The sequence below is a fragment of the Microtus oregoni genome, unplaced genomic scaffold (assembly GCF_018167655.1).
Source record: "Microtus oregoni isolate MIOR12 unplaced genomic scaffold, Mior012 000007F_ref0000211, whole genome shotgun sequence".
Lineage (NCBI taxonomy): Eukaryota > Metazoa > Chordata > Mammalia > Rodentia > Cricetidae > Microtus > Microtus oregoni.
This window is the reverse complement of record NW_024543066.1, coordinates 44,848,759-44,919,600: the sequence shown is the minus strand read 5'-3', so window position 1 is coordinate 44,919,600 and position 70,842 is coordinate 44,848,759. Positions and strand designations below refer to the sequence as shown.

General features: G+C 47.7%; 3 protein-coding genes across 4 annotated transcripts; all 3 read right to left on the bottom strand.

The window, feature by feature from the left end:
* Nucleotides 1-5,077: 5,077 nt before the first annotated feature.
* Treml2 (triggering receptor expressed on myeloid cells like 2) lies at nucleotides 5,078-13,172 on the bottom strand. 2 transcript variants are annotated; one of them, XM_041655089.1, is made up of 5 exons: nucleotides 13,106-13,172; nucleotides 10,771-11,091; nucleotides 6,634-7,006; nucleotides 5,639-5,745; nucleotides 5,078-5,355 (listed from the first exon to the last, which is right to left on the bottom strand). In XM_041655089.1, exons 1-5 carry the CDS (start codon nucleotides 13,170-13,172, stop codon nucleotides 5,258-5,260), a joined length of 966 nt encoding a protein of 321 aa, XP_041511023.1. In that variant the 3' UTR covers nucleotides 5,078-5,257. The 2 variants fall into 2 exon arrangements, with proteins under 2 accessions (XP_041511023.1, XP_041511024.1); XM_041655090.1 differs by having other exon boundaries at nucleotides 6,634-6,850.
* Nucleotides 13,173-30,172: 17,000 nt separating this feature from the next.
* On the bottom strand, nucleotides 30,173-35,852 carry Treml4 (triggering receptor expressed on myeloid cells like 4). Its single transcript, XM_041655123.1, has 5 exons — nucleotides 35,792-35,852; nucleotides 35,248-35,592; nucleotides 33,178-33,262; nucleotides 31,212-31,343; nucleotides 30,173-30,200 (listed from the first exon to the last, which is right to left on the bottom strand). The coding sequence occupies exons 1-5, from the start codon at nucleotides 35,850-35,852 to the stop codon at nucleotides 30,173-30,175; spliced, it is 651 nt and encodes a 216-aa protein (XP_041511057.1).
* A 10,048-nt stretch (nucleotides 35,853-45,900) lies between these two features.
* On the bottom strand, nucleotides 45,901-60,345 carry Trem1 (triggering receptor expressed on myeloid cells 1). The gene is made up of 4 exons (XM_041656651.1): nucleotides 60,297-60,345; nucleotides 54,975-55,331; nucleotides 51,344-51,515; nucleotides 45,901-46,065 (listed from the first exon to the last, which is right to left on the bottom strand). Exons 1-4 carry the CDS (start codon nucleotides 60,343-60,345, stop codon nucleotides 45,963-45,965), a joined length of 681 nt encoding a protein of 226 aa, XP_041512585.1. The 3' UTR covers nucleotides 45,901-45,962.
* Nucleotides 60,346-70,842: the final 10,497 nt, after the last annotated feature.

The window sequence follows — 70,842 nt, the reverse complement described above, 5'->3', positions numbered from 1 at the left end:
TTCGTGACCCAATGGTGGAAGGAAAGAATCAACTCTCAATAGTTGTCCTCTGACTTCTACATACGTGCAAAATTTATAAATAAATGAAACAGTTATTACATGAAGTACAAAAGATCAATAGCTAGAGTTCATAGTTAACAGATAAACTAGGAGAGAGCTGGCATGGTGGTGCAGAACTCTAAGCCTAGGTATTGGGAGTTCAAGTTCATCCTTGACTACCTACCAAGTTCAGACAGGGCTACATGAAACCCTATCTCAAAATAAATAAACAAATAAAAAGATTTTAAAAAAACTATAGGAACAGGGAAGCACCTTTAAATGACAATGTTGTTTAGTAGGTAGGACGCCAGGGCCAAGGGGTGACCTAGGTTGCACAGGACTTGAGAAAGACTCTGGGGAGGAAAGGGACAGATTGTGCAGCACTAATGCAGTGAGGAGCCCAGGCCCCGTGTGAGGAGGTCTGAGAGGCAGGGGAAGCCTTTGACCAAGCTGGCACAGGGTGCTAAGACTTTAGAGAGCAGTGTCAGTCAGTGGCGAGGCGGGGTGTCTAGGAGGAACGTGGGCCATGGGAAGGTGACTTTCAGCAGCTGAACTGCTCCCTGAGGTGACATCTGCCTCCTCACCCCTCCCAGCATGGAGTAAGAAGTCCAAGGATGCTGAGGGCAGACCTGGCAGCTTGCATCACCCTTAGCAGAGCAGGCATGCATCTGCAGCCAAGATGTGACCTGTTCTGGAGCGCGCACAACTGTGGCCCAGGGTTACTTCACCTGCTCCTTGTGGTCAAACAGTGAGCTTTGTGCAGGGGATTCCAGTCTCTATGGCCCTTGGCTCAGGAAGTGGTGACCTTTCCAAGGCAGGTGCATCCCTGGCCTGTCAGCACCTCTGCTGTATACCACTCCCAGCCCCCTCATCTACTTTGGTTCTGAGTCCCCTGAACACCAGAAAGGAGAGGACAGAGGAAGAGACTGGCCTGGGGTTCTGAGAGAGGAGCCTCAGAAGCCATGCAGGCCATGGGAGTTGAGGAGACAGGTGTCTACAGCCACTCCTCAGTTCCCAGTGCTCCTACCGTGAGTTCCCAAGTGAGCAGTCCTTAGAGTACCAGCTCTCACGTGCTTGGAACCCCGGCCTGATCCCATGAGTGGGGAGTCACTCCCTCACTCTCCTGTTTAACCTCTCTTTCACTGAAAACCTCTATGTACCCATTAGCTGGGCCCTGGCCCTGGCCTCCTCTGTCTGTGTAGCTCCTTCTGGAGCAGCCTTCTGAAGGTGCATCAGCCTGCCCTGTCTCTGCACCCACACCCCTAGACACTCCTGCAGGCCTCACCCGTCTCCTGCCTCCTGCAGACATCACCAGTCTCCTGCATCCTGCCTCCTGCAGGCCTCACCCATCTCCTGCCTCCTGCAGGCCTCACCCGTCTCCTGCCTCCTGCAGACATCACCAGTCTCCTGCATCCTGCCTCCTGTAGGCCTCACGCATCATCTCTTGCCTTAGACTGCTCTGGCTTCACACAGCAAACTCCTTCATGAGGCCTGACCAACCATGCAGAGCTTCCAGGATCTCTACGTCCTGCTTCCTGACGGACACAAGCCTGTCCCGCCCCCTGCACCATAGCATCTGACCCGCGTGTGTCTAATGTGTGGGCAACTACACAACACCTTTGCTTCCCTCCGTCACTGTCTAGTGAGGCCAGAGCTGTCTGACTTTCTTCCCCGCTGCCCTGCCTCTCTAAATGTTGACTTGTGCTCATGAACCAACATGCACGTGCCTTTGCCATAGGAGGTGGAATACGGGGGCTTCAGCCTTCACCATCCTCCTCTCCAGAAAAGGACACAGCATCAGAGAGGGACAGTGACTCACTGTGGTCACACGGAGATGGAGGGCCACACTGGGGATTTGAACTCAGACCTTGATTTCAGTGCCACTGCCTTACCAAGTACCTTAGCTATTCACAAGAAGGTCTCAAGGCCACTGTTGTGGTTTGAATAAGATGTCCCCCATAGCCTTAGGCATTTGAACACTTGGTATCCAGCTGGTAGTGCTGATTTTAGGAGGTGTGGTCTTGTTGGAGGAAGTTTGTCACAGTGGGTAGGTATGAGAGCCTAAGGCTTTACCTTACTCTTAGTTTGCTCTCTCTGCTTCCTGCTTAGTGGACCAAAACGTGAGCTTGGAGCAGCCTGTACCATCCTGTTGCATGCTTCTCTATCAGCGAATTCAACCCTCTAGAACCATAAGCCCAAATAAACCCTTCCTTTTAAAAGTTGTGCCGGTCATGGTGTGACATGGACCAGCAGACTCAGGATCCTGAGCGGGTGGACAAGAAATGAGAGAGAGAAAGAAGATAGGAAAGCTGGGACCAGGAGATCTTGCATAAGCTGATAACTTATGTCCTGTGAATTATTGTACACGGTTTGCAGAGGGGGAATGGGAGCGGTCAGCTGAGAGCCACCATGTACCGGGATGGAGTCAGCAGGAGGCTAATCAGGCGTTGTTGTAGGAAAGGAACACAGAAATCGCTGGTGCATCACAGACAGAGTACATGGACCTTGAGACTGATAACCACAGCCCCTTGTGGGGAAGAGTTGGGCTCCCAGGGTGTGAACCACAGCTTCTCTAAGGCCCTGGCCCCAGGCTATTACTGGCATTGCCTTGCATGTTCCTGGTCTTAGACAAGCAACCAATCCTTCCCCATAGTTCAGGGCCCCAGGGAAGCCTAGGACCAGACAGTCCCCAACAATGGTGTCCATCACAGCAACTGAAAAGGAACTGATGCAGCCACCAGCACAGAGCTGCACCATCCGTGTGTGAGCCTAGATGGGAGGAGACAAGGTGAGAGCAAGAAAGTAGACAGGTAGCTTCAAATGTAAACTAGACACAGCCTGGAGTCTCCAGAGAAGAGTGCCTCAATTGAGAGATCACCCTGATCAGACTGGCCTGTGGACCAGTCTCTGGCGAACTGTCTTGGTTGTAGCTGATAGAGGAGGTCAGTCCACTGCGGGAGACACCATTCCCTGGGCAAGCGGTCCTGCGCTGTGTAAGAAAGCTAACTAAGCACAGGCCTGTGAGCAGACAAGACAGCAGACTGCATTCCTCCATGGTCTCTGCTTCAGTCCTGCCTGAGTTCCTGTCCCGACTTCCTTCAAAGACAGACTGTGACAAAGAAACATAACGCAAATAAACCCTTTATTCCCTAGGTTGCTTTTGGCCAGAGTGTCTGGGTTTTGTAGTTTTTTAAAGATGTTTTGATTGGGTGTATTTGTGTGTATCTGTAAGAGTTCATATGCACCATATGCCTGAGGGGGCCTAAAGGGGCATCAGATACCCCAGAACTAGAGTTACAGGCAGTTGTGAGCTGCCCAGTGTTGGTGCTGGAAACTGAACCTAGGTCCTTGCTGGAACAATAAGCATGTTAATCACGGGGCCCTCTTTGCAGCCCCTGGTCAGAGTGTTTCCGTCACAGCAGCTGAGCAGACACTAAAGCAAAACTCAGTTCCTAATGAACAGTGGAGCAGGAATGACCATCAAGAAAGTAGTCAGGAGACACTCGCATGGTTGCACAGTGTTTATGTCATTACAATGCACCCCCAAACACTCTTTAGAGGTAGGAATTATTGTCCCCTATCATAAGACAGGGAAAACTGAGGCCCAGATATGGCTAGTGGCTTGGTCAGGTTCACACAGGGATCCCTGGATCCTATGCCTGCCCGCCTGTCCATCTGCTGCCCAGGAAACAGGGCTGTCAGGGCCAAGGAAGGTGCAGGGTCAGGAATGGAGAAGGGACAGGAATGGAGGAGGGACAGGAATAGAGGAGCGACAGGAATGGAGGAGGCACTCTGGCAGCAGTGTGAGCTGATCCTCCCAGGTTCTCACTAGAGCAGTGGCTCAGCAGATGGCCAGCGAGCCAGTGATACCTGTGGATGCGTCTGTCTGTCCTTTCTTCTAGAACTTGATTTGTCAGTTGCTCAACCTAGTTCCTCCTTGGTCAAGCTCTGCTGGAAGTTGTTCCTTTCTCTGTCCAAGGTTACACCTTGGGCTCCTCCTCTCTCCACAAAGCCATCCTGGAGTGTGACCAAGGCCCCAGCTGTGTCACCCTCCTGACTGTGATGTTTGCTGTGCCATTAGGAGGTCCCTGACTCGGGGCTGAGGGTGTAGCTGTTGCATTTGGATCAGGGACCTTTCAAGTCTCCGTGGGCTAGTGTGCACCACTACTAGGGTGATGGTTCAGCCCACAGCCTACGGCCTTCAGCCCATAACCCACACACAGTCCATAGACCCACACCCCTCAGCAGTCCCTGCTCAACCCTACCAATGATCTCGATAGTAGAGGCCAAGTCTGGGTTGTGCATAGGAAGGAGGCAGAGTCAGTAGGGCCATTGGACCCTGGGCTCTGTTTTCTCTGTTCCTGCCTGGAGATATGGTTCTGCTGCTCATGTAGAAGGATGGCTCATAGCAGGATTTTTGTTGGCCAAAGCCAGATCTCTCTCTCTCTCTCTCTCTCTCTCTGCCTGTCTCTGCGTCACTCTATCTGTGTGAGTGGGTATGGGTATATGTCCATGTCTGTGTGCCCATGTGTCTGCCCATCTTTTCCAGCCTAGAATCTGGTGTCAATTCGCCAGACCTAGTCCTCCTTCCACTGCTGTTCTATGCAGGACAGCTCCATGTAATCTTTTCTAAGTGGTCAACCCCACGGTCTGGAGGAGGGGCCCTCTCCATGGGGCTTCAGACACGCCAATGATTAGTCTCAGTCTCCTCCATGAGCTCATCACTGCAGCATGGGGGAAGCAACTGGAATCGGGGGAGGCCAGGTTCAGCCTTTGCAGCCATCTTGGAAAAGGCTGGTCCTGCACCTGTAGGCTCTCGCTGACCTGAGAGAGGCTGGCAGACAGGAACCAAGTGTCATGTGTAAACTTCAGGCTTCTAGGACAGAAGGGACCAGCAGCCACAGTCAGGACACATCAGAAGACACGTGGCCCTGGTCAGCTCTAGGACCTCCTTGTACCAGTTCCTCTGTGATCCCAGGTCTTAGTCTCTGTCCCTTCTCATCCAGAATAGGACTCTATAGACACTGGCTGCCCAAGGGCTCATGAGTCTGGCTCTTGTCTCCAAACATATGGAGATGTTTGTAGGGAACAGAGGGAAACTGAGGACATGGTGGCCCTGGGTGAAAGGAAGGCAGCTGAACTGTGCTCCTGCCCCAGGGCCATTGTCTGGGCTTCGGTCCTCTCTGGCCTCTGAGTTCATTGGCGTCAGCTCTCCAGATCACTGAGTTATCTTATACCAAGCAGGTTTCCACAGTGTCTCTGGTCCTTCAGGAAGATGTATCCAGGGTTTAGCAGAGTCGTTGCCCAAGCTGTAGCCTACAACAAACAGGGAGAGATGAAGAAAGGCCATGCCCTGCTCTCAGTGCCCCAATGCCCCTGGGTGACCTTTGACCCTCTCTGGCCTCTGTATTGTTCCTTCATCCCCATAAGGGACATGTGGAACCACCCATGCCTGACCACCCTCCTCCTCCCTGGATGTCACTGGTCATCTTGACTGGACACAGGCAGAGGTTTATTCCCCAGCCAAAGTCTCAGTGTCACAATCCTCAGAGTAGAGACTCAGATCTTGGTCCTGGTTTCCAGGGGTGGCTGTACTTACTTCCCATGTGCCTCTTCTTCCAAAAGCCATAGACCATAACCAACACCACAGGCGTCAGAAGGAATGTCAGCACTACCATCGTCACAGTGAGGTAAGTCTCCTGGGACCTGAGGAGGCAGGACAGGAGAGAGTAAGGACTGGGTTCCAATCTTGGTCACAGCTTCCTTTGGCAGATAGAAGCACAGAGGTTACCCAGTGGGTAACCTCACAGCGACCCTCCAGGTAGATGCTCCCTCTTGGGGATGAGCTGTAGGAAGAGAAAAGGAGACAGTGGAGTCATGGACGAGTCAGCAGGCAGAAGGCAGCATCTCCACTGTCACCTCTCCTCCAGCATGTCCTCCACCCCCATCAGTGAAGACAAGGGTAGTTCACAATGGCCCTATGGGGCTCATGACATCAAGATTGCTGCCTCCATAGTGACTGAGGACCCCTCTTGCCCCCACCCCGATTTCTGTTGCAGGAGATCCCTCTCCACGTGACACCAGGGCCTGCACTGCCCATTGTGCTGGCGCCCTAATGCTGCCCCCACCAGTGGAGAACAGAAGGTGGCATATCGCTGTCCTAGCTCCCTTGGCCTTGAGTGGGCACCTGACACTGGATGCCCAGTGGGAGGACGCTCCTGTGTGCACAGCAGAGGCTGCCTCAGCACGGTTTGCCAGCCGACTTCCATTCTCTGGGTCCTCACCCTCTTCCCAGTGCCAGAGTAAAATGCTGCTCCTTGTCTCAGGGTCTGGGGGAATCCAAGTAAAACAACCACACTTCCCTTCCTCAGTCCCTCGCCTGGCCCTGCGCTCTCCTCTCTATCCTTTGTCTTGACCCTCATCGCATTGCCTTCCTTTATGGCCCTTTCCATTTCCCATAATCCACTGCTGAATAGCATTGACCTCACTGAATTCATGGGGAGCAATAGGGAGTAAGAGTGGACGCAAGAGCGGCCTCTTGAGGTCTGTTGGACTCTCAGAGCTGGGGCCTCGCCTGAGAGAATATCACATGACCTCTTGGGGGTTGACGGGTGGTACATCCCCGTGGTGGACAAGCTGCTGCTCAGGTGTCTGAACTCGGTGGAGGTGGTCACTGGATCAGCAGAGAAGGGTCTCACATCACTAGGAGACAACGTCACTGGCTGGTTCTTTGTGTTCCTCCCGCGCTCTGTGACGGTGCCACTGGAATTGGTGAAACTGTAGCTTGTCACAGGGGTTGGCTCGGTGGTCCCTGAGGCCAAGGTGAGGAGTCCAGATGTGAACACAGACACGTCAGGGGTGAAGGGCACATGAGGGCCTGAAATGCGGACCTGGCCCGTTGTGACAAATCCACTCTCAAGGGTGTTGGTTAGATGCGTGCGAAGAATGTTTCTCTCAGTTGTGAGGGCTGAGGGACCAGAGAGGAGGAAATATTAGATTAAGGCAGAGACTTGAGTTCCACAGACAGACCTCACAGCCCCTCAGCTGCACAGATACTGAGGAGAATCTGCCCTCCGTGACTTTGGGCTTGGCTTCTGAGTGTCAGCTGTGTGTTGTTTCAGAGGGAGACAGGAACGAGGACGTAGACACGTGAGGAAGGGGACACTAACACACTCTCTTCAGCCTCCCCTGTCGGGGCTGGTCCCCAGCACAGTGTCATCTGACTTCCTAGCTCCCCGGTCAATCAAGAGCACCAAAGAACTTTCCTTTAAAATGGCATTTACTTAGCATGTAAGTGTGTGTATCTGTGTGTGTACATGTGCCACAGAACACATGTGGAGGTTTGGGGACGACTTGCAGAAGTCAGTTCTGTCATTCCATCTTCTGGGTCCTGGGGTTTGAACCAGGTCACCAGGCTTGATGGTAAGTGCTGTTGCCCAGTGAGCCATCTCACTGCCCCTTTGGAGTTTAAGAGAGATTTCTATAATATGATGCTGTATAAAGGCAGCTGCTTCATAATTGTGAGATGGGGTTAGAACTGGGGACAGAGAGGAGTCAAGGGTTTCAAATTCAAGAGAAAACTGCAAACAGTTGTGGTCAGTCACCCTCCTCAGGGTACACATCGACACCCAGGAGCAGGTCCTGCCCCTCTGACATCATCCTAACTCATTTCACCAATAGCAGCATGGGTTCTGGACAGCATGTGGGAACTGCAATCAGGAGTTCTGAGTCTTGTGGGGACTCACAGGTCTGTCTCAGCAGGAGCAAGACAGAGAAAGACTTACAACCCTTCCTTCCCTTACAAGGCATGGAAAAGACATTCCTGAGTCCAGTGGTCGCTATGCAGGGAGGCCTGAGCCATTGTTCTAAGCAATGAAGCCTGAATAACAATGTAGGGGAGAGAAAAGATGGAGGAGCCTGGCAGGAGAGAAGCTGTGTCCCTACTCAGTTGTCCTGGGCTACAAGGCCTGGTTTCTGGGGTGGTGCACACCCTGCTCTTAGAGTTGTAATTGGGCTGAGGTTTAAGTACATTTTTACATTTTCGTTTATTTATTTGGGGGTCACACACATTCCTGATATGAATATGGAGATCAAAGGTCCTGTAGCAGTCAGTTCTCTCCTCTACTTCATGGGCCCAGGGATCCCAGATCGTCAGGTTTGGCATCAAGTGTCACATGGCCATGGGCAGGAGATGGTTTTTTCTCTCAACTGACAACATGGGCAAAGTAGAAACCTCCCCAAGATTAATGACCCTTGAGAAGCAGAAAATGAAGACCTTGAGGGGCAGCTCGATCAGTGGTGCTGTCCATGTGAACATGAGGACCTGAGTTCAGCCCCAGGAACCCAAGCATGGTGCACAGGCTTACAGTCCCATGTTGGGGGCACGGACAGGGGAATTCCTGGGGTCACTGGCCAGAGACAGCCTAACCTACTTGGCATGTTCAGGCTCATCACAACCCCTGGCTCAAAGAAAGTAAAAGAGCAATGGCACCTGGGAATGACAGCTGAAGTTGTTCTCTGGCCCCACAGGCAGAGCACATGCACACGCACACACAACACACATACGCATGCACGTGCGCGCGCGCCACACACACACACACACACACACACACACACACACGCATCCACGCACGCACTGATAAGAGAATTGATGGCAAAAAAATAAGCCTATTTCGTGATGGCATCCCTCCAAGTGAAGACCCCAGGGTCAGTTTCTCCTGCTTCTTGGTTGGCATGGAGCTAGAGTACAGGATGAGATTCAGCACCACAGCTGGGAGGGAAAGCTCTTCCTGATTCAGACCAGGGAGGATGGGGATGCACTCAGGTCAGGGGAGCAGGGCATGGCCGGTGGAGGGCGAACTAATAACAACAATGGCTTTCCCCAGACACTTCCTGGGTCCCCACCATTTCCTGTCCTATAAGTGTGGGGACCCCATCTTGTTTAGACTCTTCTCTCATCTTTCTGTACAAGGAGAGAGACTTTCCTATCCCCTTTGTTGTGATGAGCGGCTCTACTGAGATATGCTGGAGAGACCCCTTATCCTACAGTCTCTTCCACAGCCCTAAGCCGTGACCTTTAAATGCCCTTGACTCTCTTCACAGAGACACTTCCAAGTGTACACCCAAGTTCTGTCCCATCATTAACACTTCAACTGCCTGCTTCCTCTCTCTACCTGAATCTAGAACATGCCTTCACATGACAAAACAGGGCTCTCGATTTTCCCTCCATATGAACTTTTTGGTGGTTCCCCACTACATAAATGCTACCACCCCCCAGCAACTGAAGAGTCAATATTCTCCTCCATTCTCCCCATTGAGAAAATCTTTCCTCACTCCAAAATAAACAGAGTCTTAAGAAGCCCCAGGTGCCCAAGTCCCACTTGTCCAAGTCCTTGCTATTTCCAGTCAGGCCCCTTGGTCTCACTGCCTCCTCTCCTTCCCCCACCGTTTGTCAGCAGTGACTGTGGCCTTACAGAAATGGGGCTGCCATGGCTTAGTCGGTCCAGCGCTGGCCTTGGAGGCATGCAGACCTGGGCACACTGGTGAGTGCTTTTAATCTGGGCATGGGGAGCAGTGTAGCCCACTTGGCACACTACCAGCCAGAGAGAGAGACACCCTGTCTCAAAAACAAGGACAGCTCCTATGGAGTGACCCCTGGGCTTGACCTCTGACCTCCACATAAACACAGTGAGGACAGCTCCTGGGGAACAACACCTGATCTTGACCTCTGACCTCCACATACACACAGTGAGGACAGCTCCTGGGGAATGACACTTGAGCTTGACCTCTGGCCTCCACATACACACAGTGTACCCACACATACATTTACATATACACACATGTGGGAGAGCAACATGAGATACAGCATGCTTCTCTTCCTTTGCAGTCAGAATTAGACGCAGCTCTGTATCATTGAACTCAGAACCACTTGACTGTAAGCCTAAATAGAAGCAATGCATCGGACTGGTGCGGGTGTAACACCTTTAATCCCAGCTCCTGGGAGGCAGAGGGAGTGTGATCTCTGTGGTCAGAGATTCAGGGTCAGCCTGGTCAGCACAGTGAGCTCCAGTCCAGCAGGGCTACATAGTGAGACCTTGCCCCCAAACAAACAAATAAATGTGACCAATTACTATAAACCTAACTGTTCCTTTCCCCTAATCGTCTCCCCCGCAGCCAGAGTGGCCCAGCCACACCTGTTCTTTTGAGGGCCTTGCTGCATCTCTCTGCAGGGCCTTTGTTCATAAGGCTGCCCCAGCAGGTGCTCTCCAAGCATGACAGAGCTCTTCTCTCCTGGAGCCGCGGACACCAAGCAACTAGTTCATCATTGCTTTCTCAGCACATGCACTCTGTGCCATTGATTGGTCAGATGGCGTGTGACTGTCAGGGCTCCCCACAGGGCAGGACTATGCCTGGTTTTGCTCACTGTTATATTCTCAAGGCCTGCAACAGTGCTAGGCACACCCCAACTGTGAGTGTATGATGTTATATTCTCAAAGCAGGTAACAGTGCCGGCCACACCCCGACAGTGAGTATATGATGTTCAGACAACTGAAGACAAAACATGGTCCCGAGTTCCATCTCTCCTCCACACAGGACAAGGTCAGAGCCACACAGAGTTTGATAAAGCTCATTTTCTTTGTCCATAAAATGGAGACAGGAAGATGTCCATAGTGAAGAATCACTTATTCTTATACTATCCCACCCATCCCAGCGCTGGCTGGGTCTGCTCACCTGGATACACTTCGAGCTGGAAACCCACCAACGGGTAGAGATTCCCAGCCGTGTTCCGCATGCACCAATATCGACCGGAGTCCTGGACTCTGAGGGCCTCCATGGTGATATGGACCACCTTGGCCTTGGCATCATCCCGCATTGAGTAGCTGGGCCCCTTCACCCAGCTCCGGATGAAGCTGGGCTCACACTTCTTCTTCCTGACCTTGCACCAAGCCTTGTTCTCAGCGCGGTTCCGGCGGTTCTTGTAGGAGCACAGCACAGTCAGAGACTCCCCTTCACGCCGCCACACTTTCCTGTACACATTCTCGCTGGAGGGACCTGGGGAGACAGGACTTTCTGAGCACGGTCTGGAGAGGAAGAGAAAGACATCTTGAAACCAGCAGCAGGAGGTGAAAGAAGGGTGCAGCAGCCCTGGATTTGTGGAACTCAGGGTGATGGGGAGCACAGCCCCTCCCTCAGGGAGTTGATGAGAGAAGCACAGGGCCCCCTAACAGTTCGCTCCCAGTCTGATGGAGGAGACCCCAGTCCAATGAGGAAGCAGCCCTAGCAGGAACTCTCTACCGGATATTGTCCCTTTCTCTGATAGTTTCTGGTCTTCGGGGATGTCCAGTATTTCATGACTGACCAGGGCTCTGCCTGAGACAGATGTGCAGACACAAACAGGTCACCAAGCTCTGGAGCCTGAGCGCACAAACTGCTGTGGTGACAAGAAGGTCCCGTGTCTAGGAAAGCGATGAAGAATTATTTCCCCCCGTAATAATTCTCCTCCTCTGTCCCTCTCCGCTCTGTCCCATTGGTTTTGTATGGTGTGTTGGGGATCACACCCAGGGCCTCAAGCGTGTTAGGCCAGCACTCCACCACTGAGCCACACCTCCGCCCTCTGCTGAAGGCCTTTAAATAGTACTGTCCATGGTGCTTAATATTCAAATAATCCATCGTTATAAACCCCAAAGATAAGCAGGCCACACAGACTTATGGTCCTGCTGATGAGCTGGCCAGTGAATGCTACATTATTCACTGTTAATCCAATGGTTCGATGTTGCAACTTGACTTTGAGGTCTACAAATGTATTGGGCAAGCCATAGCTATCCCAGGATGCATGGGGCTTGCAGAGCACAGGATAGACATGCCTGGTCTCTTTATCTTGGGGTGAGACGTGACACAAGCCTGTAACAGCATGAGGGAGACTGAGGTAGGAAGAGCTAGAGTTTAAGGCTAACCTGGGATATCTAATGAGTTCTGGCTAGCCTGGAAACAAAACCCTGTCTCTAAAGAGAAAAAGGGCTGGGGAGATGGTTTATGAAGACTCCTAAGCATGAGAACCTGAGTTCCAAACCCAAGACTCATGCAAAACAGCAAGCACCATCACTGTGCACCTGTTACCCCAGCAATGGGTGGGGGGGGGGTGGGGCAAGAGTGTGGATGGCCTATACACGCGTATGTAACACACACATACAAAGGAGTATGAATGAATACATGAATGTGGTCTGTGTCCTTCCTAACCCAATCTGTTGAAGAGAGAGTAGAGCTAGAGGTGGCAGAATGATTCAGGGGGCAGAGGGAGGGAGGAGCTACAGTTAAGACCCCCGAAACCACTTGCCACTGTAGCTGACACTCTTAATCTTCTTCCCTTGCAAAGTGAACCAAACAGAGCAGACCTGTCAAATTCACCTCAGCTCAGCTGTGTTTCGAGAAGAACCTTCTCCTTGCAGAGCAACAGAGGGGCACCTGGAGGAAGCCTCTAGGGTCCGTGGTTCATTTATGTCTTCACTTTCTGTCAAACAGTGAGGGGTGGGTTTGCCAGCCCTCACCATACCCAGAACGGAACAGGAAGTGGTAAGGGGTTGCCTTGGCAGCCAGGAAGGCAAGAATGGGTGAGCCTCCCGCAGAGAGTAGCCAAGATTAGCGAAAGGCCTTTGAGGATTTGTTCCCTGCAGGTCAGAGCAGAGGGACCGGATATGACATCAGCTTTCCAAGGAAAACAGAATTCGAAGTGTGCAGACACGTACGAGGAGTCACAACAGCACCAGACAGAACTCTCTAGACAGACAAACGCCAAGCCAGTAATTTCTTGGAGGAAATTCTCCATACCAAGGAAATCCAGCAGATAAAGGCCAAAGTAGAGGATACAGCTACACCATCCATGTGAGGCCTGGTGGAGCTCTCCCTGGGACCACATAGGAGCAGGGACTTTCTCACAGGTCTCTGGCAAAGACCCACCAAGTCAGCCCAGCCTCCGCCCCCAGGAAACATTAAGACAATAGAGCACGAAAAGGCAATGGGGGACAGACAGGAGGACCTGGTCTTTCTCTTCTCTCACCCCACCTCTCACCTGAGACACAGCTCTGTAACCACAAAAGCAGCAGCAGCAGCAGGAACGTGGAAGGCCATGGCTCCATCCAGTCACCCGGGGCTAGGGCCCACACTGACCCCGGGCATGCCACTTGGGTCAACCAGGGAGGGATGTCAGACTCTAAAAAATACAGTTGCCCATTTCGGGAAGTGAGGCCGTGTGGCACACAGTGACCCAGGAGAGCCTATCGCAAGCCTGGGGAGAGCCAGTGGAGGGCGGGCGCTGGCAGGTTCCGCCCTCTTCCTCAGAACTGCCGGCAGGTGTGGCTGTTCCACCCAGTCCTGGGGCCCCTGGGCCTGGAGAAGCTCAACAACCACAACCTCTGTGATTCTCTACGGAAAACCTGATCCTCTGGGGCGTCTCCTCATCCAGCGTGGCCGGTCCACCCAGGGAACTGGAGGGTCGGCTTCTGGGACATTCTGCGCAAACTTTATGGTATCTCCTGGGTTCGGAGGTTCGGGAGCTGCTGCTCTCTGGCAGGCCTCGATACTCCTGCCCAAGGAAGGTCTTAAGTCTGGTGAAACGCGTTCCTTCGCCACCTTGACCCTGACCCTCCGATTCTCAGCTGCTCACACAGGCGGCTCCTGCTCACTGTTGCAAATAACCGCTCACAGACTCACGTGCTGTCTTTTTTTGTCGTGGGGAAAATATGCAAATTTAGAAACCCACATTCACACACTCCACACTTGCCCCTGACTCTGTCCCTCTCTGCTGCTCCTCCTGTGGTATCTAACTCAACCAAGGCTCTCTCTAGCCTTTCACTCCGCCCAGACTCCCAGGCTTCGTGACACACAATAAACCTCCCCCATCTCCTCTCAGATTACTGTGCTCTCGAAGCCCCTCCCTCCCCTTGTTCTGCCGGCTTAGGCTTCTCAGAGCACGCTCCTATCCCCTCAACTTCCTTTCCTCAGTCATATCTCTCTTCCACAGCCACCCAACTCTAGTTGAAATGACCCAGCATTTGGCCCAAGACTCCACCCTTCCCTCAGTCCCCAAAGAATCAAGACTCTACTGTGTCCAACAGCTCTGCAAACCCATGATTATATGTGCTCCCTCTGCTTGTTCAGGCCACTGAACAGAACGTCCTCCGATTTGCAAAGCCACAGTTTTAGCATGAACTTGAACTCCCAAATCCCAGACAAAGGGGTTTTAGCTTTGATCACTTCAAACATCTCGTATTTTTTAACTCATTCATTCATTAGGCCTTGGACACTATGGGTAAAAGAACGAGACACACTTGTCCTGAAGGGTTCTGATGTGGCATTCAAAGGGGATACTGAGACACCTTATCTTTTGTGGGGAGAATTGTATTCAATGCTGTGAACAGAAGTTCCTGGGAGGGGCTGCGCCCAACGCTGAGTCTTCTATAAGGCTAGTTGCCTGACTCACTCGTGACTCTGCTTTCCAACTGCTTATGGCTCTCACTGACTTGACTCCCCCACCAAGATGACTGTACCCTTAAACTGCACTCCCAAACCAACCAAGTCAACTGGCAAGATGGTTCAGCCGGTAAAGGAGCTTGTTGGTGAGCCTGAGGACCTGAGTTCCAGTCTCGTAGTCACACCATGGAAGGAAAAACTGACTCCAGCAAGGTGTCCTCTGACACGCAGACAAAATAAATAAATGTTAGGCACACACACACACACACAGAGAAGCACACAGACACACACAGACACAGACACACACACAGATATACACACAGGCACATGCAGACACACACAGGCACACACACACAGACACAGACACACACACAGATATACACACAGGCACATGCAGACACACACAGGCACATACACACAGACACACACAGAGAGACATTCACAGAGACACACGCAGGCACACACATACATATACTTTGTTGAGATCACTCCAAGAGAAGGTTAGCTTTGGAAAAAGAGAAAGAATAGCTACTTATTAAGACCATATAAGTATAATGTGTATAATCTGGTTAACTAAGTTTTTATTACAATGATGCCATTATTTTTTATTTTTATTGTTTTGAGACAAGATTTCATTTACCCTGGTGCTCACACTCTCTATGTTGACAAAGATGATCATGTACTTTAAATAATAAAGATTTTTCCAAGTGTGATGGTGCACACATTTAATCTCAGCAAAGGTAGTTGCCTGGTCTATATAGTGAGACCCAGATGCCAGCCTGGTCTACATAGTGAGACCCAGATGTCAGCCTGGTCTACATAGTGAGATCCTATCTCAAAAATAAATAAGCGTTCTCCCTAGGTTTAGTTTTTTTAATTTTTAAAAAATATTTTTATTTGATATCTGTGAGTATTTTGCCTGCATGTATGTGCTCCACACATGTGCCTGATTCCTGTGGAGGGCAGAAAAGGATACTGGATCCCCTGGAACTGGACTTACAGATGGTTGTGTGTTGCCATGTGGGTGCTGGGAACCCAACCCAGGTCCTCTGCTGAGCCGTCTCTCTAGCTTCTTCCCCCCCCCCTTTTTTTTTCTTTTTTGAGAAAGCGGCTTCAGTGACTGTGGAGATCTTGAAATGAAGACAGTCCATAGTCAAGCTATCTTGGGCCATATTTTGCCGTGCTTGTGTGTGACCTATCTTTGTGAGCATTAGGTAAGTCTTTAGAATGTACAAGAGGCTCCTACTCTCTGCCAGTCAGCAGGCTGAGGATAAGGCCTGACAGGAGCTGAGGCCCAGACCTGGGCTTTGCACACTCTATAGCGGCCTGCCCTCCTTAGGTCTCCGCCACTATACTTTAAAAGTGCCCGATGTGTGGCTTTGTTTGTTTATCACTAGAACACTTCATGGAGGGGACTAGAGAGATGACTTAGCTCTTTGGAGCCCTTGTTGTTCTTGCAGAGGGCCGGGGTCCAGTTCCCAGCACCCATGGGACAAGTTGTAGTCTCCTTAACTCCTGTTTCAGAGGATCTGGCTCCTTCTTTCTGGCTTCTGAGGCAGGAGGCACATATACGGTACACATACATGCACGAAAGCAAAGCACCCCACACAAAATAAAAATAAATATCTACTTTTTAAAAACCCTGGAAGGAAACGTTAACATGTTAAAACATGGAATTTGGAGTAACCTAGTCTGTGCTCCTAGACAAAAGTTACTCTTTGGGAGCCAACTCCCAAGTAAACTCTGTCTTCTCCCCTGTGAGGTGAGAGTTGTATTTCACACCTGCAGAGCACTAGACAGACAAGCAGACAGCAGTATGGTCAGGGATCTGAGGAAAGCTTAGAGGAAGTGGGGGAATTCCAAGTCACATGGTTGGTGGGTACCCAAAGTATTTGCTTGCAGCTGGGCTGTCACTGAGTCAGCTCCAAGGTTGAGAAGGGCAAAATTCTGCAAAACAAGTTATTTTAGCTCTAAAAAGCAAATGGTTTCGTTTCAGAAACTGTTACAGTTCAACCATCATGGGGGAACTTCACAAAACGGTGTGGTGGACTAACAGTATCTTCAGGCTTTTCTGCTCACTGAAGACCTGGTGTTTCTTTCCCAGGGCTCACACCCCGAGGTCAGACTCTCTCTTCCCCAACACACATGGTGTCTTCCTCCCCTCCATCAGAGCAGAGGCTTCGAACATGAGAGTTACACTGACCCCTGTGAGGGTGTTCTAAGCAAGAACAGACCTACTAAGCCCTCCCCAACCCCCCACAGCGTGTCCCACACAGAGTGAGACAAGGTAACAAGTGAGGTCATGGTGACAGAGTTTCGGGTGGTTAGGAGGTCATGGTGACAGTTACGGGTGGTTAGGAGCCCTCTGACTCGGGTGCCTGGAGCCAAACTCAAGTCCTCTTCCAGAGCAGCACACTGTCTGAACTACTGAGTCCTCTCTCCAGCCCTCATTTTTCTTTACATTTATTTTTCCCACTTAAAAATGAAATAAACTTCACTCTTTTCAGTGTCCAGCCCAGGGAGGTTTTGTATCTACTGCTGTAATGGAATTGCACCATTCCCCAATCTTTACCATAGCCCCTGATAGCCTCTCAGCCCTGGGCAATCCCTAATGTGGTTGACTTTTTTCTTAGAGTGTTTCCTGTAGGATGGATCATTCTGTGCTGGTTTCTTTTGATGAAATCCTATATGTAATTTTAATGGCTCATATTTTTGTGTTCTCAAATAAACCTTTGTTTAAGCTACACTCACAGGCTTTTAACAGCTTTCTAATATACAATTCACATAATATAACATCAACCCAAATATCTATCCCTAGGGCTGGAGATTTAGCTCAGCTGTAGAGTGTTTGCCTGGCATGCATGAAGCCTTGGGTTCCATCCCCAGCACCGCATACACAGGGTGTGGTGGTGCACAGGTCCTGGAAGATCTGGACAGGCTTCTCTAATGCAAAGAAGGACCAAAGGAGAAGTAGACGTTGTCTAAAGCGTTGGGGGTTGCAGGCTGGGGATGTGGCTTAGAAAGTGTCATGTCTACCATCCAAGCACCAGAACCTGAGTTTGTGTCCCCAGGCCCTGTGTAAAAGCTGACGGTGGTGTCATGTACTTGTCATCATACAGGGGTGAGGGGGAGACAGGTGAGTTCCTGGAGCACATTGCCCAGCCAATCTAACCGTATCAGTGGCTTCTGGGCTCAGCAACAGACCCTGTCTTAAAACCAAGTTGGAGAACCATTGAGAAGCTGGCCCAATGTTGACGTCTGCCCCCCCCCCCCTCTCTCTCTCTCACACACACACACACACACACACACACACACACACACACACACACGGTAGGGGAGAACTCTAGAGCATGAAACAGAAGAAACCACAAAGGAAATAAAGGGTTTCTGGAGAAATGGCTCAGTGGGTAATAGCACTGACTGCTCTTCCAGGAGCCCTGAGTTCAATTCCCAGCATCTGCATGGTGGCTCACAATTGACTCTAACTTCTGATGTCCACTTCTATCTTCTACAGACACCCAGCATGCAGGTGGTGCATGGGCAGACATGCAGGCAAAACACTCTACACATACAATAAAAACATTTTTTAAAAGAGGAAACAAAATGCTTGCATGCCTGTTCTGATGCCCCACTGGAATATGCCAGAAAATGGCCAAGTCTTCCCCTGACAGGGAAAGGTAGGTCAGATGACACCAGCAACCTCAGAAGATACTAGACATGTTTAGGATGACAGCCACAGATGCTAGAAGATTTTGCTCCTAATGAATCCAGCAGCCCTCAAGGACCCTGGACCCAGTATAAGATCCACAAGTTTCTTACATTGCTACAAGGGAGGCCAACATTGCATGGCATTTGTGAGACCAAACCCTCTCTTAAAAACAAAACACAAGGTCTCACTATGTTGCTATGAGTGGCCTAAAACTTGCTACGTAGACCAGGCTGGTGTGAAACTGACAGATATTCTCCTGAATCTGTCTCCTGAACACTGGAATTAAAGGCATGTGATACCACACCTGGCATCAAACCAATGCCTGGTCTCACCATTCCTGCCACATGAACCAGACAATCCCTGCCCTCCATCACTGGAGCTCCTCCATCCATGGCCATCCCACCCTACACATGGGAGTTCCTCCACCCATGATCATCCCACCCTACACATGAGAGTTCCTCCACCCATGACCATCCCACCCTACACATGAGAGTTCCTCCACCCATGATCATCCCACCCTACACATGAGTGTTCCTCCACCCATGACCATCCCACCCTACATATGAGAGCTCCTCCACCCATGACCATCCCACTGCATACCACTGGAGCTCCTCCACCCATAACCATCCCATCGCACAACACTGGAGCTCCTCCACCCATGACCATCCCACTGCATACCACTGGAGCTCCTCCACCCATGACCATCCCACTGCATACCACTGGAGCTCCTCCACCCATGACCATCCCACTGCATACCACTGGAGCTCCTCCACCCATGACCATCCCACTGCATACCACTGGAGCTCCTCCACCCATGACCTTCCCACTGCATACCACTGGAGCTCCTCCACCCATGACCATCCCACCCTGCACATAGGAGCTCCTCCACCCATGACCATCCCACCCTGCACATAGGAGCTCCTCCACCCATAGCCTTCCCATCCCACCCATAGCTCCTCCGTCCATGAGGAATCCCCAGAATTTGACAAGTACCTGCCTCATCTTTTGTATCAACTGTGTCTTGCCTGTGTGGACCCCAGAGCAGTTCAGCTCTGCCCCAGGACCTACAAAACAGACATGAGTGCTCTCTGTCCTCCTCAGAGCTCTCAAACCTGCCCTGCCAATGCCTCTGGTGTGGATTTCAGCTGAAGAAGTTGTACAGACACACCACCATGCCCACCAAACCAAAACCCCAAGACGCATCTTCAAGGGGCTGTCTCTTAAAACCATGACAGTCTTCTCAAGGTTCATGTGTTAAAGGCTTGGCCACCTGCCTGTGTATACTGAGAAATGACAGAACTTTTAGGAGGTGTGGCCTACTGTCTGTCACCTTGACACAGGTCAGAGTCTGTTGTATTAAGGGCGGCGGGGCTGCGTCCCCAGCACCCCGGCTGCCTGCTCGGCTAGCTTATGCCCCGAAATAATTACACGGAAACTGTATTCTTTTAAACACCGCTTGGCCCATTTCTATCTAGCCTTTTCTAGGCTAGCTCTCGCACCTGGATTAGCCCATTTCTAATAATCTGCTGTAGCCCACGATCTGGCTTACCAGGAATGATCTTAACCTGCATCTGCCTGGAGTGGGAAAATCATGGCGACTCCTGACTCAGCTTCTTCCTCCCAGCCTTCTGTTCTGTTTACTCCTCCCACCTATGTTTTAACCTATGAGGACCAAGCAGTTTCTTTATTGCTTAACCAATGAAATCAACAGATTGATATATGACACTCCCACATCAAGAGTCATTTGGGAAGAGAGAGCCTCATTGGTGGATATCCCCCCACCAACAGGCTGAGCTGTAGGCAAGCCTGTGGTGTATTTCCTTAATTGATGGTTGCTTTGGGAGGACCCATCTCACTGTGAGCAGTGCCAATCTTGGGCAGATGGTCCTGGATACTGTAAGAGAGCAGGCTGAGCAAGACTCATGGAGCAAGACACTAAGCAGCACCCTCCATACCTCTGCATCAGCTCCTGCCTCCAGGTTCCTGCCTCGAGTTTCTGCCCTGCCTTTCCTCAGGGAGGGAGTTAGGTTATTGCTGCCTAGTCTCTCTCTCTCTCTCTCTCTCTCTCTCTCTCTCTCTCTCTCTCTTCCACGCTTTGTCCTCAACCCCTTTTTTCTTTTCTTTTCCTCATGGAGTCTTGAAACACAGAAAATCTAGGTTTGTTTTGGATATTTTTAGGCAGGTCTCTCATGCAGCCACAAGCTGACCTCAGACTGGCTGTGTACCTCGATCTTGGTAATCTTGAATTATTCATCTTCCTCTCTCTGCTTCCCAATGGGCTGGAATTCCAGGTTTGTGCCATCATGCCTATCTTTGGGATTTTAATTCTCTGACCTTTTTTTTATCTATGACTCCTATCTCCACTTCAACATACATATATTTGTTTTGCTTTTAAATATCTTCTTACTTAACCTTTATATCTTTAATTCCTATTATGATTTTGTATGGCCTAAAGTGTAAGAAGGAGATGAAAATTTCTTCCAAATAATTCAAGATATTCTCTTGGCTTTTGTTAATCTTTGATGTGGGTGACTTTATGACGTGTTGTATAGGTCTATGCATTTGGGCTTCCTTGGTGAGATTCTCACCTCTGTTTGCACTTGGGTGATCTTAAGCAGTGAGTCCTAAAAGAGAGGAGGAAAAATAAGATGAGAAAGGCTGCCAAATGCTGTAAAAAGAATAACTTGAAATAACAGAGAAATAAATAGAACAGTTATTCTGCTTTAGGAGATGAAAAGTCATAAAGTCAAAATTAAAATGAAGATATTAAGCTTATTCAGCCAGGCATGGTGGTGGATAGATTAATTCACAATTGAAGAAGTAAAGAAAGGTAGATCTCTGTGAGTTTGAGGCCAGCCTGGTCTACATAGATAGTTCTAGGACAGTCAGGCTTATGCGGAGACCATATCTCAAAAACACCAAAATACCAAAACAAACCAAAACAAAAACCCAAGCTTATGCTGAGAGATGAGGAACATCATAAAACATTTGTCATTTGATTGGTGGTTTGGGTTTTTATTTTATGTGCATGGTGCTTTACCTGCATGTATGTCTGTGTCCAACATATGAGCAGTGCCCAAGGAGGCGAAGACTGCACTGAACATTCTGGAACTACTGTCCTTTTTGTTTTTCCCCTCTCTAATTTTTAACATACACATTTTAATATAATTGTTACTTATATATTTTTAATTAAAAATAGATTCTTCTCTCATATATCCCAAACAGCTTCCCCTCCCTATACTCCTCCCAGCTCCCCCACACCTCCCCTCTTCCCCGAATCCACTCCCCTTCCATCTCCCATCAAAAAATAGCAGACTCCAGGAGAAAACAACCAAACACAACAAAACGAGGCATAATAATGCAAGGCGAGTGCCCTCGGACTGAAGCTGAGCAAGGCACCCGAACAGGAGGAAGAGTCCCAGGAGCAGGCCAAAGAGTCAGAGATAACCTGCTCCCACAGTTAGGAGTCCCACAAAAATACCAAGCTGACAGCCACCCTATGACACCTAGACAGAGCACCAATCTACGAGTACAGCAAAATCCCATTAGGAGTAATGTCATTGCTTTGTGTTGTTGTTTATCAGTCGTGTTTGGCTCTATCCTAGGTCTCTGGGATGTCCTGTCTCCAATTCCTGGCCATCCAAACAGTGTTGGGCATGGACTCCTTCTCCTGGCTCAGGCCTCAATTTAAACCAGACACTGATTGGCCCCCAAGTTCCATGCAACCATTGCCCTGGCATATCTTGCAGGCTGGAAAGATTGTTGGTTAAAGGTTTTTGTGACTTAGTTGGTGTCCATGTTTCTCTTTGGGTAGACTTCAGAGCACCTTCCTGTGCTAAAGAGACATGAATGTAGAGGTGAAGGCTCCATGCAGGCACCAACTAGACTTTCCATGTTCCATAAGCTGCATGCATGTTGTCCTAGGCAATGGGGCCCACTGTCAGTTTGTAGAGAGCAAATTTAAATTTTATATGTATGTTTATTTTTTCTTACACTAACATAGGCTCTCCCTCCCTCCTTTCCTTTCTCTATACCTATTTCTCTGTGTATGGGGGGTGGGGTTATCCATCCTAGTAATGGAGCTCAGGCGGTCAAGCCCAGCAGAAAGTGCCTTTAGCTGCTCAGCCACTTCACTGGCTGGAGTAAATAATAATGACAAGGAACAAATTAGATATTTGATTATGAAAGGGAAAGTTATTGAACTAAGGATTTACTGAACAAGCAGGAGACTGGTCAGGAGAGGGTACCAAGGAGTGATCTGCAGTCATTAGGGAAGGATAAAGTGAAGAAGAGAGAGCGATAGAATATCACGATGTGGGGCTCGAGAGCTGGCTTGGCAACTAAAAGCACTGGCTGACCTTTAGGTGGACCTCCTGGGTTCAATTTCCTGAACCCACATGGCCACTAACATCCATCTGTAACTCCAGTCCCCAATGATATGATGCCCTCTTCTGGTCCCTACAGGTACTGCACATCCACATAACACATTTGCTTTGCTTTCACACACAAAATAAATATAAAAGACATATTTTTAAAAGAAAACTTAAGAGACAAGGAAACTAGAAACAGAAATATTAATGTCTCCTCAAGGAAGTCCTGGAAGAAAACTTGAATAGTAAATAGAACTATTTCAAAAATAATACTTAGAATTCTTAAAATTAAAGTAACATAAGACTTCAGATTGGACATGTTCTGAGATCCAAATAGAATGAGTAATTATATACTTCACATTAAGACATTATAATATCATTTTCAAAGAAAAATTATAAAAATGTTTCAAAGAAATAAACTAGATGAGTGGAGGGAAAACCTTGCCAGCCTTGGGCTTCCCAACAGGAACACTGACAGTGTGCTGATGTGTCCTACTATGTTCAAAAACTCAAAGGAAGGTAACTTTTAGGTATTAAGATGTTAATACAAGTTTTTAAATGGTGGTGGTAAGTGTTAAGATAATTTTGAGGTCAAGATACCAAGATAACATAGGCAAAGGCTGTAGTAGGGCAGGGAAGCGATGGCTTGGTGGGGAAAGTCCTGAGTTCAGATCCCAGTGTGCATGTAACAAGCCGGGTGCAGAGGTGCAGACCTGTAATCGCAGTACAGGGTAGGCAGAGATGGGTGGATGTCTGGGGCTTGCTGGCCAACCATTCTAGCCGAGTAAATGAGCTCCAGGTTAGGAGAGAGACTCTGTCTCCAGAAATACGGCAGTGGGCTGGAGAGACGGTGCTGCAGTCTAGAGCACACCAGAGGACCCGCCAGGCAGCTCGCAACTGCTTTAACTCTGGCTCCAGGGAATCCCATGCCCTCTTCTGGCCTCTTTGAGTATCAGAACACACACATGCCCACACACACAAACACACACATCCATGAACATATATACACACTCACAGTACACACTCTCACACAAACCCCCATACACACCCTCACACCTACACACATGCACACACATATATACACACTCACACAGCACACATGTTTATACACACACACACCCATAACACACACATACATGCACTCACATACATATACACGGGTGCACACACACATGTGCATATACACACACTCAAATGTATACACACACATCTTAAAAACAATAAAATGGAAGTGACCAAGGAAGATACCTGATATTGACCCTGCCCTCCACACACATACCTGCACACTCTCATGCCTCCACACACGTGTCCTCACACCCTCATGCCTGCACAGTCTTATGTGCATTCACACCACATAAGTACTTTAACTAAATGTTGCCTCTTAGCATCTAAATGGCTGCGAATGTTTGCTCAACCCATCTCCATCCCATTGCTATTCTTTGTGTTTCTGTGTTATATGTGTGAATCTGACCTAGTCTTTGGCAGTTTTGAGGAGAGCAGAAGGTAGGCATTGACTGGGCAGCTTGGGGGGGGGGGACCCAAAAGCAGTATTTCCAGAAACATTCTTAGTTCTTGGTCTAAAAATTCTGAAAGAGAACTGCCCTAGTTTTCTGTTTATTACGGCAATACACAACATGATCAAAAACAACTTGGGGAGGAAATGATTTATTTGGCTTACAGCTTACAGTCCTCTATCAAGGGAGCCAAAACAGGAACTGAAACAGAGACCACAGAGGACTGCTGTATGGGACAGAGGCCAACCAAAGCAACCCACCCTGGCTCTGAAACCAAAGCCAGTGAAAGAAACCCACCCTAGCTCTGAGATCCAAGCCAGTGGAAGAAATACTTTAGTCCTAAACTCAGAACCAAAGAAATGGACCCTGACTCTGAAACCAGTGCCAAAGAAACATACTTTGGCCCTAGAATTAGTGCCAGTGAAAGAAACATGCCATGGCCCCAAAATTAGAGCCAAAAAGCTAAAAAAACGACCAGCGAAAGAAACATAGTTTGGCCCTGGCATCAGCCATCTCTGTCCCTGACCAACTAAACTAACCAATCCTTGAGCAGGGAAAACTAACCAATCCTTCTTCTCCCTGGGAAAACTCCACCCCTAAAAAGCCCTATATAAGCCCTGTGTTGATTGGTTTATAGAGGCTCTTCTTCCACCCTGGAAGAGGCAGCCACTCTCCTGGACTCTTCCCTCCTAATAAATCTCTTGAAAGAGGTTTGGGTGAAGACGTTTCGCCACTCCAGTAGGAGCAGGAGCGGAGACAGAGGGGAGCAAGGGGCTGTAACACTTTCGCTGGGGTAGCCTTCCCCTAGCAAAGCATTTGTTACACTCTGGGGCTCCTGAGTCAAGCTGTAACAACTTCAGTACTGAAACCCTCTCCTACGGGAGCAGAGCTGTTACCTTGGGGAAAGATTTCTCAAGAGTAGGGCTGTAAGCTGCTATGCTTTCTGTGACCTGTGTTATTCCCTGACTTCTGACCGCCAGGATATTTTTTCATCTGAGCTGTAACAGTGTTCCCCGCCTCCGATTGCCAGAATACTCCTCCAACCGAACTGTAACACTCAGCATTCCCTGGCCCCCAACTGCCTTTCCATCCACACCCCAATGTTTACAAGTGCTGGTTACTGGGTTGCTCCCTATGCCCTGCTCAGTTTGTGTTCTTGTATAGCTCAGGACCATCTTCCCAGGGCTGGCGCTTTTCAGAGTGGGCTGGACCTTTCCACATCAGCCATCGATTTTACAAAAATGCCACAAACTTACCCACAAGCTAATCTGATGGAGGCAATTCCTCGACTGAGACTTTCTCTTCCAATGTGACTCTAGTTTGTGTCAAGTTGACAAAAACTAACGAGCGCTGTGTGTATGTGTGTGTGTGTGTGTTCCAGGGTCTGCCGAATCCAGAAGAAAGTATCTAATTCTGGATTAGTTACTTGTGCTGGAGTTACTTGTGATCTACCCAACGTGGGTGCCTGGAACTGAACCCAGGTCCTCTGGGAGAAGCAAGCACTTCTAACCACCAAGCCAACTCTCCATCTCTCTTAAAATCTTTTATTAGTGAAACTATTGACCTCAAGAAGGGGCCTTGATTTCCCAGGTAACAAAATTTCCAGTAACTGTTTTAACTAATCAAGAATTGTATTCAGCCATATACAATTCACACCCAACTGTGCTGACACCAACACACTTGTGTTTAGACTCATGCTATCTGCACACGAACCTTCCCAAGAATGCACAGGAATAGAGAGAATCACATATCTCATGCCTTCTGCATCACTTAGTTGTATTTGATCTCATTCCCACTTCTCTTTTATTAATTCTTATTTATTCTTCAATAATTTCACAAATACATGTGTAGAATGTATTTTAATCAGATTCACTCCCTCCTCCAAACACCCTCAAGCCTTCCTCACACACGCACCCCTTTTAGTTCCATGTCTGCAGAGGGCCCAGCCTTTTGCAGATCAGACAGACTGGGAACCAGATGCAGAGTTGGCAAGAAAGCACACAGACTTTTTTCTGAGGGATAAAGGCTCCTTTTCTCTACTATTCTTTCTGTTGCTGGTTCTACCTGTCCTTTACCTGCTCTGTTCTACCCTGATGCTTCCCTTCTTTTTCCTGGTGTCTTCCTTCTAACTCACTTTATTTTTCCCTTACAGCTTATATACCCCAGCAGATTCTTTCAAGCAATATAAAAATTACAATATAGTTACATTCTATCTTTTAAGTGAATGATTATAATGAATACAAGCAAAAAAAAAACCCCAGCATGTTTTTCATATACCTTACATGATTTACATTGTACATATTATGGGTGAAAAACAAATTATTCCCAAGAACCACATACATTCAAGTCCAAGAAACTTGTTATAGATTAACAGAATGTAAGCAAACAAGATATTTTTCTCAGCCAGTTCTTTTACTGACAGGCTGAATCTTGCAATTACAAAGAAAGGACCAATTGTTTTATTATTTATCTCAAAAGGTAATCTTATAAAAAAAACTTAAAAGAATCACAAACTTAAAGTATTGCATATGAAAAAAAGCAGTCACTTCTATTCAAGTCTGTAGAGTGCATACTCACTCCTCAGCAGTTTTTCACTAAATCATAACAGGAAGCAAGGGCAGAAATAGGTACAAGGAATTAATCATGGCCTTTGATTACCTATCCATTCTAGCAAGAGAGGTATGTCAGTCTGTACGGCCTTTGTTGCTGTCCCCTAACCCCAAAGAGTCCCTCGCTCAACTATTAAAAAGTATGCCTCTATAAATGTGATATTGTTCCCGAAGACTTTCTACCTCAAAGCCATTAACAAAAACTCCTTAATAACCTTACTAACAATTCTAAGTGTCTAAATTCTTTGTAAGGGACCTGGTGGTTGAATCATTAATGTGCCCCAGCAGCAATGCTTAGAAAAAGTCAATCACTATTATTATAAGTACCAGTAACAGTGGCCACTGAGGGGCTAGAAACCTTGGGAGTTTTCGTACACCCCAGAGAATGCGAGGGATGCAGTGACCACGAAGGCTGCAGAACTACAACATGAGGTCCTCAGGGCATGTAGTCTTCGGGGATTTGCCTCTCCAATGCTCACTCAGGTTGGCTTTGCCAACGGCCCAGCCATTTTCCATGAGATCCAATGCTCCCTGTGGGTCTCTTCGCATGGCGACCCTGACAAGTATCCTCTTCTATTTTTTACTGTGAGCCACTGAGTCCAATTAGTCTGGCCCCTGTGTGCATAGCTGATTCTCTCTCCCCAAGCAGCTAGCAACTGAAAATGGCTTCTCAGTAAGGGGTGGAGCCTTGTGAGTCCCCTCCCCTCCCCATGCCAGAATGTTGATGAGTTGGATATTGTGAAGGAAAGCATTGCTGCCAAGGGCTCTGTGCAATTGCCTTGTCCTGTCCTGATGGCAGCATCCACAGCACTCGTCCCCAGCCCCATCTCTTACCTTTTTTTGCTGCTCCCTCTCCCATGATGCTTTCTGAGGCTTAGGGTAAAGGAGTAATAGAGATTTTCCATCAGGGCTCAGCAGTCACTTCCTGTCTTGTTCTCAGCCCTTTGACCAGTTATGAATCTCAGCATTAACTACTGTCCACAGCAAAAAGTTGACCCTGCCCATGGTTAAGAGCAGCACAAATCTATCTATACACACAAACACGAAGGCAGTTTGACAATACGACCATTTAGCAGAAACCCCCTGAGGTCCCTCCTACTGTTGGGGCCCCTGCACGTGTCTCGGGTGGCAGTAAAGTGGCCCGTGAATAAGAAAGAAAGAAAACTTGGTTCAACCTGATTTATCTGAGCGTGATCAAACTTTGGGGGGTTGATACCACCGTCAGCATATTTAAACACAGTACAACCTGGAAAAAAATTTCCTGGTATTATACAATCCACTGTGCAGAAGGAGGCATAATTATATCGAGAGCCGACTCAGGGTACATGTCATTTCTTTCAAGAACATGGGTTCTAGAATAGGCTACTGTGCTACCTTAAGCACCTAGGGGAGGATCTGGAGAGTCCTCAGACGTACTGATAACATAGAGGGCATTTGGGCTATTAGCCACCTGTGGTCCTAGCTGTGGGAGTTTGAGACAGCCTGTCCCTACAGATAACGCAGATCACCAGGCTGTCAATCACATCCAATTCCGGGCCTTCTGGATGGAAAAGCAGGTTATACATCCTTCTCTGGAAAAACAATCCTGCATGATTGCCATTCCTGTTTTCCCTGGTGACCTGTGGGCACGAGGACCTTCCTGCTCCCAACATCCCTTCATTTTCTTCCTGAAGACCAATCCACAAATGGTGCTGCCTGCTTCCTGTAGATGAACAGGAAGTGTAATCTCTAGTTGTCCAGTAGTGGTTCAAGAAACAAAGACGGGGCATCAGCAGTTTATATTCTGAAATCCTACGAACTCCTCTGGGTATAAATCCTGAAGGAGAGTTTGCTGGGGTGGTCACCATAGGACTGATTACCGTGTAAAGATGAGCGAGCAAAGCAGCAATGCACCCTGGGCTCCAGGGCTCTCCCCTGGTGGGGAGCGTGCTCACAATGGAGTATGTGTCAGCCCTGGGAAGCCGTGACCGGGTATCTGGGCAGGAGAACCATGTGGGGGAAAGTGCATCATGCTATTTTATAGAAGTTAAAAATGGAGACACAGAGCCTGGAGAGACGGCTCAGTGGTCAAGAGAACACACTGTTCTTACAGAGGACTGCAGTCCAGTTCCCAGCACCCACTCCCAGCATCTCACAACTGCCTGTGACTCCAGCTGCCGGGGATCTGATGCCCCTTTTCTGATCTCTATAAGCAAAGTACTCAGGTGTGCATGTGTACACACACACACACACACACTCAAAAAGAAATACAGTCACACAAAAATGCCTCTTTTTGTAAGAGTTCAGACAAGTTCGGTATTACTTATCAAGCACATGAGAGTAATGGCCTCAGTTTGAAGGCATGGAGTGGAAATAAAGAACGAGGCTAAGAAGGATAAACGCAGTGGAAGTGTGTGCCCAGATAAATAGCAGCCGTGTGGTATCAGCTGAAATATCTGTGAAGAAATTTCTGCATTTTATTTTACCACACATCAAAAAGAGAGAGAGAGAATAAAATGTGCAGTCTTCGTGGGGGCCCTGTCGTGGTTGCTACCAACAGTGATTGTCCATGCTCAATGTCCAGTGTCCAGGCTGTACTGGACGTCACCTGTGCCGAACACCACTCTGGCTTCTTCTTAGTTTATGGATGTGACATTGTTTTGTTCCCTAAAGGGTTCCCCTATCTACCCACACCTCCCACGAGTTTGTACAACCAGACTTTCTATGTGAAGATGAAATTGCCTCACTCGAGAACCCAACACACACTGCCCCCTGGTGGTCAGCGCCTATGTGCGCTGGATGAGCCGTCTGGGGAGTTTTTTGTCCTGTTAAAAACCACTTTTTTCCTTTAACTTCTTGGCTTCCTCTGTTTGTAGTCTGCAGATCACAGCCTTTCTTGATTCCCCCATTGTATAACTTAAGTCATTTTTCTCTAATTTTAAAGGAATCTAGAGCAAGAGGAGAGGCAGTCCAGGGGAAATGGCATTACCGTGTTCTGCTCAGAGGCAATCTAAGAGTCCGAACGTAAGTACAAGTGGACAAACACAGGTCTGTTTCTCCAGAAACAGAGCCTATGGGACATGTGATGCTGAGGAGAGAGACCGAGAGAGTTCTGGGAGAGAAAGCACCATTGTAGGATTCTGGGGAGACACTGGGGAACAGGGTTTTGGGATACTGAGAATCTGACACCCAGGGCAGATTAACTTGGGTCATCTTGGGGGAGTTGCGTGCTGGGAGTGTGTGAATCTTCAGGTGCTGGATACCAAAGTGACAGTCTTCGCTGGTGATTTTAGGCGGGGACCTGCGGTTGTCTCCCTGTGCTTGCCTGATGGCTTCAGTAGGGCTGTAGTACGCAGCGGTTGGGCAGCTCTGGTCACTAGGCAGGGTTAGGAGAATAAGCATTCTTCTCATACCCTGAGATGTGGCTACGTGTGCCCAAGGACTCCGAGACGTCAGGAAGGCTGGCATAGTCCCTAACCTCCATCATCACTGTCTCTGCCGCATACTCAGGTCCCTGAGAAAGAAAGGGGAGGGGAAATTTACAAAGCAAAGCTCTTCTATTCTTCCTTCTGGCCCAGGACTGCTATATTGCAGCTTCTCCCTTTCTCCTCCCTCCCTAGCCTTCCCACCAGGGCCCTGGGCCTCTCTCTTCCTGGAGGATATTGTCTGAGGGATAGGCAGAAAGTGCAAGAACTAACATTCCATCCATCTGCCCAGGTATACATCCTGGGACAGTCGTGGCCCCAGATCTACGGCCTGTGACATATACTACACTGGTTATGTATGTATGTATGGGTGTGCATGTGTGCATGTGTGTGCGCATGTATATATGTGTGTCCGTGGTGTGTGTGTGTGTGTGTGTGTGTGTGTGTGTGCATGTATATGTGTGGTGTTTGAGCTCACCGAGGAGCTGCCTATGGACATGAGACTCTATCCTGCCCCATTCAGAATGAAGCAAGTTTGTTTCAAAGTGTCCTCCAAGGCTTCTTGTTTGGGTACCAGTGGCCTGGCCCTGTTAACCTTGTAGCAGGGAGGGAAGGGAATAGCTAAAGCAAGCCAGGAGTGAACACATCCTGCTCCCAGGGACAGCCAAAGGTAACATCTGCAGAAGTTACCATTGTTAGATGAAAGTGCAGGGGCAGAGAAGCCATGGCAAGGTGATGTGGGGGGGAGAAAGCTGGCTGCCTCAACTTCCCCAGCTGGATATTGTGGGGTGTTGTGAGCCCCACATTTGATGGTATCTGTCTTCTATTTGTTTGTTTTTGGAAGCCTCACCTGAGGGTTCGTTCAGACACTGCTCTTCTGGGGACTCTTGGAAATTCCAGCTGCTGCTTCCATGGGCTCCTCAGTTTGGGGGATGTTGTAAGTGTCAGCACTGGCGATGGTTTGCTCTCCCTACTACTAACTTGTATTTCACCTTTTACTTTGGCTTGCTGTGTATTTAATACACACTCACTGGAAACTGAACCTACAGTGATCCTCACTGGATCCTACAGAGCACCCTCACCTCAAGTCAGCCACTCACCGGCAGCTCCTCCGGTAAAGGAGCTCGCAGAGAACTGACAGCATCAGGCCCTTGAGCAGGAGGATTCCACACAGCACAAAGACCAGAAGCCTTGGGGACACCCCACCAGCAGAGGAAGGAGAACTCTGGTTTCTGGAGGCAAGGAACAGAAAGAGGAGCCTGTGTTGAGACACCATCTGCTTCTGAGAGCCCCCAGCTGGAGTTTATGTGCACAAGGACCCAGACTGAGCTCTGGAGGGACAGTGGACTTGAGTGGGAAAGAGAGCCATGGGGTCTCTGAGCCTGAGAAGAAACCCACTTATAAGAAACCCAGTTGGGGGGCTGGAGAGATGGTTCAGAGGTTAAGAACACTGGCTGCTCTTCCAGAGGGCCAGATTTCAATTCCCAGCAAACACATGGTGGCCTACAACCATCTAAAAATGAGATCTGGTGTCCTCTTCTGTCCTGAAAGCATACATGCATGCAGAATATGTATACATAATAAAAAATATTTTTTTAAAAAAAAAGAAACACAATTGAAAGGGTAACAAAACAGACTGGGGATCTGAACAGCTGGGGGAAGGAACCTCTTCACTGGCTCAGCTGGAAAACCATCAAGCTGGCCCAGAAGCAGGGGCTGCAGCAGTCACAGAGACAGACAGGTCTGCTGAGAGGAGGTGACCAGCACTCAGCAGGCTGGAGAGGAGGGCACAGAGAGCCACTTATGAAGGGGACCTGGATTGTCACCTTGTCTACTTCTTAGTGACCCTGGTCCAAACTGGGCAGTTTCTGGTGCACATCTTTGGGGTTGTGAAACTTTGGCTGATCTTTAGGAGGTTCTGAAACCCAAGCAGGCTCCGACTTCTCACAGGTGGGAGGGGTCTGTGCCACCACCAACTGTGCTCAGTGTTCAGGATCCTGTCCTAGTCCTGGCTGAAAGTACTTCTGGGTGTCCCGCTGCTTTGGTCATTGTCGAGGTGTGATGTGACCCTTGGTAATTTTAACTCATTGGCGGGTGTGAACATGTATGTATGTATGTATGTATGCCTTTCAGATTTTCTCTCCCACTAATTATCTTTCTTGTTGCCTGCCATTTCCCACTGGGGTTGCCATGTTTTCTTTGTGAACCATAAATTGCACGGCTGTGTTTATTTTCATCTTCTTAAAGTTAATTTTTCTCAGTCTGCTGTCTGCTTGCGAACGATTCCCATAGAGTTGTTTGTTGAATAGATCCCCCTCCGAGCAGCTGGAGAGATGGCTCACAGGTTAAGAGCACTGGTTACTCTTCCATAGGCCCTGAATTCAATTCCCAGAAACCCCATGGTGGCTCACAACCATCTATAACGAGATCTGGTGCCCTCTTCTGGTGCGTAGGCAGGGCACTGTATACATAATAAATACATTAAATCTTAAAAAAAAAAAGAATCTGCCCTCCTTAATGCACTTTGTTTAATTCCCCCATGATGTGTGAATTTAAAGTTTTCTGAAAAAAATAAAAAACAAGCAAAAAATCTCCTCCTTGCCCAGATAGTTATCTGCCTTTCATTTATTTATTTATTTTGATTTTTATGTGGATGCCCGGGACCCAAACCCGGGTACTATATATGCTCACATAGCAGATATTTTCTTTAATCATGGAGCCATCTCCCTAGCCCTATATGAGTCTGTAACCTGAGACCTTTCCTTTTCCTACAATTCTGTAAAATGTATATATCTATTCTTTCTTCAGCTATGTCTGCCTTTCCATCCTTCCTTACAGGGATTCCAGTTCATTTGGATCTCTGTCTTTTCTATGGCTCCTCCAATGCTTGGGACCTGCGGCCAACCCCCGTCCTTCTTTCTCCACCTCCGCGTCTGGACCAGAGGGTCCTCTGCAGATCTTGATGTCCAGCCATCATTAGAATGATCCTGCGGTCCCTGGTTCCTGGACTGCATGAGCTCCCTAGGCATCCTTCCAGGACCCTCCCTGTGAAGACACCTGACTCACCTGTGCTGAGAGCCATGGGTGAAAGAGCCAGTGGTTTCCTCCGGAGAAGTCGTCAGAACTAAGAAGGACACAAAGATGGTGGTTGCTCAGATGACCAGGACCGAGATTAAGACTAGGTCCCAAGAACCATGAGAGGAAGTAGAGAAGGGTTTTAGATGGAACCCCATCTCAAAGCCTCTCAGGCCAGGGATCTTCAGCTTATACTTAAATTTTTTTTACGTATATAAGGGCATCAATGCTAAATGTTGACCTACACTAACCTCAAACCCCACCCCACCCCCACTCCAAATCAATACTCTTTAGCCCAGCCACCTATCACTCACTCTTGGCTCTTCTTTCAGCCTCTGGTGTCCACCCATCAATTTCCAATGTCTATTTAAATCAGCACTTTGTTGATGTTGTTATATAGTTTTTGAGACAAAGTCTCTCTCACTATGTAGCTCTGACTTGCCTGGAATTCCCTGTATAGAACAGGCTGGCCTCAAACTCACTGAGATTCACCGGCCTCTGGCCTCTTGAGTGCTTGGGATTAAAGGGCATGCCACCATGCACAGGTAGAATTTTTTTAACGCCAAATTTCCTTGTAGCCCAGGCTGACCTCGAACTTACCACATAGCTCAAAATAGTGAACTTGAGATCCACCCACCTCCACCACCCAAGATCTGGGACCAGAGGCTGGCAGGACACAATACTTCCAGGCTGTCTTCATGATTGTACTAATTTACATTCCAACTAACCACAGGGTTCCCTTTCTCCACGCCTTCCCTGTGCCTGTTACCTCTTGTGTTTTGGGGAAGAGTAATCTTACTAGAGGGAGATGATCTCACTGCGGTTTTCATTCATATTCCCCTAGTAGTTTAGTGATGTTGTATGTTATGGCTTGGTTTGGTTTTTAAACCCGCTCAGATTAGACCTGGGATCTTTATGCATACATCAAATCTGGCCTCCCAGTGGGAAGTGGGCGGCGCTGGACCAGGCAGCACACTTCATCTCTCTGTATTCAAAGCCCTGAATGGAGCTTCCTCATTGCCAGTCTCTAGGGGATCCACCCAAGGGGAAGGCCCCACTGAGTCTCAGTCTCCCTGTGTTCCTGGCCATCTGTCTTTCCTCCTCATAAACCTACCTATCCTTGTTTGGAGCCCAGCACTGGTCCGTGGAGGAAGAGTGGGCACCGCTGTAAAAGAAAAAGAGATGACTGTGTGGGGTCCTGAAGGGTGAATCCAGTCCGACCCCAAAGAGTGACAGGATATAGGGGAGCTCAGAGCAGGTCCTTGGGGGTCACCTAAGCCAGCAGTGATCTGCACCTTAGGGTCTGCATGGGTTGCCTGTGTGAGAAAGAGAATCAAGGGCTGGAGAGACGGCTTAGCCATTGACAACACAGATTGTTCCTGCAGAGACCTGAGTTTGGTTCCCAGTACCCACACTGGGTGTTCACTTCACTCATGAGTCTAGCCTCAAGGCCATCCTACACTCTGGTCTCATGGGCACTGGCACAAATGTGGCTTGTGCCCGTGAGTGCATATAATTTTTATTTATTAATATTATTTTTTATTTTTGAGACAGGGTTTCTCCGTAGCTTTTTGGTTCCTGTCCTGGAACTAGCTCTTCTAGACCAGGCTGGCCTCGAACTCACAGAGATCTGCCTGCCTCTGCCTCCCGAGTGCTGGGATTAAAGGCGTGCGCCACCACCGCCCAGCAAGTGCATATAATTTAAAATAAAAACATTCCAACTTTTTTTTTTTGAGACAGGGTCTCTGGTTGGCCGGGAACTCACTCTGTAGCCGGGCTGGCCTTTAACTCACAGAGACTCACCTTCCTCTGCCTCTCAGATGTTGGGATTAAAGTTGCATCATGTCAGGCTAAAATAAAAAAGAGTCAGGAGAGACTGCAGGTCCCTGTTCTATGAAACGCAGACATCCCTTCTCAGTACCAGAGCCGGGAAGCTGTCCGAGGGGCCAGGGCATCCCGTGCCCCTCAGTCAGAGCAGGTGGCAGGGTTGGAGCTGACAGAAACAAGGGAGAAGTGATACAGGTTTTCACTTGGTCCCTAGGAGAAGGATCTCACCCTCACCTGGAGACACCACCAGGCTGATGTTTCGGAGAACTCTGATTTTATTGTGGGAAACATTAAATAGTCCGCACCAGTAGATTGCCGAGTTCTTCTCCGTGAGCCGAGTGATGGTGATGATGAAGTGGCCATCTTCAGGATAGTCCCAGATTGCATGCTGTGATTCTGTTTCGGCCCTCCTAGGCTGGGAGGTTGTGACCACTCTCTTACATCTATCTGAAGATGTCTGACGACACCACGATTTCGGCACGTAAGGCCCCGCCTCAGGCTTGTACTGGCACTTCACATATAGGTTCTGTCCTACCGTTTTGTGAAGTTCCTCAGAAACAACTGTCGAACCCCAGACACCTGGACAACAAACAGTCAGGTCAGAGCCCCAGCTGGATACTTTGCTTACAGGGCTAGGAGAGCTGAGATGGGGTGACTTCTCTCACTAACTCAGAACGTGGCTCTGAAGTCATGCCCAGTCACAGGGTCAGCCGGATTCCTGCCTGACCCTTGTCCTCTAGACCCACTCCCCAACCCCTTGAGCCCTGAACCATCTCACCTGAGGCCAGGTGCAGCAGCAGCACAGGGGCCAATAGCAGTTGTGAGCCCCTCCAAGCCATGCCCCACTGATTCTGCCAGAGAAGGAGCAGAGGAGAAGGGAGGCTTTCCACGCTTCTCAGAATCTGTGAGCTGTAAAGACCCAAGGAAGGACCAGGGCTTTGATGGGGGAAGTGGTTGGCCTGGGTAGGCGGGCCCTGGGGGCCCATGAGAAGAACAGCAGCCAGGCTAGGACTGGGGAACCCCAGCTACAGGGTCCACCTCTAGCCCTCATGCCTCAGCCCTGCCCCCACTCCTTGCCTACCTTTTGCTCATTATATCCCCTTCTCCGTCCCTCTACACCATCTACCAATCACATTTATTTTGTACTGTCATTATCACTACAAAAAAATTTAAATAACTATGTGAAGTAAGAGTCCCCTTCCTCTTTTTCCCAGAGAAAGGTCAAAGTCCCCTAGAGGCGTGTCCAGAGTCCTGGGTATGCTCACCCAAGATAAGTCAGGGGCCTCACTCCCAGGCAACAATGAGTTTTTATCCTGGAAGATTTGTGGGTCACCAGATTCCAATGGCAGGCTGTAAGGATGGTCCCCTAGAGAAGGTGAGGGGCGCTATTAGGAACTAAAGGAGTGCTGAGGAAGGGTTACCAGAAGGGAAGTCAGAAGGGATCGATCCCTTTGGGGTGAGAAAGGAAGTGGGGGAATTCATGACCATGGCAACTGGCATTTGCTGAAGGGATGCGCGGGTAAGCAAAGAAAATGGAAAACCTGCAGAAATTCCACACGCAAAAGTGTGTGGAAGAAATGGTGACCCACGCTGGAACGACCTAGCAATAATGATAGTAGACTTTATATTCAAAATATAAAATACCCACATGTCCAGGCTAATGTAGGAAGATGGTGGAATAAATAAGCACCAGGTGAGAGTGACTTTCCACGTGCAAGGATTCCACGATGGGGGACTGAAGGCTGATGTCCCCCAAAGCCATATGATGGATGAAACTTAACTCCACGATGGGGGGTTGAAGGCCGGTGTCTCCCAAAGCCGTATGATGAAACTTTTCTCTTTCTTATTATTTTATTTTATTACTTAAAAAAATACCAATCCAAATTCCCACTTCCTCCCCTCCTCCCACTCCCTTCCCACTCTCTCCACTCACCCTCACCCCCAACCCCTTCCAATCATAAGAGAGGACAAGGCAACCCACCCTGTGGAACGTCCAAGGCCCTCCCTACTACATCTAGGTTGAGCAAGGTATACATACAAAGATAATAGGATACCCCAAAACAGTACATGTAATAGAGACAAATCCCAGTGCCACTGTCACTGGCCCCTCAGTCTGCCCCAGCTGTCAACCACATTCAGAGGAACTAGTTTGATCCCATGCTCGTTCACTCCCAGTCGAGTTGGAGTTGGTGAGCTCCCATTAGCTCAGTCAAATTGTCTCAGTGGGTGAACCCCTCATGGTCCTGACCTACTTGCTCATACTCTCCCTCCTTCCACTCTTCAATTGGACCTTGGAAGCTCAGTCCAGTGCTCTGATGGGGGTCTCTGCCTCTGTTTCCATCTGTTGTTAGGCGAAGGTTCTTTGGTGAGATTTAAGATAAACATCAGTCTGACAACAGGGCAAGGCCAGTTCAGGTACTCTCTCCTCTATTGCTTAGGGTTTTAGCTAGGGTTATCCTTGTGGATTCCTGGGAATTTTTCTAGAGCCAGGTTTCTTGCTAACCCCAAAATGGTTTCCTCAATCAGGATATCTCTTCCTTTGCTCTCATAACTGTCCTTCCTCTTTCTCAACTATCCTACTCCCTCAAGTTCTCCCTAACCCTCTTCTTCTCCCCTTCCTTCTACCCCCACCCCCATGCTCCCAAATTTTGTCAGGCGATCTTGTCTGCTTCCAATTTCCAGGTGAATCTATATATGTTTTTCTTTGGGTTTACCTTATTACTTAACTTTTCTAGGATCGTGAACTATAGGCTCAATATTCTTTGTTTATGGTTAGTATCCACTAATGAGTGAGTACATCCCGTATTCATATTTTTGGGTCTGGGTTATCTCACTCAGGATAGTGTTTTCTAATTCTATCCATTTGCATGCAAAATTCAAGATGTCATTGTCTTTTTTACCACGGTGTAGTACTCTAATGTGTGCATGTGCCACACTTTCTTTATCCATTCTTCAGTTGAGGGGCATCTAGGTTGTTTCCAGGTTCTGGCTATTACAAATAATGCTGCTATGAACATAGTTGAACAAATGTTTTTGTAGTATGATTGAGCATCTTTTGGGTATATTCCCAAGAGTGGTATTGCTAGATCCTGAGGTAGGTTGATTCCCAATTTTCTAAGAAACTGCCACACTGATTTCCAAAGTGGTTGCACAAGTTTGCATTCCTACCAGCAATGGATGAATGTACCCCTTACTTCACATCTTCTCCAGCATAAGCTATCATTAGTGTTTTTGATTTTAGCCATTCTGACAGGTATAAGATGGTATCTCAGAGTTGTGATTTGCATTTCCCTGATAGCTAAGGAAATTGAACATGTCCTTAAGTATCTTTGGACCATTTGAAATTCTTCTGTCGAGAATTCTCTGTTTAGTCCAGTACACCATTTTTTAATTAAGTTATTTAGAATTTTAATGTCTAATTTCTTGAGTTCTTTATATATTTTGGAGATCAGACCTTTGTCTGATGTGGGATTGGTGAAGATCTCCCATTCAGTAGGGAGCCTTTTTGTCTTAATGACTCTGTCCTTTGCTTTACAGAAGCTTCTCAGTTTCAGGAGATCCCATTTATTTAATGTTGTCCTTAATGTCTGTGCTACTGGGATTATACGTAGGAAGTGGTCTCCTGTACCCATGCATTGAAGGCTACTTCCCACTTTCTCCTCTATCAGGTTCAGTGTGGTCAGATTTATATTGAGGTCTTTGATTCATTTGGACTTAAGTTTTGTGCATGGTGATAGATTTGGATCTATTTTCATTCTTCTACAGGTTGACATCCAGTTATGCCAGCACCATTTGTTGAAGATGTATAGTTTTAGCTTCTTTGTCAAAAATCAGGTGTTCATAGGTTTGTGGGTTAATATCTGGGTCTTCAATTCGATTCCATTGGTCAACATCTCTGTTTCTATGCCAATACCAAGCTGTTTTCATTACTGTAGCTCTGTAATAGAGCTTGATGTCAGGGATGGTAATGCCTCCGGAAGTTCCTTTATTGTATAGGATTGTTTTGGCTATCCTAGGTTTTTTGTTTTTCCATATGAAGTTGATTATTGTTCTCTCAAGGTAGGTGAAGAATTGTGTTGGGATTTTGATGGAGATTGCATTGAATCTATAGATTGCCTTTGGTAGGACTCCTATCTAAGAGCATGGGAGATCTTTCCATTTTGGCATCTTCTTCAATTCCTTTCTTCAAAGACTTGTCAAATAGTTCTTGTCAAATAGGTCTTTCACTTCTTTGGTTAGTGTTACCCCAAGATACTTTATTTTTTTGTGACTATTGTGAAAGGTGATGTTTCTCTGATTTCCCTCTCAGCTTCTTTATCCTTTGTGTATAGGAGGGCTACTGATTTTTTTAGTTGATCTTGTATCCTGACACATCACTGAAGGTATTTATCAGCTGTGGGAGTTCTCTGGTAGAGTTTTTGGGGTCAGTTATGTACATTATCATATCATCTGCAAATAACAAAACTTTGACTTCTTCTTTTCCAATTTGAATCTCCTTGATCTCCTTATGTTTGTCGACCAACTATTGCTAGAACTTCAAGAACTATGTTGAAGAGATATGGACAGAGTGGATAGCCTTATCTTGTTCCTGATTTTAGTGGAATGGCTTTGAGTTTCTTTCCATTTAATCTGATGCTAGCTGTTGGCTTGTTGTATATCGATTTTATTATATTTAGATATAATCCTGGTATCCCTAATCTCTACTATATCTTTATCATGAAGGGGTGTTGAATTTTGTCAAATGCTTTTTCAGCTTCTAATGAAATAATCATATGGTTTTTTCTTTCAGTTTATTTATATGATGGATTACATTGATAGATTTGCATATGTTGAACCAGCCCTGCGTCTCTGGGATCAAGCTTACTTGATCATGATGGATAATTTTTTTGATGTGTTTTTGGATTCAGTTTGCCAGTATTTTATTGAGAATTTTTGCATCCATGAGAATGAGATTGATCTGTAATTCTCTTTCTTGGTTGGGTCTTTGTGCAGTTTTGGTATCAGGGTAACTATAGTCTCATAAAAAGACCCTTTTTTTTCTATTATGTGAAACATATTAAGAAGTATTGGCATTAGCTCTTCTTGGAAGTTATGGTAGAATTCTGCACTAAACCTATCCGGCCCTGGGCTTCTTTTGGTTGGGAGGTTTTTGATGACAGCTTCTATTTCCCCGTGGCTTATAGGTCTATTTAAATTGCTCACTTGGTCTTAATTTAATTTTGGTATGTGGTATTTATCTAAAAAATTGTCCGTTTCTTTTACATTTTCCAATTTTGCAGAGTACAGGGTTTTGTTGTAAGATCTAATGATTCTCTGAATTTCCTCAGTGTCTGTTGTTATATCCCCCTTTTCATTTCTAATTTTGTTAATTTGGATGTTCTCTCTCAGCCTTTTGGTTAGCTTGTATAAGAGTTTGTCAATCTTGTTGATTTTCTCAAAGACACAGCTCTTTGTTTCATTGATTCTTTGGATTGTTTTCTGTGTTTCTATTTGTTGATTTTAGCCCTCAATTTGATTATTTCTGGTCCTCTTGGGTGAGCCTGCTTCTTTTTTTCCTAGAGCTTTCAGGTGTGCTGTTAAGTCACTAATGTGAGCTTTCTCCACTTAGTGCTATGAACTTTCCTCTTAGGACTGTTTTCCTGGTGTCCCACAGGTTGTATTTGTTGTGCCTTCATTTTTGTTGAATTCAAGGAAGACTTTCAATTTCTTTCTTTATTTCTTCCTTGACCCAGGGGTGGTTCAGTAGTTGACTGTTAAATTTCCAAGAGTTTGTAGGCTTTCTGGGAGTAGTATTGTTGTTAAATTCTAACTTTACTCCATGGTTATCCGATAAGACACAGGGGGTTACTCCAATTTTTTTGTATCTGTGGATATTTGCTTTGGTACTGAGTATGTGGTCAATTTTAGATAAGGTTCCATGAAGTGCTGAGAAGAAGGTATATTCTTTTCTGTTTGGGTGGAATGTTCTATAGATGTCTGTTAAGTCCATTTGATTTATTAACATCTGTTAGTTCTCTTATTTCTCTGTTAAGTTCCTGTCTGGATGACCTGTCCATTGGCGAGAGATGAGTGTTGAAATCTCCTACTATTAGTGTGTGGGGTTTGATGTGCAATTTAAGTTTTAGTAATGTTTCTTTTAAATATGTGGGTGCTCTTATATTAAGCGCATAGATATTCAGGGTTGAGACTTCATCTTGATGAATTGTTCCTGTTATGAGTATAAAGTGTCCTCCATCTCTTCTGATGGATTTTAGCTTGAAATCACTTTTGCTAGATATTAGGATAGCCCCACCTGCTTGTTTCTTAGGTCCATTTGATTGGAAAACCTTTTCCCAACCCTTTACTCTGATGTAATGTTTTTGAGGTTGAGGTGTGTTTCTTGTAAACAGCAGAAGGCTGGGTAATATTTTCGTATCCATTCTCTTAGCCTGTGTCCTTTTTAAAAAATATTTATTTATTTTGTATACAATATTCTGTCTGTGTGTATGCCTACAGGCCAGAGAGGTAAGTAAATATCTTATCTGCAATTTGTAGAGTGGGAAATTTTCATTTTCATGTTGAGAAATTGCAAAATATTGCAGAATGGTATTGCATCACCGTTTCTATTTCCAGAACTGGGTGGACGCATGCAAGCAGTCATCCTCCTCTCTGCCTTCCTGCCTTTCTTTCTTTTTTCTTTCTCCCTTCCTTTGTTACCTCATATCTTGCTTCTTGGGTGGCTAATAGCATTTGCCTGACTTCACCTTCTTTCTCCCTGCATTCAGTTTATTTTCCTGCCTAGCTATATTCTTCCCTGCCATAGGTCAAAACAGCTTCTTTATTAACCAATGGTAATGCGCAGGACAGAAACTTCCACCTTCCTTCTTTCCTGTCTTTCCAAGGTCTCATCTTGCAATCCAGGCTGACCTGAACTCTACATACAGTCTAGGCTGCTTCGGATTCAGCACAGCTCTCCCGCCTCTGCCTCCAGGCTGCTGGGGTTACACCACCATACCCAGATCTCTAGTGTTTTCTGTTCTATATGCGGTGGCCCAGACATGTTCGTTGTTGGATGGCACGTGGCCCTTTCTGTTCACTCCTGGTGTCCTCGGGTGGAATCTCCCTTCACCCACTGTCCATTTGTTCAGAGGTGCATCCGCATGAACAGAGCCAATGGCAGTTAACCTTTCTTCCTTCTTGGCCTTTCATGCCATGGTCCGCCACACCAGGTTATACTGTTACCTCCATCATCCCTATAACTTTTATTAAGTATTTATTATGTGTGAAGTACTGAGACATGAGCTTTCCATCAACCTGCTAGTGAATTCTTAGGTTGGCCTACTCATATGCACGGCATTTATGCTGCCCTGTGATCGGCTGCCCCTTTAAAGTAGATCTGCTTCCCAGATTTGCCTCTAGGTAGGTTTCAGCAGAGCCCAGGGCTGCCTGGTTACGACCACATAACTTTCTCAACTTCAATATGACCTAGGAGAACCTCCGACTTGTTTCATTGTCCATTCCCTGCTGAGTCAGGGAGGATCACGAAGGCCTCGCTCCCTTCCTACCTCAGTCCTCGCCCACCTCTAACACATCCCCTCGGCTCCCCAAGTCCGTCTTGCGAAAGAAAAGTAAACTTCTCTGAGCAGCTGCTTCCCCTCAGCAGGCTCCGTCCCTTTTTTTGGCACTGTCTCCTCTACCTTCCTCGCCTACTTCTCCTTACCTGAGAGGCAGAGCCCCAGCCATACGAGCAGCTGTCTCATCTCAGGTCTCCTCCATCTGACGCTCCTTCCTGGCTATGCTATCTGCCAGTGGCCAGAGACAAGGGGCAAAGCCCCTTACAGTTGCTGGAGTATGCTGCCCCCCATAGATGTTGACTGACGTCTGTCCCTGGAGGTCCCATTGAGACATTCTGAGGAAACCGTGACAAGAGGAAGCTGGCCAGGGAAAGTGAAGAAGGGGGAGTACCCTGTCCTTGTGACAGCCTCCTTCTTGCATTGCTGCCACAGTCTGTTGGGAAACACTCTGGGGCTGCCATTTTCCACCACATTGCTCCACGCACTGCCTCTGGATACCAAGATGTTGCCACATGCACTGAACATCCATTCACTCAGTTTTCCCCAAGCCAATGATGCTGAAACATCCAGATTTGCCACCTTCCAAGGCCAAGGACAATCTGATGTCATTATTCAGACACCATTCTCCTTCTTTTTCCGAGACAGAATCTCTCATTGGTATGAACCTCAGCAGGTGAGATAGGCTGCCTGCCTCTATCTCCCCTCCGCTGTATTGTGTGCGCACCACCACACCCACTGTTTTCTATGTGGCTTCTAGGAATGAAAATCAGGTTTCTGTGCTTATGTGGCAAGCCCTTTACCAACTGAGGCATCTCCTCAGCCCTTCATCTTTAGTTTCGTTCTTTCCATTGTTCTCAGTATGGCCAGACAGCTGAGTTACTCAGGAAGCAAGGCTTACATAGTCACATCAGGGCTCTCCCCTCAGAGGCTCTGGAGTCCACAGGCCTGCAAAAAGGCCAAGGCTTCTGCACTGTAGCAAGCAGCCTAGGTGACTCTGGCCCAGACTCCAACTGGACCAGACCCTGCAGGCCATTAGTTTAGTCACTGGGTCTGAACCATTGCTTATTTTTATCTATTTTTCTGACTGAGACACAGTTTCATTATGGAGAACAGACTTCCTCCAGTCCGCAGTCTTCTTGCCTCACTCTCCTGCTGCTGGGATTATAGATGGGCACCATTGTTCTGGTTCCATCCAGATGCTGTGAGAAGACACCGGAGGAAAACTCAGCTGAGGGGGAAAGAGTTAGGCTTGGCTTGGCTTGGCTAAGGATTCCAGGTCACGGTCCATTATTTCAGGGACGTCAAGGCAGGAACTCAAAACAGCTAGTCACATCCCATCCGGAGTCCAGAGCAGAGAGGATCCGCAACTGGACTCCTGCTGTCCGCCTGCTTCTGGTCAGCTAGGGTTCCTTAATCTGAAACTGTGAAGTCTATGAATGGTACGACCCATATACAGGGTTAATGCTCCCACCTCATCCATCCATAGAGACAATGTGGCACAGACATGCCCGCAGGGGACAATTCCCCACCTGACGCTGTCTTCACAAGTGACTTCTAGCTATGGAAACTTGACAACCTAAGAACTATAATAGACCACACAACTTGTGTGTGTGTGTGTGCTATAGCAGACACCACACTACATACGTGTGTGTATGTGTATCTGTCTGTGTATGCTTGTGTGTATGTAAGAGCTTTCCTCCCTGTTTTTGGTTTTGTTTGTTTGTTTGTTTTGGGACATGATCTGTCAATGACCTGAAGAGGGTCTCTAGACAGTCAGCTAGTCCCAGGGAACTGTCTCTCTCTCTGCCTCCTAAGTGCTAAGAACACAGCAATGGTTCACCCTAACCAACTTTTTCACGTGGTTTCTGTGGACAGAATTCAGGTCCTCAAGCTTCTATGACAAGCTCTACACCAACTGGGCCTTAACTGGACCACAGCCTCCTGCTTGGCTCTTTAGGCAGAAAAAACACCTCCTGAGATGATCAGCTTCTGGATCAGTCCTCCAAAGATTTACGCCAGAGCACCAAGATAAAGTGAATCCCACCGAGGCCTCTCCCAAAAGATGAGATTATAGAATTGGCAATGCCTGGTGCTTATCAGTACCACCCAGTGCGGGATTATACAGAGAGCCATGTTCACAGGAAAACGTCCTTCTGTGATAGAAGCATGCCCAAAGACTTGGGAGCTCTTCACAGGAGTAGGGGAAAGTCTCTCTGCCAGGAATGTGTTTTCCTGACCTGAGATGTGTGGAACAGCCACTTTGCAGCCTCTGACTGAGATCAAGTGAGCTGGATGCTATGTGGTGGGATGTGTTTGCTCTTGGGAAGCTTAGGATGGAGTTGGCCCTAGGCACTGTGGAAGTAGAATGAGCTAACATACCATCCTTTCCTTACCCACAGGGTCCCTTTGTCTTTAGAGTCCAAGGAGATAGAAAACAAGAAAATGCCTGTGTGTCCCAGAAACAGCATTGGGGCCACAGGGCACCTGGGAGGATATCGAGAGGTGAGAGGGAGTTAGAGGCACACTGGGGACTGTCTCCCCAGCCTGGGATGGGCTCCTCTCCTGCCATGCCTGCCCTGTCTCAGTCCAGGAAGAGGACATTCAGCTGCCAGCAGAGCCCTGGCTCTCCGTCTCTCTGACTTTGGAGCCCTTCTGCAAGGGAACTCTCTAGACCTCATCCCCACTAGGAGGTGGTGGCCTGCTATTCCTGTGGCCTACCTATGGTCACATACACCTTGGCCTCACAGGTTGTACTGAGGGATCAACGAGAAAACACACACGCATATTGATGCATGTACTAATCCCATCCTACGGACGCCATCTTCTCCTCCAAGAGTTTCCCAGAGAATAGCATCCAGGTTAACTTGATTTCTCTCTCCCAGTTCCATAATCCTCAAGGTGGAATTTTGTCTTCTTGGCTTATGGTTGGGAGTATTCAGAGGACCACACAGGAAGACAAATCTGAGTGTCTGATTCTCAGAGAGGAAGGCCCTAGAGGCTGGGAGAGCAGGCTACTTCACAAGCAAGGGCCTGCACAGGTGGCTAGATTTGTGCTGCCTAGCGGGAATAGCAGCTGTCACCCCCTAAACCTCACGACTCCCATGAATGGTGACAGGGAGGAGCACAGGGCCATCTTTATTTCAAACCAACATCTATTCAGGCAGAATGGTCAGGGGGTGTTGGGTTTCCCCTCTTCTGAGGGTGCAGAGCACATACCCAAGATGATGGATGAACTGAGAAGTGTGAGCAGGGACATCCTGGACCTTAGATGTTACCCATGATTACAGATTCAATTCATTTTACAGTCTCTCCTCAGCCCCACCCCACCCCGAGCTCTTCTTGTGAGATAGACGTGGCTGAAAGTCATAAGTCACTGCTATGTGGCTTCATGGTCTGTCATTCAAATGACCTCTGTGTCACAGCAAACAAGACAGTGAAGATAAGGGTCTTACTGAAGAGTCCACAGACCACAGGAACAACAATGCTGGATATGGAGACCCTGCGGAGAGATGAGATTGAAGGTTGATCAATGACCATCCACACTGCCAAGTCTATGGAATTCTTCTCCATCCAATCTTTCCAACTTAGATCCTCCCTTCAGCCTGTGGGAAAGTTTAGATGCAGTTTAGTTGATCTCTTCCTAAAATAACCCATTAGAAATGTGTTTGCAGGAGAGCCTAGGGTTCAGGTCCAGGAGATGCATAAGGAGGATTCACCCGGGCATCTTGACCTTCTGTGTGGAATGGCGTCAGGTCCTTATCTAGGGAACCTGCTCCCTGTTGTCCCCATTCTCATCTGCTTCTGGGGACAGTTGTCCTACCTTAGTCTTCATTTTCCTCTCCAGAAACCAAGAAGAATCCAACCTTACTGAAAACTCCATTGCACCGTTGTCATGATTTTAGTAAAATGATACTTCACGTTCTGGATAGACAGCAGTAGACATAAGAAAGAGACCCACCCAGGAGAGAGAGAGAGAGAGAGAGAGAGAGAGAGAGAGAGAGAGACACAGAGAGAGAGACAGAGAGAGAGACAGAGAGACAGAGAGAGAGACAGAGAGAGAGACAGAGAGAGAGACAGAGAGACAGAGAGAGAGACAGAGAGAGAGAGAGAGAGAGAGAGAGAGAGAGAGAGCGCTCCACCTATACTGGGCAGATAGGGAAGTAGGTGAGGACATGGTGTTTTACATGTTAGGACACAGGGACAAAAATATTAGGTGACAGTGATTCAGACAGAGGCCACATAGAGTATTAATGATATATAACTGCGGGGTCTCTGCAGATGCCACGACCATCAAGTCTGCATGAGGCAAGAAGGAAATTTGTTTCAGCAAAACTCAGTAGATGGTATTGGTTCAAACTTCAAAGTCTGACCCAGGGAGTTTATTTTAGGGGGAAGTTTTCTGATTATTATTAACTCAATTCTGTATCTACAACAAATCTTAAATAACAGGATAACATTGAAACTCTTCAAAGTACAAATGACCTCTTTCGTAAAGATGATTTCTATTGACTGAGAAACAATGCTGAAGGGAAGGGTCTAGAAGGAAGAGTCTGGATAAACATTAGTCTGGGGAATCCAGGGGTGATCTGCCCCTGCAGATAGCACAGGTCACCAGGCGTCTAACTAAACCCATTCCCAGCCTTCTGTTCGGACAATGGTTTGAAGAGGCAATCTTGCATGTTTAACAGTCCTGGTTTTCCTAGTGCTGATACTGAGCACAAGGTCCACAAGCCTTTTATATATAAGAACTTAATGGCTCACGAAGCTCATGCCCATAATCCCAACCGTGGGTAGGCTGAGGCAGGAAGATCACAAATCTGCAGCCAGCATGGACCCCAGAATGAGAACTTGTGTAAGTACATAAATGGAATGTGAGGGTTTGGTCAATGATCTACTTAGTAAAGTGTAGACATTACTAAAGCAAGAAAGGTTTAGGGGATAACGCTATGGTACAATCATACTACATAGCAGGGCAAAGTATTGTTGGTTTGAGTCCAGGCTATAATTTTTCTCTAAACATGGCTAACGATAAGTATATAAATGGGGACAGGGTCATGGAAGATCACTAGGAAATAGAATTGAGTGCAATTAAGGAACAAATCACAGCAGTAACGTTGAAAGCAGTATGTGCACTCATCATGGTGATGGACTGGAGCAACCTGCCCATGTATGCTGACTCCACCCCAGGCTCCCATCCTGTCCCCTATCAGGGGACAGTATCCCCAAAGCCACGTGGTAAGTTTAGCAGCTGATCGTGCTAGAGAGGCAACCAGGATAGGGAGGCTAGCTCCTTTCTCTCACCTTGTGGTTGCCATAGTACCTACCCTGGTGGCAGCCTCAGCTCCCAGGGGAGCCTGCTGCTGGAGAGGCCCTGCTTCTGGTCTTTGCTAATGCCATTGCTTCCTAAGTCTAACCTGCCAATGTCCCATTGTAGTTCCTTGGACCTCGAGTTGTTTCATGCACTGGGCTCCAGGGCACATCCCCTTACAGCAGCTCTTCGCCTGTCTGTGGGGTCTCTGTGTCACATTGCTAGGGCTTCCCCTACCCAATGACCGGATGCAGGAATATATATATATATATATATATATATATATATATATATATATATTCTAAGCCTTCTGCCTCCAACAGAAGCAGTTTCAACTGGTACCCAGACTCCCTCACAGGACCCAGCCTGTGCCACACCTGGGAGACTGGCCCTGATTATGACCCTCTATTGACTTTCCTTCCCCATTGCACTTCCCTGATGGCTCTGCCAGGGATTACTTCCTAAAATATTTTCACAAGGCTTACTTTCCCATGACACATCTCTAGAAGTAAGCTTGTCACAGGAAAATGGTGCTCCCTGCCATGCCTGTCCATCAGCAGGGCAGTCTTTGCTCTCCTGTCACCTGGGCAAACAACTTGAACTCAAACATTTTTTCTTGCAGACAGCTGAGATGACCGATGCTGTCCTGCCCGGGCTCTGGCCAACAAAATAGTCACAAATATCACAGAATAAAGTTAGCAGGTGGCAGGGGTATAGCAGTAGTGACAATGTGAGCTACAACATACTTCCTGCGCCTGGGAAAACAAAGGCAACAGCGACAAACTAACTTCCGGAAAGATGGTTCGGTGGTTAAGAGCACACACTGCTCTCCCAGAGGACTGAGTTATGTTCCCAGGACCCACACTGAGCAGCTCACAGCTTCCTGTAACTGTAACTCTGAGGGATCCAGCACTTTTTCCAGACTGCGGCAGCCCCTGGGCTCCCTCACACAAATCACACGTGCACGTGCACACACACATAGTTAAAAATAAAAGTTTTTTAAAAAGAAGGGAAGATGAGTACTGACTCTCCCTAGACTGCAAACTTTCACTGCCCCATGAAGGCAGCAACTCCATGCCAGGCACTTGAGGCAGCACCAGGGAACCATGCTGAGAAAGAGGACAGTGTGTCTGCCTCCTTGCCTGGAACAAGAATCCACACTCAGAGAAATGAATGTCATGACCACTTCTCATCAACTTTACTAGGAATATTTTTTCCTTGGTGCTGAGCATGGAACCAGAGCCTTGAGCACCCACATCCTCTGATCCATATGCCAAGGTCTAGAGGAATGTTTTAAAATGCTAAACCCTTGCTGGTCAGCCTGCTGTACCACAGCCTCAGTTCTGCACTGTGGATCATCTGCAAAGTCTGCTTTTGTGATTTTATTTATTTTTAATTATGTATAAAGTGTTTGCCTGAATGTATATTTGTGTACCAATTCAGTACAGTGCCTACCTGTGAAGACCAACAGAGAGTGTCAGACCCCCAGAGACTGGAGATAGATGGTTGTGAGCCACCGTGTGGTACTGGGAATTGAACTCAGGACCTCTGGAAGAGCAGCTACTGCTCTTAACCTCTGAGCCATCTCTCCAGTGCAGACAATTCTGATATTTAGAAGACATTTTGTATATGTGATAGTATGCAAAGTGACATAAATGCTAAAATTCTCTTATGAAAATTTTTTGAGATAAAAGAGTTTTTAAAATTATCGGAGTGGTGATGGCTCATGTCTTTAATTCCTGCACTTGGGTGGAAAAAGCAGGAAGATGTCTGTAAGTTTGAAGCCAGCCTGGTCTACAGAGTGAGTTCCAGGACAATCAAGGCTACATGGAGAAACCCTGTCTCAAAAAACAAACAAAAATATTTAAAAAAGAAAACAGTATGAACAGTCAAGAGTAGGTGAATGATTGTGAGGTTTATGGCTTTTCTGATTGACAGAAAAGTATGTATTTATTGAATTTATAATTCAGTGTAGTAATGTTGAAGGATTTTAAAGATATAGTCTTTGTAAGTAGTTCTGACTGTCCTGGAGCTCCCTACATAGACCTGGTTGGCCTTGAACTCACAGAGATCCTCCTGCCTCTGCCTCCCGAGTGCTGAGATTAAAGGTGTGTGCCACCATGCCTGGCTGAGAGATAATCTTACCAGGGAAAATTACTTTATGTATATAACTAGAACTGGGGCCATGCTAAGGTATATATGAATAAAGGCTACATGGAACCATGCGTGCGGACATACTAGACTAGGGAAAAAAGAATTTTTTCACTTTTGATGCAGCATTTAAATGAAACATTAATCTTCAACAGCAACTGTAAGGAGGGCCATGCATGCAAGGTGGCTCTTAACCAGCAGGTGTGGCCTGCTGCTGCAGCGTGGATCAGTACTGGTGAAAAAATGACACTATTGAAGGGTGGCAGAAAGTTTGAAAGGCTGGAATTGGCCAGCGCTTTAGGCCACCGTGCACTCATCCATCTACTTTTTCTTCCGTCTATCATCTACCCATCCTTTCATTCATCCTATTTATTCATCTATCCACCCATTAATCCACGCACACAAATATCTATTCAGGCGTGCGCTCACTCACTCATTGAGCCATCATCCACATGCATCCGTTCCCAAAGAAACAGCACACCCATAGTCTGACCCCTGCCTCTTCATTTTTCTCAATGCCATGACCACAGAGGGAAGGTTTTGTCATATGCTGCCACCATAATATACTGCTTCACCGCAGATCCAAAAGCCGTGTCCTGAAACCTCCAGAACTTGGAGCCAAAATAAACCTGTCCCATTTTAAGCCTATTGTCTGGGTCATTTGTTACAATGATGGAGAGCTGACAAACATAAACGCAGGTTAGGGATCAAACTAGCCCAGCCCTTTGTCTCAATATTTTAAAATATAATTTTTCAGGAGATTTCTAACCTGCGTTTATGAGTCTGCCACCGTCTCCATGAATGCCTGCCATTCCATCAGTGTGGAGTGGAGTGCTCACGCCAGTACTAAAATCAAACAAACAAACTAAGTCAGTTCAACAGCACAAAGAGCATTACTAGGGAGAGTCATAGACATGGGGAGGTGGCAGAGAGCATCCTCTGGTCTTCTAGTATCTCAACAGTATCCTTGGGAACTAAAGCCACAAGGGGTCGCTGGCTCACCCAATGTTACATACATAGCTGGTCTATCTGACATTGGAATCCATCTGCTTCTGGGTTGGCAGGACTGAAAGTATTCATCAAAAATGCCATTTCCCTCCTCTTACTACTCTGATGTGCAGGGAGACACAGAGGATGAGCTTGGGAGGGTGGGAGCCTCCTCCTCAGTCAGTCGCCACCTTTTCTCTCCCTGGGAAATTCCGCACAGACTTGTCTGCTTCTGCTTCCGCTCCAGCCCACCGCAGATTCATGCCCACACCCTCTCAGCACTTGGACTAGGAGATAAATGGCATGCTAACCAGGATCCCAGAAAACATACCTGGGAACATCTGTCCTGTTTGGGTAGGTGACTCCAGGGTCAGGAGAAGAGACAACAGCTGTGGATGGGGTCATAGTCCTGTCTCTGCGCGGGTATTTTGTGGTAATCAGGATGGGAAATGTAGTTGGGCTTATAGTAGTTATGATGCCAGAAGTGGATGGATCTGAAGAATCTGCAAGAAGACACATGGTGTAGAGAGATAAATGGACAGACATATAATGGACAGAAGATTGATGGATGGACAGACGGATGGATGAATGAGCAGAAGAGAAGTGAGCTGGGGAGGGAAAAGAACATGGCTATTCAAGAAGCAAGAATTTTTTTTTAACTAAAATCCAAAGAAGCCAGCCTGAAGCAGAGACAGAAACAGATGAGTGAAGGGAGAAAAGGAGGAGGGCTGGAGAGGCGTGAAGGAAAGACTCCTCGGGCTGTCTGAGCTATGGAAACGTTCTCTCTGCTGCTGTCCAGCTCTCCACCTCCCCCTTCTCCCCTTTACATGGCTCTCTCAGCCTCCGTAAGTCATGTCTCTCTAAAGGTGTCCTTTACTGCTGTATTGCATCTGAGCCTCAGCCTGGACTTGGCACAGACTCGCTGGTTCTAGGAAGGGAGGCCTTTTCTCTTTTCTCTGCCATCCTTGATCATCTACTATTACCACTGGGGATGTAGAGCCCAGCAAGGTACCAGCTGGTCCTCGGTGAATTCAGAAATTCATAAGGAGTGTATAACTGCATTGGTCCCCATTGAAGCCTAGAACCTCGTTCCTCATAAGCAACTGTCACTTCAGGTCTGCTGAGCCAGGGTCTTCATGAAATAAGGAGTTCAGGTGGTTCATGCCCACAGCAAGGTCTGACACACATAGTTTAGGGGGCACCAAGGGCATCTTGAAAGGAATAGATTACAAGAGCTTCCTAAGAAGAGGACATAGCAACCATGGATTACAGTACCTGCAGCCAAGCTGCAACCCAGCAGGGCTACATTGTCCACAGCCCAGTCACTTCAATGACATGACACACCACAAATCTTTGGAACCTGGACCCCCTCTACTGATGTCAGTTTCACCCAGTCCTCAGACAACCAGCCCTATGGGTAGACTGCATACGTGACTTCTTATGGACAGCCTCCAACTGCCCTGCAGGCACAGAGGTAGCCTGTCCAGGACTATGACACTGTTGCTTAGGATACCACCACTGCCACAGTCACCACCACTAAGGCCATCTATGCAGCGTAGTTGGCATGCAGCACTCGGCCTGCTTACCCAGCCTGCGGGCAGCAGACAGCAGCCACCATGCCTATCCACCACAGGCCAGTAAAAAGTCAGCCGAGACTAGTCAACTTCATTCTAGTATGGGGGTGTGGGGTAGGGGGTGGAACAAGCCCTGCCTCAGACATGGACTGAGCGACTACAGTTATCCTCAGGTCCCAAGAGCTACCCCTGTTGCCAGTCACCACACCTCTACTCTACTCTGTTGGGAGTCAGGCTCATCCAAGACTTTCTCAGAGGCCTTGATGAAAAGATGTCTAAAGGGAACACCAGTTCTGTGTCCGTGCCCAGGAGCAAACAAGGCAAGGTCTGATCTGAGCCTAGGGCCTGGGCCTCAAAGGGATTAAGGTTCCAGTTCCTGGAAACTAGACTTTCCCCCACTAGAGAGACTGGAGTTACCCCTGTGCATGCGATCTGTTTCACGCTTGAGATCTCCTGTGTTCCCCTGATGACTTCGCTCATTGTATGACCGCGTTCTGCTGCCTCTATCCCCTGTCCCCTTGCAAAGTGCATATAAGATGCTGTGTGTGTGTGTGTGTGTGTGTGTGTGTGTGTGTGTGTGTGTTTCAGACAGAATCTCACTATGTAGCTCTGCCTGTCCTGGAACTCACTACAAAAATCAAGCTGGCCTTAAACTCACAGAGATTCACCTGCCTCTGGCTCTCAAGGGCTAGGATCAAAGGTGTGTGCTACTATGCCTGACTGATGCTGTACTTCTTAATAAACATTCTTGGCATAAGACGTAGCTTGTGCAAGACCTCCTGACCCCAACTTTCCAGTGTTTTTATTACTTCTGAACTCCTGGCTCTCCCTCTTGGGTCATCCTCCTACCAGCAGTTCCTCTTCACAGCTGTCTAGTTATGACCTGAGCAGGGCCTCTCAAGAACTATGGGCAAGCAGCCATGGAACAACACTAGTTATGGTCAACAAAGCTGTTGTCTCCAGTTGCCCTGCTCAGGCTGGATCCTACAGCCAAGTCAACATAGCCTATAAAGTAGCATTCTGAGGTGCCCACCCTGCTCTCTAGTAGCCCAAGTGCTTATGGGCAAGAGTCTGAAGGATTTCCTGGACCAGGAGAGAGTTAGAGGCACCTTGGAGGCATGAGCAGAGGTGGGCAAGGGGGTGAACAGGGTGGAATGGGCACTGGAGAGCCAAATGGCTTCTAGAAGCCTGGTGGACCCACGGATGAAGGGGCAGATCTTGCCGTGTTATAGATCCCCCTATAAATCCTGAAGACTTGGCCAACAGTGCAATTTATATCCAAGAATCAAATGGTAGTGGGACCCTGGATCCAGCAGATTTCCTTAAGCATTGTGAGGTTGTTGGGATGAACAGGAGAAGTTTACAACCTGTGATCCATGTCTACCTGAATAAGGGAACAGGAAAACCTGAAAATGACACCATGGTGTCCCAGGAGGATCCGCCAACTGCCAAGGTCGCTATGAAGTGGCTTGAAAGGAGATTTACAAGCAAGCAAACTCAAAGTCTCTCTTGACTGAAGAAAGCCTCCAGTGAACAGCATGTAGATTAGCATGCACCCCAAGAGAGCAGAAGAATGTCACCACCCATCTGCGGAGGCTCGGATGACCTGGAAGATCCTGGAGGATTCATAAGTTACATAGGAGGGTCCCCCACAGAGGGCTCTGAGGTTTAGAGAGATCCCCCTCTGGAGGAAGAAATGTCCAGCACCAAGCCAGAGAGTGGCAAATCCTACCCAAACTGTAGAAACCAGGAAATGCCTGGAGAACAGAGTGCACCCATTGTAAGCCTGAGCACTTCCTTCCCAAACCTTCCCCACCTTTGACTGATGACTGTGGCAAAAACAGCTCTGGCAGCTTGTGGGGTGCAAAACCTGGCCTTAAAAACTTTTGCTGTCTTCGAAGAATGTTCTGAACTTGCTTCGGAGATGACAGTGGCCCGTTCTGAGGTGGTTTGTGTGGAAGAAAATGAGGTGGTACAAATGGGTATCCTGGACCTTTGCTGAAACAGATTTATTGCTTAAGCCAGAAAATGTCCCAAATGTATAGTTCCATATTTATAATGTTGGCTATGACATTGTTATGAAGAAACATTAAAATAATTAGTTAAATGGTTAATTAAAAAAAGGAAAGGCTTCCTAAGGACAAGACTTCTAAGGGGAGATCTCAGAGAAACTAAATCATGTCCAAAGTCTACTCTTCCTCTTTGCCCAACGGGAATCCATATGCAAGAGCCCTGAATTACTATTGGACCAAGTACCGGCCAACAGCCTTGGATGGCAGGCAAGGAAATTCTGACAGGAAGTCAAGCTGCTAGAAATCCTGGGCCACTGCCCCATCCTTGCTGGCCTACCTTTCCCTCCCTCTCCCCAGACACTTCCTGGTCACTCACCCTTGGTCACCACCAGGCGGACAGGATGGAAGAGCAGAACAGGGTCATTAGGAGGGTGGTAAATCACGCAGCGGTACAATCCAGAGTCTGCCACTCGAAGATCAGTCATTTGGACATGCAACATGGCCTCCCCAGGGTCATCTTTCAGTGTGTACTTCCCCACGTGGACCTCAATGGGATTTGCAGATGGCCTCTCTGTGACGACCAATGTCAAGGGCTCCTTTCCGTCCGGCAGCCTCTGCCAAGCCTTCTGGCTGCTGGCATACTTCCTGATGTTGAAGGGACAGCTCACTGCCAAGGTCTGTCCCTCGACTCGGTTATACCTTTCTTCGGCTGGGTCAGTGGCAGCTCGAGCTTCTGTAAACAGGAAAAGGGAAACAGGCTCTGTAGGGAATGGTCCCCATCCAAACTCTGCACCGGAAAGGAGTTGTTTGGTGTTTGTTTGTTTCACTGTAAGAGCCGATGATATGTGGCCAATGAGGATCAAACATTACAAACAATCCTTTTGTGAGTACGTGTTAATGCATGTGTGCATGTGTGCATGCCTGCGGTGCCCAGAGGCCAATCTCAGGTATTACACATGCCTGAGAATACTGTCCATCTAATTGCTTCTTTTGTTAAGGTCTCACTCTTTTTACATGGAACTGGAATATTCGGCTGGGCTGTCCGGTTGGGGAGTCCCAGGGATCCAGCCAGCCCTGCATCCCTAGTGCTGGGATGACTAGTGTGTGCCCCCACATCTGGTTTTTTTTACAAGACTTTTGGGACTCAAACTCAGGTCCTCATGCTTGCGTGGTGAGCACCACACTGGCTGTATTCTTTACTTCTCTAGCCCTAAATGGTTTTTAGAGGAATGAAAGTGCCCGGTTGGAGGGAGACATGAGCGGCAGGGCATGATGAGAGAGGAAGGCTGTAGAAAGGCTCCTTACAGGGTAAAGAGTGGGTATAAAGACATTCTCGAAGCACAGGATGATGTCAAGGAAGCATCAAGAAAAGAAAACAAAAGCAAAGCATCATGGGCATGATGGATGGGAGCTCTGCACCTCCTTTCATCATACAGCTTTGCTGATGGGCTGATGGGGCTGCCCTACACTGAGAACAGCCCTAAGGCCCTGGCCACACAGACTGTGACTGAGTGGAGCCAATCGAAACCGGCTGTGACTACTCAGAACCCTATGCAGAGGCTGGTGGTCAGCAGGGTGCCAAGCTCCAGTTCTGTATTTTACCATATTGGAATCAGCTGCCTAAGAATAAGCCAAACAGGAGAGCGGAGTGACAGGGAGAAACTGGGTAGGGAGGAGAGAGAAAGAAACTGACAACTTTGAGTCATGACTAGCTGTGCTTTTAAGCTAGCACCCCTGGGTGCCCTAGAACCTAAGACAATAAGTCCCTTCTGTTTTTGACAGAAACCACAGCCATGTTTCTTCACTATGTGTCAGGTGCCCCTCACTGGGTGTAAACTGCCCCTCCACTGGGTGTCAGGTGTCCCCCACTGGTGTCAGTTGTTGGGAGACATTTTCAGTTGTTATAAACAGGAATGGGAACTATTGCCATGTGGAACTAATGGACAGACAAGGTCAGGTGCTGTCAAGTATCCTGCAGTGCACAGGATGGTCCTCACCAGCCATTACCTCACCCAAAATGTCAGTAGTGCTGAGCTTGGAAATGCCACACACACACACACAACACACACTCACACGCATGCACTACACACACACAACACACACTCGCGTGCATGCACCATTCACACGCACCACATATACAACACACACTCACACGCATGCACCACACACACACAACACACACTCGCGTGCATGCACCATACACATGCACCACACACACAACACACACTCACACGCATGCACCACACACACACTCCACACACTCACGTGCATGCACCCCACACACACACCACACACTCGCGTGCATGCACCACACACACACTCGCACGCATGCACCACACACACACTCCACACACTCACGTGCATGCACCCCACACACACACCACACACTCGCGTGCATGCACCATACACACACACACCACACACTTACGTGCATGCACCCCCCCACGCACACTTGCACGCATGCACTCCCACACACACTCGCGTGCATGCACCACACACACACACCACACACTCGCACGCATGCACCACACACACACTCACGTGCATGCACCACACACACCACACACTCGCGTGCATGCACCACACACACACACACACTCGCACGCATGCACTCCCACACACACTCGCGTGCATGCACCACACACACACACACACACACACACACACCACACTCGCATGCATACACCCCCCCACACACACACACTTGCATTCATGCACACTAATCTCAGCCCCACTCTTGGAGTGGAAACAAGAAAATCACTTGGAATTGGGCCCTGCTGATGTGAAAACATCTAGGTCATCAACACCAGTTCTTAAGTCACCGAGAGACTGTAGAGTTTGGCCACTCAGGCCTGGACATCATTCTCCAGCAAAGGCATGGACAAAATACCGGAGCAGGGAGGTAGACTTTCACTTCCTGAAACGTCTACTGCTGTTGTTACTACAACTGCCCACCCCCACACACACTTGCACCACACCCACACTACACACACACGCACCACACATACCACCCCTACCATACCCACACCACACCCATATGCATCACACACTTGTGCATCACACACATACGTGCATGCACACACTACCACCCACACTAACCACACACACAACACACTCGCACAATACACCACACTCACAACATACTCGCACAATGTACCACACACATGCATATACACATACTCACACACACACCACCACCACCCACATGCACCACAATATACACCACACACACCCAGACAGACCAAGACTTACACTTTAGTAGAAGCCCTTGCCTGCTGGCACAGGCTGTGTCAGGCTCCAGAAGACCTGCTCTGCCCTCACCTGGCCTTGCTCAGACTCACCTCAAGGACTCATGGGGGATTTTGTAATGAGCCAGGCTCTAAGGTCAATTAGATCTCTAAGGAAACCTTGCCAACAGGCGTACCTGAACTCTGGTCAGGAATGCCTTCCACACTCAGCATGGAGGTGCACATCTGTAATCTCAGGAATGCCCTCCACACTCAGCATGGAGGTGCACATCTGTAATCTCAGGAATGCCTTCCACACTCAGCATGGAGGTGCACATCTGTAATCTCAGAACTGAAGTGGTGGAAATGGGTGGCTCAGGAAAAAGTTCAAGATAATCGTCAAATACACAGTAAATTTGGAGTCAACCTGGACTACATGAGGTCCTGTCTCAGGAAAAAAAGAAGAAGAGAGTGGCAGAATGTCCCCACATACACAGACCGGCCAGCCAAGGCTCAGGGCTGTGTTGAATCAGCTTTGATTACTCCATCCCAGGATGACTGCTCCACTCGGTGTGACACATCACAGGCCCCACCCTTGAGTTGTGTTCGTGGAAGTACTGACTCACTGAAATATTACAAATGAAGACACAGGGCTGGGGGCAGGCCCAGCCCTGCTCAGTCCATGTGAGAAGCTGAGCTTTCCAGCTCTAGAATTTGATGAAGAGCTGGGATTACAACCTCGGTGAGGACAGACACAGGCTTCTGTTCATACCTTTGGCCTCTGAATTAGCAGATTTGTAGACCCAAGGAAACTCTGGGAAATATCTGTTAAATGAATTCCATCTTTGAGGTCTAATGGACTGTTCACATCAAAAGCACCATGGGGGAATAGAAGAAGAAACATTTCAACATGAAATAATATCATTCAGATGCTGGACATAATGGCTCACACACTTTAAATTCAGCACTCGGAAGGCAGAGGCAGGATAAGCGGTGAGTTTAAGGCCAGCCTGCTCTACATAGACAGTTCCAAGACAGCCAGGGCTACAATGAGAGACTGTTATTCAGATCATTTCATGTTTGGATTGGTTGGAGCTGCTGGCCTGGTATCGCCCATCTGTAATCCAAATACACAAGAAGCTGAGGCAGGAGTACTGCCTTGGTTATTAGTGAGACCTGTGCCACTGTCATTGTTTCCGCTGAAAATTCTGTATGTCTCTGACAGGAAACTTCACACAGAGACTGGGGCTGCGGCTCAGTGGTAGAGCGGTTGCCTGGCATGTGAGAGGTCCTGGGTTCCATCCCCAGGACTGAATGGAACAAACAAAACAAACTAGCAGTTAAGAGCATTTGCTGCAGAGGACCAGAGTTAGCAACCATCTGTAACTCCAGTTCCAGGGAAAGCTGATGCCTTCTTCTGGCCTACTCAGGTACCAAACATATATGTGGTACATGCATGCAAACATACACATAAAATAAAATTTTAAAAGGCCAGAAACAAAAGCACAGACACCTGCCTCTCTAACTCTACCCCTTCCTATATTTCTGTTCATTAGCCTCCGGGATCTGACTCTCTGCACTCAGGCGAAGCCTGGCCTGAGGTGAGCAGTGTTTGACCCCACGTTTGGGGGGCCGTGTGCTTTATAACAGCGGCTCTTGATCTTCCGAATACTGTGAACTTTCAATACAGCTCCTCATGACTCAGAGGGGTCATGGGTGACCCCCCCACCGGAAAATTATTTTCATTGCTACTTCATAACTATAATTTTGCTAAGTTATGAATCTTAATGTAAATATCTGGTTTTTATAGTCGTAAATGACCCCTGTGAAAAAGTCATTTGACAGCCAGACGGGGCTGCGACCCACGGATTGAGAACCACTGCTTTAGTGCTTCAGAAGGGCAGAGCTTGGTGGGGTTTTGGAGGTGGCCCCACCAGCAAAGCACTAGCTGTGCAGAGGCCTGAGGACCCGACTTTGGTCTCTAGCACCACGGAGAAAGTCTATTGTGGGGTACGTACTTCTGTCCCAGCACCAGGCAGGCAGAGACAAGTGGGTCCTTAGGGCACACTGGCCACACAGATAGACAAACTCCGGGGTCAAAGGGAGACTCAAAAGCAAGGTAGATCTAGGTGTGACAGTGCAGGGCATCCTTAAATGTCAGCAGTGAGGAGACAGGAGCAGGGGCAGATAGAGGGGCAGCTTGGTCTATATAGCAAGTTCCAGGCCAGCCAGGATGCACAGTGAAACTGTGTCTCAGTTAAAAAAAAAAAAAGAAGAAAGAAAGGAAGGAAGGAAGGAAGGAAGAAAAAAGAAAGAAAGAAAGAAGCGGAAAGCAATTGAAGAAGACACCCAGCACCAACATGTATGTACACACACACACACACACACACACACACACACACACACCACTCATACGGTTGCTAATGTCCTAGGCCAGTTTCTCACCCACTCCCACCTCCCACCTGCCTTACCTGAGACAAGAAATGTCCACAGCAGCCCCCAGAGCCCAGCCTTCCTCATGCTCCAAGTTCAGCTCCAACTGTCCAACTGCCTCCGTGGGCTGCTGGGACAGCTATAAGACACCCCTGTACCCAAACTCTCTGGGGAGTTTCACAACAGGACATGAGGCCATTCCTGGGAGGTACAGTCCTGTTACTGGCTACCCTGCTTGCTGACATCAGTAGGGCTTCCCAGGGACAAGCCTCATTCTCCCCTCCCCCCCCGAACCTGTTCCCTCTTCTTCGAAAATGATTCTCTTCTTCTCTATCCTGTGTTGTTGCTGTTTGGGGGTTTTGTTTGTTTGTTTGTTTGTTTTGGGGGGGTTGGTTGGTTGACTGACTGATTTCATTGTTTTGGGTTTTTGCATTATTTTGTGAGACAGGGTATCACTATGTGACTCTGGCTGTCCGGGGACTCCCTGAAGACCAGGCTGGCCTAAAACTCACAGAGATCTGCCTGCCTCTGCCCCCTAGTGCTGGGATTAAAGGCACCCCCATGCCCCATAGTAATAAATATTTTTGTTTGTTTTTGTCCAGAGAAGGTTTTACAGTGCAGCCCAGGCAGCCCTCTAACTTGTCATCCTCCATGCTGAGGTGACAGGCCCGTGCCCATATGCTCGTTCTCAACCTCAGGAAAGTTGAGCGAGAATAACTGTAGTCAGTTTTTGTGCAGCTTCAATGTCCAGCTCAGACACGAGGTCGACTTTCTCATTCCGCAAACAGGAATTCAGAACCTCTGACACAGTTTCCGACACTTTGTGGCATGCTAGTTCCTGAATATGCTGAATCCAACTTCCTCTTGTGACCACCTTTGTGAGGCAACTAGACACAACGCGCTCGCTGACTGCACACCCTCAGTGACAACCTTTGGGTTGAATTGTATGCTAGAGAAAGCGTGATTCTCCACCTGGGATGGGGTGGACACCCACAGAAAAACATGGTTGGGGCTCTGCCCCTCAGCCTGGCAGCCTGCACAGTCACCTCTGTAAGCGCCGATCATAACCATCAACTCATGGGTGATCCCTGCATGGCGGCCACACATCAGCATCTGTGATGCCTGCATGCTTTCACCATGCTGGCCTGTGTCCCCTGGAACCGAGAACCACGCTGAACACTTCCTCCCTCGAGTTGCTGTTGTCCAGTATTGTCATGGTAGTGAGAAAAGTAACTAATGCAAGGGGACCCTTGTCCCCAGCCCCAGCAGACACCCCAGAGGATGTACAAATGGCTCGTAGATGAATACAAGGTGTCCATGGAAACTGCTGAATTAGTGTGGTGACTGTGACTGTGTCAGCCTGGGAATCTCTGAGCTGAGGTCTGGGGCTTGGGCACCGTGATGTGATGACGACGATGATGTTGACGGTGGCGGTGGTGGCGGCGGCGGTGGTGATAGCAACGATGGTGGCGGTGGCATCGGTGATCGTGATGATGATCTCATGATAACTGTGGTGTTGGTGATAACAGTAGCAACTGGCTTGTTCAAAGCCCTGGATTCCATCCCTGGCCCTGAAATAAACAAATTAATTACACCAGTGGATACAGACCTTGAACCCTCAAAAGGAGATGAGGACACCCTGCAAAGGGAAGGGGGGAGCAAACAGAAAAGCCAGACCCAGACTTTTCAAGTATAATCATTTAAGATCAAAAGATAATGGGAGACCCATGGACACCATTTGGCTGGCCAGCCAGGGGACTATCCAGGGATGGATAGATGGCCAGGGGACTATCCAGGGATGGATAGATGGCCAGGGGACTATCCAGGGATGGATAGATGGCCAGGGGACTATCCAGGGATGGATAGATGGCCAGGGGACTATCCAGGGATGGATAGATGGCCAGGGGACTATCCAGGGATGGATAGATGGCCAGGGGACTATCCAGGGATGGATAGATGGCCAGGGGACTATCCAGGGAATCAGGGGAGGTTAAAACTTTAGTCAGTGAGAAATGCAAGCCGTCTTCACTCACGGAGGGGGAAGCTATGGAGTTGCAAAGATAGTTAGTGGTTAAAAGCATTAGCTGCTCTTTCAGAGGACCTGAGTTCAGTTCCCAGAGCCCATGTCTAGTGGTTCACAATCACCTGTAACTCCAGCTCTATAGGATCCAGTATATCTGGCCCTCACAAGCTGTTCCAGGCTTATGGGGGTCAAAGGACACCACGTGGAAGTGAGTTCTTTCCTTCCACCATGTGAATCCCAGGGATTGAACTCAGGTCATCAGACTTGGGGGCAAGTCCCTTTAACTGGTGAGCCATTTCCCTGGCCCCGTATATTTTTTATACTTTTGACTCAGTTGGTAATTCTAGCTGGGCCTGGTGACACACATCTTTAATCCCGGCACTTGAGAGACAGAGACAAGTGGGAGGCTGTAAGTGCGAGACCAACTTCAAACATAGCAAACTCCAGGAAAGCTAAGGCTACATGTGAGACCCTTAGCACAGTGGTAGCCAGTGTTGTCACCTCAGCTCTCTGAAGGGGGGGGGGAGAGTAAAGCAGAATCAGTAGTTCTTGTCTATATAGGGATTTCCAGGCCTGTTCCAAAACCAGGAAGCTGCCGGCTCCTCTGTCCTTCTGGTCAGCTCTCAGCACCACAGCCTCCACTGGGGTAGGAGTGGGTCCCAGGCCAAAAGTGGTATGCTGCTCCTCAGAGAGCTGCCCGAGTCCAAGCAGAGGCTGGTTGTCATGCCCCATATGCCGGCCTCACTGAGCCTTCCGTCCTTTGTCCTTGTGAAGGAAGAGATTTCTTTTTTGCTAGTTTACAACATCATCGAACACATACAGAAAAACAACCCTGGTGCCCACCAGGATGTGAACGACTGCAAAATTCAATTCCAGGTGACTCGGGCACACAAAGGCACCATGTGTGGCTTCCGTATAAGCCCTGAGCAGCAGCTGCTGCTGCCCAACCTCCAAGGGTAAGCCAGGCCCAAGTGATGCAGAAATATAAGCACCTTTGCATGGTTGAGATCCCCAAGGAGTGGGGCCACCTCCCAGGAGGCTCCATCCCTTGGGAGCTCAGCTCTGAACTGTGACATCCAGCAGCGCCTCAGGGACTGTGCTCATCCTCAACTTCTCCAAACTTCTATTTATCAGTAACAGAATTTGTTTGGTGGGACAGACACACTGGGAGAGGGGCAGCTGGTCCCTTAACTGCCCTCTGCTTTCCCCACTCCCGATACTGTTCGCGTGTTTGTCAACATCTTCATGGAATCCACCGGGTACTTAGGCCTGCACTCAGCTGCCATGGATTTGAGGCAGTGAAAGAGGATGTGAGGTTGAAACAATAAACAGTTGTCTTAGAGTGCATGGGCCTGGGAACTCATCTCTTTCTGCGCTGATTTTCACACCTGTAAAATATGTGAGAAGGTGCCTGTCCTCCTGGGGGAATAGAGTTCAACTCCCCACACTGGAAACTACCCCTAAGTGGTAGATGGGAGATTGTGAAACTTCCAAGGGGAAGTGTGCCCCTAAACAAGGACCTTCAAGGGTTCTCATGTGGGATATGGCTGCTAGAATCCACAGCAGAATCACCCAGGCCACACCCATCTGCAACTGGTTTCTTCTAACCTCAGACCTGGCTCTGCATCCAGGCCCCAGGCTAACAGACCCCAAACTGACAGGTACAACCTCAGGCCTGGCTCTGCATCCAGGCCTCAAGCTAACAGACCCTTGACTACCAGGTCCAACCTCAGGCCTGGCTCTGTATCCAGGCCTCAAGCTAACAGACCCCCAACTTCGAGGCTCTAACCATGAAACTTAGGGTGCTGGAGTGCATCAATTTAGTGGACCCCTTTCCTCACTGCCCCCATTTTTGGTTACACATTGATTCCTCAAAATGCAAGAGCTTCTCCCTCCTCTGAGGGTCCGGAAAAGCCTAATTATAAGTATGGACAGTGAACACCTCAATCACAATGGCTCTGAACCTTTTGCCTTTGCTCTGAAAATACTAACAAGAGACCCTGTAACAGTCTTTATCTTGGGAGAGGCCACCACCAGTTCCCAAATCATGACACCGAGATTTATTAACTTAGCCTGCCCCACCAGTGTTTTACTAACTTAGGGATTTTCATGACAATGAGACACATCTGCTCCGGGCAGCACAAGCTACTTCAGGAGGAAGATGGACATCAAAGAGGCTCCTTATGGAGTTGGTTAGACCTTTGGGCAAAAAGCTGCTCTTGCCTGGACTGCTTGATAAACTGGAGTTGAGGTACCTGTTGAGAAATCACTGCTGAAGTTGCCTAAAGGTGAGATGGTCCTTCGGGGTTCCTGCTACATGAAAGAATGTGAGACATTCTGCAGGACCCAGAAAAAAGTGACTGACAAACTAACAATGTAGGCAAAACTGTCCTTGAAATTTCCTGCTTCGTGGAAAAATCTGACAGATACCATGGACCTGTGGGCTGAAGATGGATGCCCCAACGGTACAGAAGAACTTTGGGTGACTGTACAGGCAGTGAGATGTCTCTGTCAGTTCTAGAGTTTTGGAAGTTGCTTACAATGTACTTCCTGTTTACTTAGGTAATACTATATCCTTCTGGAGTCTCTGATGGAGTTAAAGAATTTATAGTTGTAGTTTTCCTTATGATAAAAGATAAAGTAGATATAAATATAGTAACTGTAATTCTTTTTTTTTTAGTAACTGTAATTCTTGCTTGATAACTGTTTTGTTATATGTAATTTTACTATGTTAAAGTTAAAAACCTTCCTTTTTGTTTAAACAGAAAAGGGGAAATGGTGTGGGAGGTCCTTCTGGCTATGTGTTGCTTTTATTGGTTAATGAATAAAGAACTACTTTGAGCCTATGGCAAGGGCAGAACAAAACAAGGTGGGAAAAATAGTCTGTATGCTGGGAGAAAGAAGGGTGGAGTCAGAGAGAAACCATGAGCCACCAGAGACAGATGCTGGGAACTTTAGCTGGTAAGTCACAGCCATGTGGTGATACACAGATTAATAGAAATGGGTTAAATTAGTTTATAAGAGTTAGCCAATAAGAAGTTAGAGCTAATGGGCCAAGCAGTGAGCTAGCCAGGTAGCCAGGAACCAACATGGCTCCCTTCTCCAACAGCTCTTTTAACTTAACTTATTTCTCTTCATCTACATTTTGCCTCAGGGATTTTTACCTTTCTCTCATTCTGTATGTCCTACTTCATGTCTGGTTGGTTCCAGACACCTTCCTTTTCCCCCTGTTCTCTTCTCTCTCTCCCCTTCTCTCTCTCTCTCCCTCCCTCCCTCCCTCCCTCCTATATTCCTCCTCGTACTTATTCTCTCTGCCCACCAGCCCTGCCTATACTTCTACTGCATAGTTATTAGCTGTTCAGCTTTTTATTAGACCAATCAGGTGCCTTGGGCAGGCAAAAAAAACACATCTTTATATCATTAAACAAATGCATCATGAACAAAATGCAACACATCTTTACATCATTAAACAAATGCAGCAGGAACAAATTCAGCTCATCTTTACATCACTAAACAAATGCAGCAGGAACAAATGCAGCTCATCTTTACATCACTAAACAAATGCAGCAGGAACAAATGCAGCTCATCTTTACATCACTAAACAAATGCAGCAGGAACAAATGCAGCACATCTTTACACCATTAAGTGATATTCTACAACAGGACCTCACTCTTACTTTCACTGATCCTTGCAGAGTTGATAGTATCCTCTGAGATCCACAAGATGTGTCCAGGAAAAGGTCCTACCCTCCAAGGGAGAGGTGTGGAGCATAGCCGCCTCCATTTCCAGTAAGCTTCTTTCTGCTCCTCCCCACACTATGAGCAGCAGAAGAGATGAGAGGGGAGCATGAGAGACAGTATGGAAGCCAGCAAGGTGAACCAAGTCAGACTGCCATGTTGTGATTTGAGAAGTCAGAAGTTGCCCTCCTCGCCTCTGGCAAACAGACACCAGTAAGCCAGTCCACAGCTCAAGAGAGCAGTTCCCTGGACCTTGGGCTCATACTGCAGACCTGTGTGAGCAGGGTTGTAGCCCTACCTACAGTCCCAGCACAGTGGTAACTGATGTGGATATGGCCTAAGTTCCAGGCCTGCTTGGGCTACAGACTTAACATCTCCTTAGTGATAATTTGGGGGTCAGTGACTCCAACTGGAGGATCCCCAGTTTCCTTACTCAAGGACTATGAACTTGATCCACACTGAGACTTTAGAAACCAACCACCTGGGTTCACACCAGGACCTGATTGTGTTCCAACTGTGTGACTTTGTACACACAGCCGTGCCTCAGTTTCCCTGTCCATTGTCTGGGCCTCACCAGCTTACCATGTCTATTCTGAAGCCTAAATAACTACGACAGCCAAATGCAGGTGAGGCAACCCTCTATGCCATGAAGAGCTTTGGGTAGGGGGAGTTGTTTAGGAGCCTTGAGGAAGTGTGAGCACCTCAAAGAGAAGGTGCTTGAATCCAGCCTTCCCTGGAAGAACTCACCTACCCCCAGTACATGGAAGAGTTCTTCCAAATCATCCAGAAGCTGAGGCAGCAGAAACACCATGGTGGCTACCCCTCCTAAGACACCCTGAAGGAAGGACAGAACTGATGGAGTAGGGTCATCTTTCTATCTGTTGTTTCATTAGTTAAGTAATAAAGAAACTGATTGGCCTTTAATCCCAGCACTCGGGAGGCAGAGGCAGGCGGATCTCTGTGAGTTCGAGACCAGCCTGGTCTACAAGAGATAGTTCCAGGACAGGCTCCAAAACCACAGAGAAACCCTGTCTCGAAAAACTAAAAAAAAAAAAGAGTTTACAGGATTGATTGATTCTGGAGCCAATGTCACTATTATAGAAGAATAGCCCCTGAATGGCTTGTTGTGGAGGCAAATTCACTCCTAATAGGATTGGGAGCTATGAGCTCTAACAAGATTAAACAAAGTCCTATGCAATCACAGTGCACAGGTCCCAAAGGCACAATGGCAGTCCTACAGCTATATGCTACCCGGGTTCTGATTAATCTTTGGAAAAGAGACTTTCATCAACAAACTCTTTTTCTCCCTGGAATTCTCCAATGTTTGTAATTAAAAAAAAAAATCTTGTAAATGAAGATTGTTGATTGATTTATGACATATTAGTGCCATCATGTGGCCAATGGAAGCTTTGCAACCTGGTGTATCTACACTCACAGTTATTGCTAAAAATTGGTCTTTAACAGTTTTGTATTTAGAAGGTAGGGTGCTTGCAGATCTTCTCTTTTCCTTCTGTTCCCCCAGATCCAATCCCCAGCTCTGCAGCAGCAACACTGAAGCAGCTTTACCTGCCCCCTGCTCCCATCCCCTGGGGATCTCACAGATCTCCCCTTCTAACCTTCCTCCCCAGACTCCTTGATTTATCCCAGACCCTATCCCCAGCAGGCACTCCCTGCTAAGCCAGGGACCCCTCCTTCCAGGGCAAAAAGTAGGCTGAAGGCAGACCCACACCTCTCCTCCTGCTCCTCCAGACCCAATCCCCATCTCTTCCCCAGATCTGTAGCTGGACACCTGCTGCAGTCTCCCTTTCCTCTCTGACCCCATCGCCAATGAATCACAAAGACCTTCTCCTCCAACCTGTCTTCCCCCAACTCATCCCATATCCCAGACTGCAACACTAGCAGACATCCCCTGGAAATACAGCAGCTGAGCAGGCCAGGGAAGCAGGTAAGCCAACTGAAGACCTTCACGATTCCCTTCTCCCCTTCAAATCCCCAGCTCTGCAGCAAAACACCTGTGGCAGCATTCCTGCCCACCATACTCCCATCTCTTGTGGATCCCACAGACCATCCTTTCCAAACCTCACTCTGCCGACTCATTGCTGTATCCGAGGCCTCAAGCCCATCAGGCACCCCTGCTAGCCCAAGGGCCACTACTGCCAGGGAAGAAATCGGTTTGTCCTTCTGCTCCTCCAAATCAGTGATTCTCAGCCTTCTTAATGCAGCAAACCTTTCATACAGTTCCTCGTGTTGTGGTGACCCCCCAACCATAAAAGTATTTTGTTGCTACTTTATAACTGTAATTCTGCTACTGTCACAAATTATGATGTAAATATCTGATATGCAGGATATCGGATATGTGAGCCCCCAAAGGGTTCACAGCCCACAGGTTGAGAACCACTGCTCTAGGTTCAACCCCCAGTGTCGTTCCCAGTGCTCTAACAGTATGCACTGGCCTCTCTTCTCTGTCCCCAATTCCCCAGTCTCGTTCCCAGCGCTCTAACAGCCTGTGCTTCTCTTCTGTGGCCTCTCTTCTCTGTCCCCAATTCCCCAGTCTCCTTCCCAGTGCTCTAACAGCCTGTGCTGGCCTCTCTTCTCTGTCCCCACATTCCAAGGAGACTAAACAATCCTGGTTGATCTCTCTGTTCTCCTCCCTCCTGTGAATGCCTTCAGGCCCCTAGCCTCACCCCATTCCTAAGTGTCAGCCCCCAATATTCAGTAACACAATTTACCTGGAACCCCCAGTGGGTACGACTGTCAGTTGCAAAGAAAATTTCCTATGCTACAACACACAGCCATCACATGCTCCAAAAATCCAGAGAAAAAACAGAAACCAAGACAAAAAAAAAACCCACAAAAAATACCCCCCGACAAAGACAAATCCAGAAATCAGCACTTGACTTATATTCCCCCGAATCTCAGGTACCCAGACACCAGTCAATGTCAGACAGAGAGCAATTGTCTCCACTAGAGCCCAGCTAGACTGCCACAGCAGGCCCTGAATATTCCAGCATAGCTGAAGGACAAGGAAAAGACTCTAAAATCATCTTGAGTGAAGATGATAGAGGTCCTTACAGCAGAGGAAGTCAATGAATCTCTTAAAGAAATCCAGAAGAACATAAACAGTGAAAAAAAAATGAATAAAACTGTTTAAGAACTGAAAATGGAAATAGAATCAATAAAGAATATCCAAACTGAGGAAATTATGGAAATGAAAATTTAGGAATTTGGATAGGAACTACAGAGACAAGCTTCACCAACAGAATACCAGAGATGAAAGAGACAATCTCAGGCATTGGAGATACAATAGAAGAAATAGGTAAATCAGTCAAAGAAAATATTAAATCTAAAAAAACTCCTCTCACAGAGCAACTGGAAATCTGGGACACTATGAAAAGACCAAACCTAGGAAGAGTAGGAATGGGGGATGGAGAAGAATCCCAGCTCAAAGGCCCAGAAAATATTTTCAAGAATTTTTTTCTAAACTAAAGAAAGTACAAGAAGCAAACAGAAAATCAAATAGATTGGACCAGAAAAATAAAGTTCCCTTGGCACATACTAATCAAAACACTAAACATCCAAAACAAAGAAAGATATTAAAAGCTGCAAGGGAAAAAGACCAAGTAATATATAAAGGCAAAGCTATTAGAATTATACCCTACTATCCAGGAGGATGCCTATATGTTTTTCTTTGGGTTCTCCTTATTTTGCTTCTCTAGGATCACTAATTAAGGCTCAATGTCCTTTTTTTATGGCTAGAAACCAAATATTAGTGGGTACATCCCATGTTCCTCTTTTGGGTCTGGCTTACCTCACTCAGGATAGTGTTTTCTATTTCCATCCATTTGCATGCAAAATTCACAAAGTCCTTGTTTTTTACTGCTGAGTAGTACTCTAATATGTATATATTTCATACTTTCTTCATCCATTCTTCCATTGAAGGGCATCTAGGTTGTTTCCAGATATTAGCCTTCATCAGGCGATGAAAGAAGACAGAGACAGAGACCCATATTGGAGCACTGGACTGAAATCTCAAGGTCCAAATCAGGAGCAGAAGGGGAGAGAGCATGAGCAAGGAACTCAGGACCACGAGGGGTGCACCCACACACTGAGAACATGGGGATGTTCTATAGGGAACTCACCAAGGCCAGCTGGCCTGGGTCTGAAAAAGCCTGGGATAAAACCAGACTTGCTGAACATAGTGGACAATGAGGACGACTGAGAACCCAAGATCAATGGCAATGGGTTTTTGATCCTACTGCATGTACTGGCTTTGTGGGAGCCTAGGCAGTTTGGATGCGCACCTTACTAGACCTGGACGGAGGTGGGTGGTCCTTGGACTTCCCACAGGGCAGGGAACCCTGATTGCTCTTTGCCTGATGAGGGAGGGGGAAGTGATTGGGGGAGGGGGAGGGAAATGGGAAGCGGTGGTGGGGAAGAGACAGAAATCTTTAATAAATAAATAAATTTTAAAAAAAGAATTATACCCTACTGTTCAATGGAGACTCTAAAATCTATAGAGACCTGGACAGGTTAGCTGCAGACTCTAAAAGACCACAGATGCCAGCCCAGATTATTATACCCAGCAAAACATTCAATCACCACAGATGATGAAAATAAGATATTCCATGATAAATCCAATTTGAACAATAGCTCATCTACAATTGTAGCCCTACTGAAAATACTAAAAGAAAAACTCCAACCTGAGGAAGTTAACTACCCCCATGAAAACAAGGGGAATAAATGATTTCAGGCCAGCAAAAATTAAAAGAAAAGAAACACACACACACATACACACAAACATGGAGAGAGAGAGGGAGGGAGGGA

Coding starts and splice junctions, on each gene's coding strand:
- Treml2 (XM_041655089.1), bottom strand. CDS start 13,172: ATGGAGCCATGGCCTTCCACGTTCCTGCTGCTGCTGCTGCTTTTGTGG. Junction 7,007..10,770: donor CCAGCTCGAAGTGTATCCAG/GTGAGCAGACCC, acceptor CTGGTCCCTCAG/CCCTCACAACTGAGAGAAAC. Junction 5,356..5,638: donor GAAGAAGAGGCACATGGGAA/GTAAGTACAGCC, acceptor TGTTTGTTGTAG/GCTACAGCTTGGGCAACGAC.
- Treml4 (XM_041655123.1), bottom strand. CDS start 35,852: ATGGCTTGGAGGGGCTCACAACTGCTATTGGCCCCTGTGCTGCTGCTG. Junction 31,344..33,177: donor ACCCATGGCTCTCAGCACAG/GTGAGTCAGGTG, acceptor CCTTGCCTCCAG/AAACCAGAGTTCTCCTTCCT. Junction 30,201..31,211: donor CTTTACCGGAGGAGCTGCCG/GTGAGTGGCTGA, acceptor TTTCTTTCTCAG/GGACCTGAGTATGCGGCAGA.
- Trem1 (XM_041656651.1), bottom strand. CDS start 60,345: ATGAGGAAGGCTGGGCTCTGGGGGCTGCTGTGGACATTTCTTGTCTCA. Junction 55,332..60,296: donor GTGGACATTTCTTGTCTCAG/GTAAGGCAGGTG, acceptor TCCTGTTTACAG/AAGCTCGAGCTGCCACTGAC. Junction 51,516..54,974: donor CCGCCTGGTGGTGACCAAGG/GTGAGTGACCAG, acceptor GTCTTCTTGCAG/ATTCTTCAGATCCATCCACT.